The sequence below is a fragment of the Gossypium raimondii genome, chromosome 12 (genome assembly GCF_025698545.1).
Source record: "Gossypium raimondii isolate GPD5lz chromosome 12, ASM2569854v1, whole genome shotgun sequence".
Classification (NCBI taxonomy): domain Eukaryota; kingdom Viridiplantae; phylum Streptophyta; class Magnoliopsida; order Malvales; family Malvaceae; genus Gossypium; species Gossypium raimondii.
In genome coordinates this window covers 20350750-20422838 of record NC_068576.1, presented here as the reverse complement: position 1 = coordinate 20422838, position 72089 = coordinate 20350750, and the positions used below count along the sequence as shown (strand labels likewise).

The window sequence follows — 72089 nt, the reverse complement described above, 5'->3', positions numbered from 1 at the left end:
GATAATCTACTTAGCATCCAATGACCATTCCAAACTTAACTGTTGGTGAAATGTTCTTTTGATCTTGGCATGTACTTAGGATGTTCTATATATATGTAATGCTCATTTTGTGTCTTGATGGTATTTGAGTTTCTAAGTTTGTAAGTATTGTGTATATATTTGTAGTTGATAGTAATGATCATTTTGAAGATGTCTTGCTAAAGTAATTTGCTGATATGCAATGATGATTAAATAGCTGAGGTGTTGTTATTTTAAATGAGTTTTTTTTAATGCATAGTTGTGAGAATGATAGCTAATATATGGTTTGATTTCAATAGATGATAATGCATTGGTGTATGCTTTATAAATGAAATTGAATGCTTAGTTGTTCATGTTGAGGTACCTTAATGGCTTAATGGTTGATTATTTAGGTTGATTGATCTTAAGGATATATATTTGGCTTATATTTTCTGTCTCAATTGAGTTGTAAATGGATAAGATGTTTAAATGATGATTTTCATGCCTTTATTTATGTTTAGGTATGTTATTTTAGTTTAGGCAAGTTTTGAGCATAAGTGCATCTTTTAAAAAGTAGTTTTACCATTTTGAACTCAAGTGTCGATATTTTTACATCCGGTATTGATACTTAACTAAATAAACAATTTTCAAACAAATAGAATGTCAATATGGTATCGATTTTTATTTGAGTATCGATACTTTTCATAAAATATCAATATCATAAAATAAATATCGATGCCCTTGTTTTGCTAAGAAAACAAAATTGAATTTTGGTATCGATTTTTGAAAAGGTATCAATACCAACTATGGATTTCAATATTAACCTTTAAACTTTGAAAATTTTCATTTCAATTCTTTTTCATGCTTAATTTTCTTAGTTAGGTTCATGCAGATTTTCAATATGTTTGATTGTATGTGATTTGATGATTAAGAATTGAGATTTTGCTTTGTAAAGTGTATATATATAATGATTGCTAAAATTTGTCGTAGCATCTTATTACTCGAGTCCGGCGATCGGGTCGGGTAAGGGGTGTTACATTTATTGGTGTTAGAGCTATATGTTTAGCCAATTCTAGGACTAAATCAAGCTCAAAATCCAATCTAAAGGTATATGCCAAGTTGAGTTGAGTCTGAGTCGGGATTAGGATGCTAATTAAAGATTTTTTCTATTTTATAGATAAAGATGTCAGAGGAATCGAATAATAAGGTTGATCAAGAGATTCATATTAGTAATACTTTCACTAAAAAATATAAATAGGGTTGAGTTAGCAGCATTAAGTGTTCATTTAGATGGTGTTCCACAACCTAATGTCGATACGGGTTTTAATGAGGGACAAGACGATGTGAGCTTACTTCATACTATAGCTGAAGCACTCGAAAGAGTAGCGGGAGCTACTCTTATGATAATACCTACACTTGTAGTTAGACGGGCATCAATTAAAGAATTGAGGAGGTATAGTGCAACTGAATTCGCTATGATGAAAGGGGTTGACCCGTCAATAGTTGAGATGTGGCTAGAATTTACAACTCGAGTACTTCAACAACTGCAGTGTACTTCTCATGAGAGTGTTATCTGTGTCATTTCTTTGTTATAGGGGGAAGCTTATACTTGGTGGCAAACTGTTACTCGTCACATCCCTGTTAAAGCTATCGATTGGAAATTCTTTCAATTAGAGTTCCAAAAGAAATATGTCAGGGAACTATATTTAGAGGATCGAAAACAAGAATACCTTTTGTTAAAACAAGGAGATCTATTTGTAGTGGATTATGAACGAGGATATATGCAACTTAAAAAATATACTGTGGAGTTTATTCCGACTAAAGAAGTAAGTTGTAAACATTTTCTATGAGGGATTTCTACGAGGGATGCTAGATGAAATCAAAACCCAATTAGTAATATTGAAAGTTAAGGAATTTGTTGATTTATTTGAGTATACAAAAATGGTAGAATAATCTTTAGGGTTAAGCAAGAAACTAGAGCTTCCTTGTGTTTTGGGAAAACTATTTGGGACACCCAGTTCACATTCAGTGCTCAAGCGAATTAAAGAATATTGTGAGCATGGGAGGATAGAGTGCGAGATCAATAAGAAATAGTTTTAGTTGGTAGTATAAAAGGACTGAATAGAGCTTCTAAAGTGCTGAGCTGAGAGTATTGTGGGAAGAAACATTAAGAAAAATGTTGGACGTTATCTAATACTTGTTTCTGATACAAATCGTAGGAGCATTTCACTTGTGAGTGCTCGAAAAATGATAATACTGCACCAGCTAACCCTCAGAGATCTGTACCTTCAATTAGAGGTCATGGGGCTAGTCATAGGGGTTCTGTCTCCAGGGGTAGTTCAAGGAAAGGGAATGAAGCAATTGCGCATCAATTAGAGGTTAGAGCGCTAGCTTGGGTGTATGTTGTGAGGACTCATGAGGAAGGCAATGCTACCGATTTTGTAGCTGGTATCTTTCTACTATTTTCTACTCCTGTTTATGCCCTAATAGACCCTGGCTCCTTTCATTTGTATATTAATGCTGATTTTGTTAAATCTGGGAGTCTAGAACCTGAGACGTCAAAAGTAGCCATGTCTGTATCGAGTCCGTTGGGTCAAAATGTGTTAGTTGACCAAGTGTGTAAAAGATGTCCATTAGAAATTAAAAGCTTGATGTTTCCAGTGGATTTGTTGATCATGATATTTCTATCATAATTCAGACTATAAAATAGTATTAAAATAAATTTTCTTACAAACTCGAATTTGTGGTCCCAAAACCACTATTCCGATTTCACTGAAAACAGGCTTTTAATTCTTCAGTGATATTTACCTATCCACCAGAACGGTGAACTCTCGCTCCCTCTGAAGAGCTATTAAAACCTTCAGACTGTCCTCAAACCATCCTCAAAATGAACACACTTTTCGTACTCAGATGCCACCATCCCTCGAGCGTAACGACTCAGTCTCAAAAATTCGACCTCATACTCAGACATAGTCCTGTCTCCTTGCATGAGATTCATGAACTCATGCCTGCGAGCATCCACGTAACTCGCTCTCATATACTTACCCTAAAAGGCGGTCTTGAAATAATCCTAATTAAGACGATCCATTAAGTACCCTTCTTAACTGATAACCACCACCGGTATGCCTCGTCGCGAAGCAAAGATATTGCACCCTTCAGTTTTTGCTCAAGAGTGCAGTCAATATCATTCATTATCCTTTCTTTAGCCTCCAACCAATGTTCAGTCACAGCAAGGGTGACTCCAGTGACGCCCCTAAATAGTTTAGCTCCATTGGATCGGAGTCGTTCTGTTATCGACATATGCCCCCCAAATCCAGAATGGAGTCCAGCAACCCTCTCAAAAACTCTCAACATGGCTTGGGACAGTGAGTCGTCCCCAGTGGAGTAGTTTTGAGACCCGATCTCGACAGTAAGTGTAGCCAGTGTCTCGCTCGTATCCAAATTTGGCATACTGCCCAATGAGGAAGACTCAGCTCGAGTCCCCTTACGACGCCTGCCGTGCCCACTAATACCATGACCAATCGTTCCGTGAGCGCTCATTATTTCAAAGTTTTATTTATATTACAAAATTTTTATGCATCATTTTCAGTGTTTATTAGCAAGTATATTATGCTTTAAGTATTTATCAGAAGCTTCAGAAATCTTTCAGATGTTTTAGTCTCTAACTAACTTAAGATAGTTTCAGACAATTCTAACGACAGTATTTCTAAGTTCAGAAGTACTTACAAGATCAGCATCGGAGGCTCAGTGTACTATATGCTTCACAAAAAAAGAAACAAACTTTGTTTGAAAATCAGTTCTTTTACAAATGCAATTTTGAACCTAAAATTCACAGCTCGAGTTTTGCAACCTGGCTCTAATACCACTAAATGTAACATCCCAAACTCAGCCCAATCGTTATGGCCTAATCTGGAAATGTTAAAAAGAAGGGTTTTAAAACTAAACTTATCATGTTAAAACCTCGTACAGTTTATAGCTAAAAGAGAGAGTTCTCATTTTAGGAGAAACTTATTTTTATAATCTTTAATGAAACCATCAGTTGCTTGTTCTTTTAAGTAAAACAAAAATTTGTAGCGGAAGTTTGAAAGTCGTTATATCTTAAAACAAACCGAGTTTTTATTTTCAAAAACATTTGTTTATGTAAAACCATGGTTTTGTAAAACATCGTAAGATAAAAATCATAAACGCATCCAAATCCAAAAATTTAAAACCAACAGTCGGGAGAGTCCTAAAATTACAAAACTTTCAAAGAAAATCCAGAAGCTTGAACAAATTCTGAATTATTTAAAATTGGTCACCGCTGAGCCTTCGTCGCACCTACCCGCCTATATCTGAGGGTTTCCTGGATATAACAGACAAACAGATGTGTGTTTTCAAAAACTCAGTGTATAATTCAACGGAAACTTACATGCATATTAACTCAGATTATCACATAACAGATCAGACATGGACATATGTCCTGAACAGAATCAGATTATCAGAAACATACAGATATACAAAGTCCTACCCCCATCCTCTACACACCATTTCCGACAATCCTAACATACTATGTGGGGTATAAAACACCCACTCATCCCTACACACCATATAGTGTCTATACGACACTTATTAGAATAGTTTACAGCCAAGCTGCCAGTATATCAGAGAAATGTTACCTCACAGAACACTTCCTCTACATATACAAATCCTACCCCATATATAGATACAGATAACAGATAAACAGATATTAAAGAATTAACATGTCATGCATGCTCACATACAGATATTATACATATTTATACAAAACAGTTAAATCATACATATCAATTTTCTTAATACTCAAATCAGTCTATCAGATTAGTAGATCTCATGCATTAGGGTTTATTTTGCCCTATCGACCCTACGGAAGGCCCACAGTCGATCGGAATAACGTGTGCAACCTTGGGGAAAATTTTAAAATTTTAGGCCACATGCCTGTGTGGGCCCACACACCCAAATCGGCCTAGTCACACGACCACACATACACCCGTCACACAGTCGTGTGCCATACACGGCCTACCACACAATCGAGCACACGCTCGTGTGGCGTCAACAAACCACTTTTTTAGCTTTTGCCGAAGCTCATTTTCTCGCATTTTCATTACACATCTGGTTCATTTTTCATGCAAAAGCAATCCAAAGGCCTCCGACACATAAAAACATTAATCCAAATGCCATTTAGCAACTAATTTACGAATTCGACAACAAAAAAATTCAAACAATGCCCACAAACTTACAGCTGACAAAAACCACCACTGACACAGTTTAGACCGTTGGAGCGAAGACCACCGCTTCACCGTCTTCTCCTACGCAAAAGATTCATAATATTCAAATCCCTTAACTACACACCCCTACGCCTTTCCAAAAGAACACTCAGCAATTGATTTATAGAAACCGAAAGCGAAAACAAGAATAATAAACCACACACCACTTAGTGAATCGAATGAAGAAACTGCGAATTCGAAACATAGTGATATAAACGATGAATTATGACAGAATCAAGGGAAAGAGGAAAAGGAAATTTTGATAGTAGAAAACAAGAATACGTCGGAATGGGGAGGAAATTTTTGGGAAAAAGAAAGAAAAATCAAAATCAAAATCAAAATTCGACATCGCAATCCATATCCAACTACCTTAGAATTTGAACTCCACCGAACCTCTACCAGAAAACCAAGGTAAAAATTACCATTTCTACTCACATAGAGACTCGAACACTGAACATTAGGCAAGCTAACACCTTACCACTTGAACCAGCAGGCTCATTCTAATATGAGTTTATTGAAGATAAAATATTGGCCTAATCGCCAATGAATAGGCTAGGATCAAAAATAGCAAAATTTCCAAAAGTAGGACTTGAACTCAAGACCTCAAGCCCACACCCACATCACTTAACCACTGAAACAAATACTCATTTATGACAAAATTCACAGAAACAAAATTAAATTAATTAGGTTGTTACACTTAAAAAGCTTTTTACAATTTAATGCAATATTAGCTCTTCAGGAGCATATAATCATTTTATTATATAACCTTATTGAATGCTTAATTTATTTTAAATAATATATAGTTTTGCAATTCTTTTTAACAAGAATGATAAAAAATTAGGATCTTCTAAAATTTTATTTAGTCATATAAAAATAAAATGAATACGTATAAGTAAAACATATATTAAACATAACAAATAATAAATTCATGTTACTAATAAATCATTGTGGTTAGATAATATTTTTTATAGATCATAACACAACACAAAATATTATAGTGTCAAATTAAAATAACTTTCCAACTATAAAGGTTTAAATATAAACATTTACTAACTCGCACCTCTTATACATAATTTCATTTCGATTTTACAATGATATGAAATTATCACACAGGTGAATACCCCAAAGTTCATGACAAGTATTTTACTCACATTCCGCAATAATGATATATCTTAATCAAAATCAAAATTAAACCAATCAATTCTATTAAAATGAAAAAAATATTTATCTCCATATAAAAATCCCAATAAGTAAATGTGCGAAGGGTTTTATAAATCTATAAAGATACAAATAGTGAATTATATAAATTGAACTTTTAATAGAAATCAAATCAAATTTCAAAAGAAGTTGATTAGATTGACTTACGTTACCATGGATAAGAAGTAATGATTATAAACATCCTTTTGTACTAAAGAGAAAGAGATCATCCCCAAGCAAATATCAAAATAAACTTTGAGAGTGTATCTTATTTCTCAATTTCATATAGATAACAATATCAAATCTTTCACCATCCTTAAGAACTAAAAGTAAAATAAGTTAACCAAAATAATGATAACATATAATGAAAGAAGAATGAAAAATAATAATCGACACGAAATATTAAATAAAACAAACATCCTGTAAAAACTTTGCAACTTGCCATCAAAGATATTGGAAATCATGGAGGATAAATTTGATAGTTGATAAAAGGAACTATCACTTTGAGTAAAATCGCATCGATAACGTGCTATAAAATAAAGAGAGATTGAGAGAATATAGAACAAAGAAAATATAAAAGTAATAGAGAATGTACTTTATTGATTAAAGGGATGATTATAATGCTTCATCGTAGTCTCTATTTATAGGCATAAGAAGTATAAAAGAAGTAGAGATCTAACTCTAATAACTATTAGAATTTAAAGTATATCAAAACTTTATCTTGATCATGATGAACATCCCACTTAATAAGATATTCATAATGTAATACTCACTTATCTCTCATATTTGAAGAAATTTTCATAATTTATTTATTAAGTAAATTTTAAATAAAAATATATAAGTTTCTAAAGGTAAATAAAAATAACTATACTCTTATTATTTATTTCATTTCTCCATTTTAATTACAAAATAAGAGAATTTTAGTATTGATGTACTATAAAATTAAATATACTCGATTTATTTATAACATATAATTAACTTAAATTAAAATAAAAATTTTAAATTCATTTTAATTTAGTTATATATTAATCATGAGATAAATTTGTTAAATTATATTTATGTAAATTTAATTCATTACCTTTATTTAGATTATTTTAATGAAAAAGAAGTGATTAAAATACTGTAGGGTGTGCTTCGCATTTATCATACTCTTTGCAGGCACTTAGAAAGACAATTGATGAGCAACCGAAGAAGGGCCAAAACAGTCCTGACATCACAACGAGGAACGTCAAGACGACATGGCGAACTGATAAACAACGTCACGACGTGGCGATGTGTTCCCACATATATCAAGTTTTTTCTCCTAATTAAACTCTGTCATCTTTTCCCAGTTGAACTCTGATTAATCTAGGAATATTTTAATAATGTTAGGACTTAAATATTTGTATATTTAAAGGCTCTTTGTAACCCTGTTTTAGGGAGTTTTAGAATATCTCTTATGTGAGATTTGATGAAGAGTTTTGTGGGGAGTTCTTTAGAGAGCTTTGTATTTAGGTTTTAGGTTTTAGGTTTTGCTCATTTAGGTTATTTTCTCCATCTTGTACTCTTTGTTGGTTTGTCGATTAGAGAAGTTTTGTAACGTCCCAAAATTCTTATTTTTGTTATAGTGAAAATGTTACACAATTGTGTATCAGCATTTGTGGTTAAGTGCTCTGGGTGAGTCGCCTTGGCTTTGGGAAATTCTAGTATTTTTCTGACTTAACCCCTATTTCAGGCTTGTAGGCTTTTAATTAAAAGTTTGAATCCCTGCGTGAGTGTAAGGACAAATATATTTTTTTATTTGCTCGTCAGTTGGAGAGTTTGAGTTGTATTGAAAATCTGAGTAGTGGGAGTTTGGTAGAGAGAATTTAGGGGAGTGGATTTTGGGTTTATCAGATTTTCTGAGCATTATCGTTTTCTTTTTGTAAAATTTTGATTTTCCCAAAACTCCCCACATTTCTAACGCCATCTCTTCTCCCTTTCTTCTTTACCTTTTATTTTTCTATTGTAAAACAGAATTTTTTTTCTTTCCATTATTCTTTCTGTTTTCGTCTCTTTTGTTGGCTACCACACATTCGTTCTTTTGGGTCAATTTTCGACGAACATTCTGGTAAGTAGATTTTTTGCTCTCTTTAACTTATGATTTTCTTTTCCAACTTTGATTCAGGGGTTTGTGACGTTTGGCAGTAGCATCTCGCGTGGATTAGGGGTCTCATCGTGCTATTGTGTAACCAACTGTTTTGACGTGCTGGGGTAAGCTTTTCATCGCTTAAAGGATGCATTTCTTGTTTCAGATTTAGTTTTAGTTCGATCAATTAAGTGATAAACTGAGTGAAATTGGTCAATTATAGGTTCTGAAGTGCTTGGGGATCATTGTAGCGTCAATCGATACTAGGTATGTATCCGAAACACAAAAATAAGGGATTCGGTGAACAGCTGATATTGCTAGCTATTTGGACAGCAGTAGTAGCTATTTTAAAAAAAATCACCATAAATCGTGGGAATCGAGTTAGAGGGTGAAAATATATGGGATTAAATATATTTGAGTCTAGTTTCTCATAGAATAAACAAATAAGCAAAATAATTTCATATTATGAGATAATGGAATTTTTGTGAGACAGGGTCAGAATAATTTTGGAATCCCCTGTCCTGATTTCCAAAAATTATTAAAAATTTTATAAAAATAATTATGGATTATATTTTCTATGTTTAAAATCCTGAATGAGTCTATTTTCATGATATACAAACGGGAACATCGTCCAAAATCTGTACGAGAAGATAATTAATTTTTAGTGTAGAAAGGTCAAAACTACCAAATAGCAGAGTAGGGGAAACTCTAAAGAATAAACTGTACTTACTAGCTTAACCAAAAATTTTAAGAATTTTCTAGTAAGAAGATATGTCAGTTTCATTTTAGGGAAAATTTGTGGACCTTGATTCGGAATTCTGTAGCTTAAGATACAAATAATTTAGTAACAATGACTCAAGTAGACAACTTTGAAGGATTATCAGTAAATAGTGGAAACACATATGAATAATTATCTAGCATGGGTTACATTAAAATGGATCACGAGGCCAATGCCAATCTGGGCCATGTAAGCCACACGGCCGAACTTCTTGGGCTCGTAGGCCCATTTTCATTGTTTGACTGATAAGGTTGCACGGGTCACCCAGGTCGACTGTGAACCTACTGTAGGGACTGTAAGTTTACCTAGACCCCTAACTGACTGAAATGACTGTATGACTGATATGATTAAGCTTGATGATGTCCCAATGATTTGATATTGTATGCTCTGTTTACATGCATGATATTATGTTACAGCATGTCATATCTGTATATTGCATTACATTGGGTTGGGGAATTATAATGTTTGGAGGAAGTGTACTGAAAGGCCTCGAGCCTATGTTACTGGCAACTCTGCTGCGAACTACTGTTTAGTGACGCATTCAGTACTTTTTAGAGTGTAGGGATGGGTGGGTTGATTATATCCTCACATGGAGTGTAGGGTTGGACGAAGTTGGAGTGTAGAGGCTGGCTGGGTAGGATTTGAAACTGTATATTTGTTACTGAACTGATAATGGATACTGTAATGGGCCAAGGCCCAAATGCATGACTGCTGCTGTATTGCAATGGGCTATGTCCCTATTTGAAACTGAAACTATACTAAAATGGGCTTTGCCCATATTGCGATTGCCTTCTGACTGTTTGCTTTATATGGGATTACACATTGAGTTTTCATAAACCCGCCATTTTGATTTGTCTGTACAGGTAATCCCCAAACATAGGCAGATCGGTGCGACAGAGGACTCAACGGTGGCCACACGACCTATTTAGTTTGACTTAGTAATTAATTCTAATTTTAATTTTATTTTGGGGTATTTTACTGCAATAATGGCCTCTTTGGGTTTTTTACTTCTAATTTGGGGTTTTTATTGTTTTGATTTACAACTGCTAGTAGTAGAGATAATAAAGTTTTCAAAACGGATCAAACAATTTAACAAAATTCGCACAAACATGCAAACTGTTTTGAAAAGCATCTGTAATAAGTGACGTTTTGAAAATTAATAATGTTTTGAATGAGAATAACTTTTGAATATGAATCACATTGAAATTGATCGACACATTTTGGAATTAAGCATAAGAGAGTGTAAATAGGTGATAAAGATAAGAGGTTGTTGACGACAACTCAGTTTTCGAAAAACACTACCATGTGACACCGCTAGAATCGACAATAACGTCCAAGCCGAGTTAGGGGTGTTACGTTTAGTGGTATCAGAGACAGGTTGCAAAACTCGACTTTGGATTTGGGTTTTTAAGATTTGATTTTCTAAGAATTGATTTTTAAATGACGTGTAATGTTTTTACTAAATGTGTGGCACATCGAGTCTTTGGCGTCGATCCTGTAAGTATTCTGAACTGATATCTGTTTAAAAATTGAAAGTGCTATAGATAGTATATACTGAGACTACTATAGATAGACTGTACTAAAACACTCAGGTTAGTATATACTAATACTGTAGTAAAACCGATAAACAATTGTAGACACTACGTCGTACGAAAACAAACTCTGAACTATTGAAACTGTTTCCATAAAACATCTGCTAATAACTATTGAACTGCAAACTGATTCATAAAATGTTTAATAAATATAAGTACAACTAGACGATAAGTGCACGAGGTACTAGCGGACGGGGTACTAGAGGCCGAGGTAGAGGCCGTAGAGGGGCTCGAGCTGAGTCCTCTTCACTGGGCAGTATACCAAATCTAGACACTAGCGAGACGCCGATGTCGCCTATCACTGAGACTAGGTCATAAGATCGAGCGGCTGGGGATGACGCACTGTCTCAAGCCATGTTAAGGATTTTAGAAAAGGTCGGATGGGCCAAATATTGGAGCTAGTGGCCGAGGGTCGGTTATAGAACGACTCCGGTCTAACAGAGCTGAGCTTTTCAGGGGTATTGTTAGAGTTGCCCCTAATGTGGTAGAATACTAGATAGAGGCCACAGAGAGAATTATGGACAACCTGGACTGCACCCCTGAGCAAAAATTAAAGGGTGTTGTATCGCTGCTTCGTGATGAGGCGTATCAGTGGTGGCTCACTATTAAGGAGGGCACTCAGCCCAATCGACTAACCTGAGAGTTCTTTAAGACCGCTTTCCAGGGGAAATATGTGGGGGCTAGTTCTTAAATCTGATTTAGGAAGATAGATCAGTGGCCAAGTATGACGCCGAGTTTTTACGATTGAGCCACTATGCACATGGTATGGTAGCGACTGCGTATGAGCGATGTGTTTTCTTTGAGGATAGCCTCAAGGATAATCTGAGGGTTCTGATAGATCTACAAAGGGAGCGAGATTTTGCTATTTTGGTTGATAAGCCGGAGATCACCGAGGAAGTGAAACGCACTAAGCGCCAGAACCGTGACAGAGAGAGGTAGGAATAAAAGTGATTTAGAGCCCTCGAGTTCCGTTTGGAGGCTTAAGAAAAAAGCCAGAGTTGATAGGCCAATGAGAGTTGGAGCTCCCATTACTGCTACTGGACAGTCGTTGTGTACTGACTGTGGTAGGCGCCATCAGGGAGAGTGTTGGAAAAGAACTAGGGCATGTTTGAGGTGCAGTTCTCTAGAGCACCGTATTAGAGAGTGCCCACGGAGGTCTGATTAGATGCAAGCTCTGGGTAGTAATACTGCGCAGCCCTTAAGGATAGTTCATCAGCCACCGAGTGGTTGGGGTCAAACCAGAGGTGGTAATGGTTTAAGCCGTGGTTAGAGGGCACCGGGCAAAGGTGCTGGTCATACTAAGGTGAGGCAACCGGCTCTAATTTATGCTACTTGTCATCGAGAGGATGGAGATGCTCCAGACATCATTACGGGTACGTTCTTTATGTATAATATACCATATACTACACTGATATATATAGGATCCACTCACTCCTATATAGCTTCTATCGTATTTAAAAACTTGGGTATATTGGTTGAGAGAACTACGAGTGAGGTCACTGTACTGAGCCCGTTGGGGCAGTCAATAAGGGTTAACAAACTGTTGGTTGACTTGATAGAACTGCCTTTTAGGGAATTTGATCTGATACTAGGAATGGACTGGTTGGTTAAACACCGAGTAAGCTTAGATTGTGCCTCAAAAAGGGTTGTACTGAGAACTGCAAAAGACAGCGAGGTAGTCGTAATTAGAGAGTGACAGAACTACTTATCGAATGTGATTTCTGTATTAAGGGCCCAAAAGTTGGTTCGTAAAGGATGTGAGGTGTATCTAGCTTACATCAGTGTTTCAGATTCTAGGGACACTTCAGTTAAGGATATCAGAACAGTTACGGAGCTTTCAGACATTTTTCCTAAAGAGCTACCTAGGTTACCTCCGAATCGTGAAGTAGAGTTTGGGATTGAGCTCCTTCCTGGTACAGATCCAGTGTCCATCGCCCCTTATAGAATGGCACCGAAAGAGTTATGAAGTTTAAGGCCAAGATTCAAGGGCTATTAGATTGTGGGTTCATCCACCTTAGTGTGTCTCTGTAGGGAGCACCGGTTCTGTTTGTAAAAAAGAAAGATCGATCTATGCGTATGTGTATTGATTATCGGCAACTGAACAAGTTGACCATAAATAATAAATACCCCCTACCAAGGATAGATGATCTATTTGATCAGCTCCGAGGGGCTTCAGTTTTCTCTAAAATTGATTTACAGTCAGGGTATCACCAGTTGAGAGTTAAGGAGGCTGATGTGCATAAGACGACATTTAGGACTCGTTATGGTCACTATGAGTTCCTAGTAACGCCATTTAGACTGAAAAATGCACCAGCAACTTTTATGGATCTGATGAACCGAGTGTTGCAACCCTATCTAGATCAATTCGTAATGGTATTTATTGATGGTATACTGGTGTATTCGAAGACTGAGAATGAGCACAATGAACACCTCAGAGTGGTTTACAGATTCTGCGAGAGAAACAACTGTATGCCAAGTTCAGTAAATGTGAGTTTTGGTTACGTGAAGTAACATTTCTAGGGCATGTGGTTTCTGTTGAAGGGATTAGAGTCGATCCTCGAAAGATTGAGGCTGCCTTGGATTGGAAGCAGCTTAAGAATATATCTGAGATCCGTAGTTTTCTGGGACTGGCAGGGTATTATCGACGATTTGTAGAAAGGTTTTCTCTAATTGTCGTACCCTTGACTAAGCTGCTACGTAAGGGTGTGCCGTTTAATTGGACTACTTCACAGAAAGAGAGCTTTGAGAAGTTCAAGACTGTACTGACTGAGGCCCCTATTCTAATACAGCCAAAGTCTAGAAAGGAGTTTACGGTGTACAGTGATGCATCACATGTCAGTTTGGGTTGTGTATTGATGCAAGAGGGTAAGGTGGTAGCGTACGCGTCTTGTCAGCTTAAAACTCATAAGGCTAATTATCTGACGCATGACTTAGAGTTGGCCGCAGTGGTATTCACACTGAAAATCTAGAGGCATTACTTGTATGGTGAGAAGTGTATCATTTACACTGATCACAAGATCCTCAAGTACCTCATCACTCAGAAGGAGCTGAATCTTAGGCAACGTAGGTGGATTGAGCTGCTTAAGTACTACGACTGTACTATTGAATACCACCCTGGTAAGGCTAATGTGGTGGCCGACGCACTGAGCCATAGTGCTATGACTGACATGAGGGCGATGTTTGCTCGTCTCAGTCTATTTGATGATGGTAGCCTGTTGGCCGAACTACAAGTTAAACCAACGTGGATAGAGAAGATTAAGGGTAAGCAGAAAGAGGATGAGTCATTGGGACTTTGTTTTCAACAGGAATATCGAGGATTTTGGACTGAATAGCGAAGGGGTGCTCTATTTCCATGGGAGAATATGTGTACCGAAAGATACTGAATTGAGGAAGCCTATATTGCGAGAAGCGCATAGTAGCCCTTATGCTATGCATCCTGGTGGAAATAAGATGTACCACGACCTTCGTGAGTTATACTGGTGGCCAGGTCTTAAACGAGAGGTTACAAAATTTGTGGCTAAGTGTCTGACATGCCAGCAGGTTAAGGTTGAGCATCAGTTACCTTTGGGTTTGTTGCAGCCAGTCAAGATTCCGCTTTGGAAGTGGGAGAGAGTGACTATGGACTTCGTTAATGGGTTACCCCTCACATCTACTAAGAAGTATTCTGTATGGGTCATCGTGGATCGATTGACCAAGTCTGCCCACTTCATACCGATTCGTACTGACTACTCTCTGCAGAAGTTGGCTAAACTGCATGTGTCTGAGATAGTGAGACTGCATGGGGTGCTAATTTTGATAATATCTAATAGGGACCCTCGCTTCACGTCTCGATTTTAGAAGAAGCTACATGAAGCTCTGGGTATAAGATTAGACTTTAGTACTGCGTTCCATCCTCAGACTGACGGTCAGTCAGAGAGGGTGATTCAAATACTGAAGGATATGTTGAGAATTTGTGTGATTGATTTTCGAGGTAGTTGAGAGGATTACTTGCCATTAGTAGAGTTTGCTTGTAACAACAGCTACCATCCTAGCATTCAGATGGCATTTTATGATGCTTTATATGGCAGTAGGTGTCACATACCTTAACGTTGGACTGAGTTGGGCGAGTGGCATATTCTATGCCCTGAACTAGTTTCTGATACCGAGGATAAAGTTAGACTGATTTGGGACCGACTGAAAGCGACATCTGATAGGTAGAAGTCCTACGCCAATCTGAAGCGTCGAGAGATTGAGTATTTTATGGGGGACTTCGTTTTTCTTAAGGTTTCACGTGTAGGACTAGTTGCCTACCAGTTGGAGTTACCTTCGGAATTGGATTGGATTCATGACGTGTTCTACGTCTCTATGTTGAGGTGCTACCACTCTGATCCTATGCATATTGTTCCTGTTGAGGAGATCGAGGTCAGCCAGATCTGACCTTTGAGGAGGAGCTAGTTTAGATTTTGGAGCGTGATGTAAAGCTTTTAAGAACAAAATCCATCCTGTTGGTTAGGGTTCTGTGGCGTAATCATAGCACTGAGGAAGTTACGTGGGACCCTGAGGATGTGATACGCCATCAGTATCCTCACCTTTTCAGACCAGGTAAATTTCGAGGACGAAATTTTCTTGTAAGAGGGTAGAGTTGTAACGCCCCCAAAATTCTTATTTTTGTTATAGTGAAAATGTGACACAATTGTGTATCAGCATTTGTGGTTAAGTGCTCTGGGTGAGTCTAGGAGGTCTTGAGTTCAAGCCCTGACTTTGGCAAATTCTAGTATTTTTCTGACTTAGCCCCTATTTCGGGCTAGTAGGCTTTTAATTAAAAGTTTGTAAGTACTTATCAAAATGGGCCTGCAGGTCTGGTGGTTAAGGGGAGTGTTGGTTGGCAGAGGGTCAGGAGTTCAAATCCCTGTGTGAGTGTAAGGACAAATATTTTTTTTATTTGCTCATCAGTTGGAGAGTTTGTGTTTTATTAGAAATCTGAGTAGTGGGAGTTTGGTAGAGAGAATTTAGGGGTGTGGATTTTATGGTTATCAGATTTTCTGAGCATTATCATTTCCTTTTTTGTAAAATTTTGATTTTCCCAAAACTCTCCACCTTTCTGACGCCATCTATTCTCCCTTTCTTCTTCACCTTTTGTTTATCTGTTGTCAAACCCGAATTTTTTTCTTTCCATTATTCTTTCTGTTTCCTTCTCTTTTGTTGGCTACCACACCTTCATTCCGTTGGGTCAATTTCCGTCGCACGTTCTGGTAAGTAGAGTTTTTGCTCTCTTTAACTTACGATTTTTTCCAACTTTAATTCGGGGGTTTGTGGCATTTGGCAGCAGCATCTCGTGTGGATTAGGGGTCTCATCGTGCTATTGCGTAACCAACTATTTTGAGGTGCTGGGGTAAGATTTTCATCGCTTAAGGGATGTGTTTCTTGTTTCGGATTTAGTTTTAGTTCAATCGATTAAGTGATAAATTGAGTGAAATTGGTCAATTATAGGTTCTGGAGTGCTCGGGGATTGTTGTAGCATCAATTGATACCAAGTGTGTACCCGAAACACAAAAATAAGGGATTCAGCAAAAAGCCGATATTGCTTGCTGTTTGGACAGCTGCAGTAGGCTATATTAAAGATATTTGAGTCTAGTTTCTCATAGAAGAAACAAATAAGAACAAGAATTTCATATTATGAGATAATGAAATTTTTGTGAGATAGGGTCAGAATGATTTTAGAATCCCCTGTCCTGATTTCTGAAAATTATTAAAAATTGTATAAAAATAATTATGGGTTATACTTTATATGTTTAAAATCCTGAATGAGTCTATTTTCATGATATACAAACAGAAACATCGTCCAAAATATGTACGAGAAGATAATTAATTTTTAGTGCAGAAAGGTCAAAATTTCCAGATAGCAGCGTAGGGGAAATTTAATGAATAAACTGTACTTACTGGATAAACCAAAAATTCTAAAAATTTTATGGTAAAAAGATATGTAAGTTCAGGGAAAATTTACGGACCTTGATTCGAAATTCTGTAGCTTAAGATACAAATAATTTAGTAACAGTGACTCAAGTAGACAGCTTTGAAGGATTATCAGTAAATAGTGGAAACACATATGAATAATTATCTACCATGGGTTACACTAAAATGGATCACGAGGCCAATGCCAATTTGGGCCATGTGGGCTACATGGGCGTGTGGGCCCACACAGGCGAACTTCTTGGGCTCGTAGGCCCATTTTCACTGTTTGACTGATAAGGTTGCACTAGTCGCCCAAGTCGACTGTGAACCTACTGTAGGGACGGTAAGTTTACCTAGACCCTTAACTGACTGAAATGATTGTATGACTGGTATGATTAAGCCTGATGATGTCCCAATGATTTGATACTGTATGCTCTGTTTACATGCATCATATTATGTTACAGTATGTCATATATGTATATTGCATTACATTGGGTTAGGGAATTATAATATTCAGAGGAAGTGTACTGAAAGGCCTCGAGCCTATGTTACTGGCAACTTTGCTACAAATTACTATTCAGTGCCGCATTCTGTACTTTTTGGAGTATAAGGATGTGTGGGTTGATTATATCCCCATATGGAGTGTAGGGTTGGACGGAGTTGGAGTGTAGAAGCTAGCTGGGTAGGATTTGAAACTGTATATTTGTTACTGCACTGATTATTGATACTGTAATGGGCCAAGGCCCAAATGCATAACTGCTTCTGTATTGTAATGGGCTATGACCCTATTTGAAATTGAAACTATACTGAAATGGGCTTAGGCCCAGATTGCGATTGCCTTCTGACTGTTTGCCTTATATGGGATTACACACTGAGCCTTCTGATTTGACTGTACAGGTAATCCCTAGAAATAGGCAGATCAGTGCGACGGAAGACTTAACGGTGGCCGCACGACCTATTTAGTTCGACTTAGTAATTAATTATAATTCTGATTTTATTTTGGGATATTTTACTGTAATAATGGCCTCTTTGGGTTTTTATTTTTAATTTTGGGTTTTTATTGTTTTGATTTACAACTGCTAGTAGTAGGGATAATTGAGTTTTCAAAACTTATCAAACATTTTAACAAAATTCACACAAACATGCAAACTATTTTGAAAAGCTTCCACAATAAGTGACGTTTTGAAAATTAATAACGTTTTGAAAGAGAATAACTTTTGAATACAAATCACGTTGAAATTGATCGACACGTCTTGGAATTAAGCATAAGAGAGTGTAAAGAGGTGGTAAAGATAAGAGGTTTTCGAAGACAATTCATTTTTCGAAAAACACTAGCATGTGACACCGCCAGATTCGGCCATAACGTCCAGGCTGGGTTAGGGGTGTTAGAAGTTTTCTTTATCCGTGGTTTTTTATCCTCTTTGGAGGAGTTTTCCACGTAAAATTTGTGTGTTCTATCTTTTGCACTTTTCTCGTTTGTTGTTTATACAGGTTGATCCCCAAAAAATTAGTATTAAAGTTTGGTTTGGATTCCGTAACCAACACGATCAGAGATTCCTAAAATTATTGTTTTCCGACGCCGCTAAAAATTGGGTTGTTACAACTCTCCCCTATAGGAAATTTCGTCTTCGAAATTTTTACCTAAAAATAGTTTTTGATACTGTGATCTCATTAACTTTTCCGTTTCACAAGTAGCTTTTTCTGTACCATGTTGATTTCACAAGATTTCCACTAACGACACTCACTAATTTCAGATTTCTTTTATTTCCAATGTTATAATTTTGAATGGGTCTTCTGAATATAAAAAGTCAGGTTGTATTTCCATCTTGTCGAAAGTAATCACGTAAGAGAAATCTGATCTATATCGTCATAGCATTGAAACATGGAAAACATTATGAATCTTTTTTAGCTTCGAAGGTAATGCTAGTATATAAGTCACATGACTAATTCTCTTGATAATCTCATGCGTCCAAACAAATCTCAGACTAAGCTTCCCTTTTCTGCTAAACTGTAACACTTTCTTTCACGGGGAGACTTTTAGAAATACTTTGTCACCAGTCTAAACTCGACATCTTTTCTTCTCAAATCTACAAACAATTTCTTATGATCTGAAACAGCTTTTAAACCATCTCGGATCCCAATAAAAAACAATAGACAATGGCTCTTCGTACAATTAGACAATCTCAACGACATATAGTTAAGTTAATTTTCTCAAGCGAGTAATCAGTCTTGAATGGAATAAATGAGTTGACTTCTCCCACCTATCCACAATTACCCAAATTGATACTTTCTTTTTTGGAGTTAATGAAAGTCCCAATACAAGTCTATCGTAATGCGTTCTCATTTCCAATTAGGAATCATAATAGGCTGTAGTAAACCTGAAGGAACCTAATGCTTGATTTTTACTTGCTGACATACAGATATCTCAATACAATGCACATGACCACAATCTCTCATACGGCCTGGCGAGATAACCATGTGAATATTTACAAAGTTTTACAATTAGGTCCAACACAACCAATAGTTAGTTACATGGCCTATCGACACAGTTGTGTGACTCTATAAACACCATTTGAACACACGATTAGGCTACACGGCTGCGTGTTTAATCCCACACGGCCTCAACCTGTCACGCAACTGTTTGACTCTTGTTTTTTCTTTTTACCTATATTTTTTGTAAAAGTTTCAAATTAGTCCTGATTTGTTTCCGAGTTGGTCTAAAAGCTTTGTAAGCTCAATTAAGGCTTGCTTTTGATCGTAAATCATATAACACTAATATTATTGAATGCTTCGTTGTTTGATTGAATATTTAAGTTGATTTCATATATGATATTGATTGTTAATTATCGTAGCATCTTATAGCTCAGGTCTGGTGACCCGACTGGGTGTAGGATGTTACAAAACAAGTCACATTTACTCTAAATCCATATAAATCATGTTTTACAATTATTCATCAATTTCCAAATAAGTCCTTTCTCAAATTGGTATTATTTTATAGCATTTCAAGTTTCAAATAGTATAAACAAATACAAATACACAATTCAACAAAAATTAAATACATACATATACATATATATACCCTATGAACTTACCTAATATATTCAGCTAACGAGTTTTTTCCTGATTTTCCTTCGAACGATTCAATCATTGATCTATATAATAATTCATTTCATATTATCAATTTCATATTATCATCTTTTATCACTTTTAAATCATCTCAATTCATGAATAATATGATATGGAAGAGCGGAAGAGGATCGTAAAGTTTTTCCAAGTCACGGATTTGACTTAGAGCTCTAGACGTTTGGAAAGAAACTTGGATTTTGGCACAACCTGGAACGCAATCGAATCCAATTCAGGTAAAATAATTAAAATAAATAACTAAGATAAATAAAATAGAACAATAAATCAAATATTTAAACAATAAAGAAGAAAGTAAAGAAGATAGATGGAAAAGATAGAATGTGGCGTGTAAAAGTCCTAAGAAGCATTTAAAACAAGAAGAATCTACAACCCCTTTCAAGTGGCTCTAATTTCCACTCCAAGAAATAAAACTTGGTAAGAAAAATTTTGAAGATGAGCCCCTCAATCTTAAAAAATTGTTAAAACTCTTCTAAAAGAAAACTCATGAAAAATTCTTGAAAAGAAAAACCCAAAGAGAATTTATTAACTCAAAAACAAGTTGTAGAATAATAATCAATTGATTCTTTGTGTAAAATGTAAAGGCGTTTGTATAAGCTAGCTAAATAAATCTAAATAAAACTCTTAAGTATTCTAGAACTCTAATTAACCTAAACAAGAAGTAGTTTTAAACTAAAATTTCTTATTGACATAAAACTCCTAAATAACTTAAAATACTTAATAATTATAAAAAATTGGAATAAAAAATAATAAATAATAAGAGCTAATAATATAATATTAGGCTCATATATAATAAAAATTAAGCCTAAAACCTGAACCCAATATGAAACGCCTAAGCTTGTGGGATTGATTGGGGTCATTGAAGTGAAATGCCTAAGCTTGTTAACATCTTCGATTGTGCTTTGATTATTATTAATGTAATAGCTATTTTCAAGGAACTTTGTATTCGCTTAGATTCTATGTTAGTATGGCGAACTTAATATATGTCTTAAAGTTTGTATAGGTTTTGTATGAGAGCTATGAGTGCATTCTAATCTTTTCATTTGAGGAACCATTTTGTGAAGGACTGCAAACTGATATTGTAAACATTGTTGAGTGTTTATTGCCCAAGTTCTCAGGGGAGAATTTGGAGGTGAGGATTCTAGTATTTAAGTACAAATGAGAGATCTCTATACTTGGGGAGTGATAGAGTGTGATTTACTTGTACTGTGGATTAAAGATAGTGGAATTACTCACTGAGCTAAACTCTATGAACATAGGAAAATTGAATTGCGTAAACAAACCTTGGTAATTTTTGTTTGCACAATTTTCACAATACCAGACTGTAGTGGTCATTACATTCTAACACTTCCATTACAATTTTTATTTTAAACAAATAGACAACTCGAGGTAACAACAATTTCTTTTCCCTCATCATGGCAAAGCCTCGATTAAAATGAAACTCGAGTAGTTTAAGTCTCACTCAATAATCAACCATTCAATTTAAACCTTTTTAAAATAAAATTTTTAATTCTAACTCTCTCAAAATTTTGTAATTTTATTTTGATCCTAACACCAAATTTTTTTACTTCGCCTCTATCTCTAATTTTACCTTCTGACACTCAAAATTTATTCTATTTTTAATTTTTATCCTTTAAGAAAATGAAAAATCAATTTCATGGTAAGTTATTACCAAATTTTATCTCATTTTATTTCTCAAATATGTTATAATTCTTGCTATAAACTCTAAATACTTTCAATTCATTGCCCCATTTTCTAACTCCTAACTCCAATTAAATATCTATCCATTAGTGGTCGACTTGTCTGCCTTTATTCTCTAAGCCACTTGCAACATTTGATTAGGGTCATTCCTTATATGAACAACTAAATAACATTTGGACTAAATAATTAATGTTATAAATAATGTTAAATTTATTTAATTAGTATAGATATTTATTTTCATATTAGGTGTACCGATTGTAGATCCTACTTAACTATACGCATACCTAAATGAAAGAAATAATTAAAACATAATATAATAAAATAATAATATGAATATGAATATGATATACATATCGGAAACAAACAGACGACGTCACGATGAGGAGATATGCGACGTCGCGACGATATCTCACCTAATGTAGCCACGTTTTAGACTCCAAGTAGGACTTCTTTTCCCAGTCGAACTTTGATTATTCCAGAGATATTCTAGTTCCTTCTAAAATTCATCTTCTCGAATTTTTTTTGTGTGTGATAAAGTCTTGAATGAATAAGTTGAGTTTTGACTTTAATTGCTTGGATTTGGATCTCATAATTGGGCCTTGAGGGAAATTAAGCTCATCTCTATTATGGCCTTTGAATTGGACCGAGTTGCTCGTATCATAATATCTTTTATTCATTTAGCACAATTTCTCTAAAATTTTGCATTTTATTCAATTTAGCCCCTAAAATCGAAACTATTATATCTTTCAAAGTCAAGCTTTGATTTTCAATACAGTTACAATATTATCACAGTAAAGCCCTCTAAATATATATATATTTTAAATTTCATGACAAATTTTACATTATTACAATTTTGTCCTTATACACAAAACTAACAAAATATACTTAACAAATTAGTCTTTAAACATAAAAAAAAACTTTAATTTTCATCAATGACAACTTTAGAAATTTTAACAGTTTTGAAAACAAAGATATGAGTTAGTTGGACCTAGCTGCAACGATCTTAAAAACATAAAAATTACAATAAACGAGCTCAATTTTGAATTACATGCACAAGACACAAGCTTGATCGGTTCTCCCTTAAGCAAAAATGGTGTTCTTCGGTTGGAAGAGAAGAAAATGAAAGAAGATGATGATGTTTTTTTTTGTTTTTCTTTACTTTAACATTTTATTATTTAACTTAATTCATTAAATTAATATATAATTTATTAAAAACCTTGCACCAACCATCCCAATAAGGTTATTAGGGCTTAATTATAACATAAGTCCTTACACATTTTGATAAGTGAGTGAGGTGGAAGAAGCAGAAGAAGGATTGAAATCAAGTTATTTGACTCGAGAAGGAAAGATTTGGATGTGACTTGAAAAGAAGAAACCAAATAAATTTAAAAAATAACAAAGGAAATAAAAAAAATAAGAAAAAATTAAAAAAATAAAGGATAAATATTCAAAATAATAACTAAATAGAGAAAAGATAGATTAAATTAAAGTAGAAAATGGAATGATAAACCGATGGATATGATGGATAGAAGGATAAACGTCCAATTGAACCATTTGATATATAAATCCCAACAAAGTCAATTAATGGCTCTAATCAACCCTCCAAGAAATAGTCATTGGCAAATTGAAGGGAGAAGAATGGATTCCCACGACTCCTTGAAGAAAACCGAGAAGAAAACTACTTCTAAAAATCATAAGAAAGAAATCTTGCACAAAGAACTAACTCCCAGAGTTGAAAACTTTATTAATGAAAACAAATTGTCTCATTAATGAATAATGAAGAAGCCTTTATATAGGTTAAGTATATCCAAATAAAACTCTAAAGTATATTGAAACTCTAATTAATCTAAACAAAAAGTAGTTTTAAACTAAGAAACATAAAACTCAAAAACAACTTAAAATACTTAAACAATATCCAAAATTTGGAATAAATAAATAATAAAATAATAAAACATTAAAAATACAATATTGGGATCATTTATAATAAAAATTAAGGCTAAAAATCGAACCCAATATGATTTAAACACGAATTAAAAGCCCGAAACTAATAATTTCCGTAATAATCCCGTGTAGAAATTCTGCTCGCATAGTCTTCACTAAAATGGTCATCACTTGAGACCCTAAATTCAAAATTGAGTGATTCAAAGTGCGTTTCAAAGCTAATAGATAGATCTTCGAATGCGATGAAGACATCTCAACCTAGAAATGTAACATCCAAAAAATCGAGGTTAGTAGAATCGAATTTGCAAATTGAGAGAGAGTGGTCATGACTTAATTTGTAAGATTATCTATGCATTTTTAGGAAATAAATGAGGTATTGGTTTTTTTGGTTAAGTTTTAGTGAAACATTTCTTGAAACCCAAGTTCAAATCCCTTCTCTCTCACCATTTTTATTATTTTGCAAATTTTGTCTTAAACCTTAGTATGTGGCATGCCTTGTTTTTAAAATAAATATTGAAAATTTATTTCAAGCATAAGGAAAAATCCTAATGGTTAAAAGAAATATGAGAAAGCATGGAAATTAAATGAGATCCTAAGTTTAAATCATTTCCCTTGCGAAATAATTAAATTTTGTAAAATCCCTTGTTTTTTTAATGTGTGTGTCATCCATACCCTTAAACTCTAAGTATAAATACAAATTTTTATTTTATTTTTCAGCCTTTAATTCAATTTTTCCCTACCCTAGCCATTCACCCTCTTCCTCTTTTTTTCTCTTCAATTTTCTTTATTTCTCTCATTGTTGTCATCGTGTACACCTCCCATTTTACCATCTCTTTCTTCTTCTTTTTTGCATCAAGATTGTGCACCATCTCCTTTACTCTATTGCTACCATTTATCCTCATCTAAATTAGACCCAAATATGAAATCTTGAATCCCAAGATCAATCCCGAACATTGCCAAGAAAGTGTCATTGTTGTTTCTCTCAAGTAGCTTGGGTAAGAACTCTTGTCTCTTCATTTATTGATTAATCTTATCAATTAAAAACCAAAAATTCTAGATCTAGAATTTGGGGGATTTTAAATTATTTCAAAATTATTTTTTCCAAATTTTACTGAGATCTCAAACCATTTTAAAATTCAGCCCCAATTTTGGCCACCATGGGTGGTGGTGGGGCGCCTATGTGCAAGAAAGGAGGTTGTTTTGTTTCTTGGGTCTTGACCATATTTTTTCAGCATTAAATTTTTTTCTTGAACCCTCCTAATCATATTTTAATCACATGTTAATTAAGGAGATACATTCTTGATTAATTAGTTAATCAGATCCCACAAATCGTGAAGTGTAAGTGCAATTAAGGATAACTTGTTTTTTATTTCGACATAGTTGTTGGGTAAAGGTTATGAATTTATTAAATGAATGAATTTAATCATTAATTAGATACTGATTTTCCAGTATGTTATTGAATTAGGTGCTGACTCAAACGCCCCAAATCATCCATAAAGGCGATGAACGATTGTGCATATGGTTCGCATCGATACAGTGTAAGGAATCTAACTAGTTTGGATTCAAAAAAATAGTTATAATTTCAACGATTGGTTTGAACTCATAAGTGGGTGTTTGGGGGCTGGTTTAGTGGTAAATTAATTGAATTTATATTGAATTTTGGTTTAGGTTCGTTTAAGGAATTATTAAGGAAAATTGGAAGATTTGCTAGTATGCTGCGAGGAAGCGAAAAATAAGGTGTGGGTCCTAAACTCATAAAATTGTTTGAAAATGTTAAATATCACGTTATATTTGATAAATTAGCTTACTGATTGGATTGACTTAATAGTCAAATTATTGAATTTGTGAGTGGCTGAACCAGGTATGTTTCGAGCTTTAAAAGATTGACATGTTGCAAAAATTGCTAGTTTGATAATATGAATGTTTGATTGAGTTTGTAATTGCATATTTGAGCTATGAGATATGAGAATGTTTGACTGAATGATATAATGTGTTGAGGTATTAAGCTTATGTATGATTTAAATGCATGAGATATTTATTATATTGTTTACTGAAAAGGGTGCTATTAAGCATAATGAAAATCTGTAAACTATGTGAAGTTGAACGATATTGATTGATACCAACACAATGGTAATTTGAAAGTTTGGAACACTATTTCCATTTACTGAAAGTATGTGATTATTGAGGACATACTGAGCATTTCAAATGAATGTGAAAAGTATTGAGATATGATTATGTATGAGATTGTAAGACATATTGCATATGCATTGGGTTAGAATTTTGTGGTTGAAAAAGGAGTTTCGTAGAGTACCGGCGACTAGGGGTGAGCATTTGATCGAATCGAATCGAATCGAATCGAAAATTTTCGAGTTAATCGAGTTTTCGAATCTCATTTTATCATCCTAACTTTATTTGAAGTTTTCTCGAATCGAGTCGAGTGAGATGGAATTCGAATCGAATCGAATCGAATATATTTGTTCGAGTTAAATTTTAAAAAATAATTTTAGGTCCTTATAACCATTGTCACCCATCGTAATAAAATTTGTCAACCTTAATCAAAATTTTATTAACTTTCTTCACTTCATAATTTATTTATTAATTTTTATATATTGATTAGCTTCTTTGCTTGCTTAGTTGTTTCAATTATCTTGATTCTTGTCACTGTATTTTAGAATTAAAAATATATTAAATGTAAAATATGATTTTTAATAAAAGTTATTTTAAAAATAAAATGTGAAATTGATACCAATGTAAAATTTTAACTTGAATATTTTATGGCATAATTAATAATTCAATTTTAATATAAATATTCAATATGACTAAATAATTTAATAATATAAATAATATAAAATGTGAAATTTAATTTAATAATATAAATAGTAGATATAAATAAAATTATTACTATTTATGTTTAGTGCTTTTTTGGATAATTTTGATTTTTATTTAAGAGTAAAGGGTGAGAAGTAAAAGTTTAGGGAAAAATAAAAGTTTTGGAGAATAAAAGTTTGAGGAAAGTAAATAGTTTGGAGGAAAATATTAAAAAAAATTAGAGGGGTAGGGTTTGGGATAGATGGGAGGTGGGATGGGAAGGGAATAAAAGTTTTAGGGGAAAAGTGGGAGGAAGTAAAAATTTTGGGGGAAAATAAAATGTTTTGAGGGTTTTTGGGAGTAAAATTTTGAGAAAAAATAAATGGGAGAGTAAAATTTTGGTGGGAAATGGATTTTGGGTAGATTGGGGGGTTGGGAGGGGAGGGGAATAAAAGTTTTGGGGGGAAAGTAGGAAGGAGTAAAAGTTTTGAGGGAAAAGTAAAAGGGTATGGGAGTTTGGGCTAAAAATGTAAAATATTATAGTTTGATATTCGAATTATTCGAATTATTCGAGTTATTCGAATTCGAAAACTCAACTCGATTCGAAATCGAAATTTGAAAAAAAAATTCGAGTTGATTCGAATAACTCGATTAACTCGAATAACTCGATTCGTTTAACTCGAAATTTGAATTTTTTTTTCGATTTTTTCGAGTCGAATCGAGTTTTGCTCACCCCTACCGGCGACATATTAAGTTCGCATTATTCGTAGTCAGTGCATTGCACCTGGAGTACCGAGGGTAATGGCGATTTATCGCATTTTTACTGGCAAAAATTTTTGCATATTGTTATCAGTGGTTTTAACCACAACGGGCTTAAGCCCATAATGTTTTGGAGTTCGGATGACGGGTTTTGGGGAACTAGTGGTGTGTAGCGGATGTTATGGGTAGGAATCTTTTTGCATTGCATCATGTGCATGACATTTTCAAATGTTATTGATTTATGCTACGTATTGTATTTTGTTGTATTAAATGGTATCGAAATTAATGAATATTACTCGAGTGAATGATGACCTATGCTCATACACCGTTTGACGTCAATTTGAAAATGGCTATGTAATGATATGAAATTCTTATGATGGTTCTATTTTCTTCTGTTAAAGCTAACCTGTTTCACTGTATTCGATATTTATGTTTGTTTAAATAATTATTTGACTTACACTGAGCTTTTCATAAGCTCACCCCCAATAGTGTTTAACTTTTCAAGTAAACCTCGAAACTAGGACCGGACTCTGTATTCAGAGAATCATCTTGGACCTCAGACTATTTTTAATAAGTATTATTAAGTCTTTATTGGTTTTGGCTTGTAATTTCTAATTATCTCTGGTCTGTGGCTTGGTAACTTTTCTTTTGAGGATTTTTGCATGCATGGATTACTCAAGCATAATAACCGGATAATGCATGATATCGAGCTTAAGTAAAATTTGATATTGTTCCCTAGTTTCCACTACATTGCAAAGGAACTGTTTTTGAAAAACAAATCAATAAGGAAACTAAGTTTCCAAAATAACTTGAAAAATAGTTTTTCTACTGCATTAGTTTAACATCGAGTTTTTTTTAAAGAAGAGCGACAAGCAAATGGTTTTTCTAAAACAACACTATCAACAATAAAATGAATCTAATGTATACACAACCTAATGAATGAATGCTTTTAAGCTAACTCAAAGTACAACTATGGTTTTCTCTAAAATTAGTTTATTTAAGGTTTTCAAAAGTAACGTAAGTTAGCTTAGCTATTTCGGTGGCTATTGTACCCTTCTCAATCTAGCCATAATGTCTAGGTTGCATTTGGGAGGCTTCAAGAAATGCTTGGATCCCATCCAAAAAGTCATTGCAATTCTACTAATTTCTTAAACTTGAAAATTGGTAGCTTCTGTGAATGGAATTTAATAAATTCCATCCAATCCGTTCATGTATCATTCCCCCTTTCCTCGAAAAGATTCGTCCTCAAATATTGTCTTTGATCGAATCTTGATATGATTTACTTAGCCTTTGACATTATTGTTGATCCTTGAGGTAGTGTGAGTCCATCACATCCATGAGTCTAAAATTGGGCCTTGAGACTTGTATCACATTTAATGATTAAACCTTTTTAACTAATAAAATTCAATAACGATTAATTTTTACATTTTTTTTACTATTTAGTCTTTTTTCCTTAATTAACTATCAAATCACCAAAATTACCAAACCAAACTTCAATCCACTTATGCAATAACTCCGTAAATATTTAATAAAAATTTTAAGATCTTAGTTTATGAAAACGAGGTGACGATACCTCATTTTCCAAAATCACTTACTTTCGATACGCACCACTTATACATTGACTAACTAACCAATTAATAAAATCTATCCAATCATAATTCACCATAATATTATATGTAACTCATAAATATTAATTACTAATATTTACAAACTCACTCGTCGGAATTGTGTTATCAAAATCACTATTTTTCGACGTTGCTAAAAAATGGGTTGTTACATCATCAAGTCAAGCGGCATTAAGGTATCTCGTGGAGCTCTCGTTCTAATTAGAGGTCAAAAAATGAATAGTCTTTATGTTCTGCAGGTTCAACGGTGACTGGTAAAACAGTAATTTCCTCGTCTATTAAGGAGTCAGAGTCAAGTCGTTTAAAGCACAAGCGACTTGGTCATACAAGTGAAAAAGTTATGACTATTTTGAATAAGAGAGCTTCTCTTCTAGGTGCAGGAGTTGGAAAGACAGAGCACTGTGTTTATGGGAAGCAGACAGGATTCGGCTTTGATTTGGTAGTTTAAAAAATCAAAAGTCTTCCAATTTCAAAGTTCAAACATTGCTTGGAATAGATTAATATCCTACAAAGAGCAAGTTAGACTCGTGACAGACATTGTCAAAAAAAGGTGTGTTAAAGTGGGTGAGGTTGTTAAGAATATTGCACCAAGAATGGCGTCGAACACCATATCATTGGAAGGCAAGAGAGAGAGAGAGAGGGGGGCAACAAAATAAAGGAGAAAAGGGTGAAGAGATTGGAGGGAAAATAGGACAAAGAGGGGAGGGAGGAGGATGAAGATGTCGACAACCTTACGCTAGTGGCCAGCTGGACGACAACAAGGGTAGGTTGGGGTTAGGCTAGAGATTCAAGGTTTTCCACGAAAAAGAGATGAAAGTCTGTTGTGAACACAACTTATTATTATTTTGACTGTTAAAATCACATAAATTACAATAACTAATGGCCCATAAGAAAATGTTTTAAATGCTATTTAGATCCTCAAACTCCAAGCTTCTAAAAAATATATATTTTTAATAATTTTATTTTTAAATTTTTAACAATTTAATAAATTTTTATCTACTTTTATAATTTTTACAATTTTATAAATTTCAATTTTATATTTTTATATTTTAATAATTTTTGATGGTTAGAAAAATTGTTTTATAATTTTTGAACCCATTTTTATAGCTTTTGAATATTTTAATTTCTTTTTAGAATTTGTTTAACTTTTTAGGGATAAATGTAACGACCCTATAATCGTGGGTGTTTGAAAGTGTATTTCGGGACTCCGTTCCATAAATCGGACTCGTAAATATTTTTAATAAATATTTACGAAGTTAATTAGATTTAGATTAAGTGAATTTTGTGAAATTAAAAGGTATTAAGTATAAGGACTAAATCACGTAAAGGTTAAAAGTTGAATTATAAATTGAAATAAAGTAAAAAGGCTAATGCAGCAATTGTACCATTAACTAAATTGGTTGAGAGGTGGCCGGCCATGGTTTAATGATATATATGCATGTATATAATATTTATTATATATATGTTAACTTTAATTATAATGTTAATAATAATGATATTATAATAGAAACATAATAAAAGAAAATAGAAACATAGTGGAAAGAAAAAGTGAATGCATGTAAAATAAAAGAGGAAGAAAGAAAGGAGAGAGAAGAAGAGGCCGACAACAACATAAGGGGTTTTGAACTTTTCAAGTTCAATTAATTAGTTAATTTAGTCCATTTTCTTGTAATTTTTATATTTTTGGAATCTTGGTGTTAAGTACTACATGACCCATGTCAAAATTTTAACATTGATTAAGATTTTAGATATTGTTATTGTTGAACAGCTTTTAGTATTAGTGATTTAATTGATAGATTTTAAGCTAGAAATAGAAAATGATTAAATTGTAGAATAAATTGTGTGAAAATTTTGAAATTTAGGGTTTAATTGAAAATAAGGAGATAAATTTAGCTTAAATTGAAATTAGTATAAAAATATAGGATTATGTGAAGAATAAAAATTAGTCTTGGCTTAGGGACTAAATTAGAATTTAAGAAAATATTGAGTAAAACTTGAAATATTCAATGTGCAATTGAATTGTGTCTTATTGATGTATTTTAATTGTTTTAATTTCGTAGCTAACGTCATACCGAAATCTTCGACTAAAAAGGGGAAGGACAAAATCGAAGTCGAATAGCTTGGAATCCACGGTTTGTATTTCTATAAATCCGAACCTAGTTGTTAATTGTTGTATTTTGATTTAATGTACATGGTAAGTGGTTGAGGTGAGTATTTTGGCACTTTGATAATGAATTGAAATTATAGTTGATTGAAATAGATTGAATTGGTATATACATTATGAATGTATTGATTATTTGAATTGAAATGAATATATGTATAAATGTGATAATGTGCAAATATAAGAATTGGATATTGGTTGTATTTGAACATTGAAATGAAACCCTATTAACTGTATCGGGTTGAGTTAGATATAGATGGTGTGCCATAGGATAGGAAGAGTTTAGGGATTTTTTCGACTTCAAGTCAATGAGGCACTAGGTGCCAATTTGCTTTTGTTTAACCGATGAGACACTAGGTGTCAATTTATATAGCGTTGGGCACAGTTATTACTTCAGATTTATTCGATGAGGCACTAGGTGCCAAACTGGTGTGTTGGTTGGATCCGTGTATCCGTCCGAGTCCAAGTCATGTTAATAGGGGTAATTAAATAATAAAGTTCTATGATCGATATTGAAATGGAAAAATATGTGAATTGGAAATGGAAAAGTAGATTGATATATGAAAGGTGACAATGTTCTAATCATAAATTAGATATATGAGTAATGTACTCATGGATTGAATATGGTTGGTTTATGCCATTGTTAAAATGAATTGTTGAATGATCTATGCTTTTATAGCAAGTGATATTAATTGAGTTATATGTTAAACCAACTAATGGAAGAATATTTGTGAAGTTGAGCAAATCATGAAATAATGTGGTTTTATGCATGAAATTGAGATGGTGATAAATTACAATTGCTTGTTAGATAGTAATGTGATTATACAATTCAAATTGAGCATTCATGTATCTTTATATCTTTAAATGTTTGGATTATAGAAATATCACTGAGTTTTACTTAGCGTACGGTTTTGTTTTTCGTGCACAGGTTAGGTGCTTCTCTTTTGATCGCCGACTCAGCATCCAACAACAATTCCGATCTCAAATGTGGTGATGTTTACCTTTTCTGATGGCATGTACCTAGGATGTCTTAGTTGATAGTTATTTTATGAATAGATTGTAAATGGAGTTATAAGCATAATGTTGGTTTGAGTATATAAATATATGTTTATGTTTAAAGCCATAAATTGGCATGTTATTTTGGAACCATTGCTTGTGATGTGTATGTGAATTTAATGTGTATGTGAATTTAAGTTTGACGTTTTAGGTGGATATAAGCTAGGCCAAATTGATTGATTTTGGCATGTTTAAAACTTTGATTTGAATGATGCATGGATGATATGTTTTGATGATATAACATGTGGTACCAATGAGGGTACATTGGTTAGGCATATTAGGTGATGAATTTGGTGTATTTGGGGCATGTTTAATCGTGTTATAAATAGGTTAAACGATTGGTAAATGAGTTGCTTAGTGCCTAAGTAAGTAGGAAATGGTAAACTTGAGTTTTAAGGTACTTTTGGGTGCACACAGCCTGGCCACACGGGCGTGTGTCACACTCGGGCAACACACATGAGCGTGTGATCCAAGTCAGAGAGTTACACGACTTGGCCACATGAGCATGTGTCTCAGCCATGTGCGGCACACAACCTGGCCACACGGGTGTGTGACCCCTGCAGTTGAAATTTTTCTAACTTTTTTCTAATTTTTTTAAATGTTTTCGATTTAGTCCCGAATCATTTTTAAAGTGATTTTAAGGCCTTGAGGGCTTGAATAAGGGATGATACACATGTTTAATGATGGGTTATGTTATGATTATTGAAATGTTTTGAAATAAATGATTTAGGTTACGTTTACTCGGTAATGCTCTGAAACCCTATTCCATCATTGGATATGGGTTAGGGGTGTTACAATAAATACCAAAGTTATACATGAACTTTTATCTAATGTACAATATCTTATATATACTATGATTTTGTGTGATTTTATAAATGAAATTTTAATTTGATTCAATTTTCACAAATCACTAACAACATTATCGAATTAGCACCATTTTATATTGATATATTGCATACACAAACAACGATATTAATCAAATATGAAAATAAATGTATGTATCTATTTCTTTGTATATGTACAATTAAATTAAAATCAAAGTTTCATATATAATTCTAAACTACAATTCAACTTTTAGGAATATAACGCACCAAATCAAAGTTCATTAATCAAATTACTTATTGGACCACAGTTCATGTATAAATTTGATATTTATTCAAATTTTCTACTACAACCTATCCATTCATTCATACAAGCATATGTATGTATGTTTACACCAATATGGATTTCACCATAAATACCATTCAAACCTTAACTTTCTATCAACCTAAGACATGCCTTAACTCTTAGCAATATTATCCATAAATAAATTTCAAACAAACAATTACTTTGGTACATATACACAACTTACCAAATCCATGAACATTTTAACATCAGAATTGCATATTCCACAACAATCAACTAACAACAATGCCAAGCATTTCATCTAAATTTAATCATTACCCCAACCATTTCATCATCTAAGATCAAACATACCATTTCCAAACATGTTTTCATCATTTGCCAAATGCATACCATAGGAAATCATTAAATCAATCTGTTACATAACCACCATTATGATATATTACAACTTCAACTTTTAATATAAATTATCAAACCAAAATAGCCTACATAAAGGCCACAAAACTGAAATAAAATGATTCAAAATCTACCAAGACTAAAGTTTGATAGTGTGAGCCTTGAAGTTGATTCGACTACCCAGTTTTGCAAAACATTAACTATAGAAACCAGAAAATGAAACAGAGTAAGCTTATATAACTTAGTAAGTTCATAATTAAATTCTAAACCAACTTACCTCATTCAAGCAAATGAAATTAAAAACAACTTAGATTGTAATAACCTTACATTCAATTTGCAAGAACAGGTGAGATTTGCATAGGATTAAATAATCAAATAATTCATGTTCATCACTAATTTAATCAAGATAATTCATATATATATTCCATTGAAATCATTCATGTATATTCGATTGAAAACATTCATGTATATTCATTTAAGTCTGTAAATCTTTTTTTATAATAACTCACATATCTTAATAAGTCATTTGAAGATCATTCACAAGTTTTACTAGCTCGATGAACTATAGTAACATAACTCAGACACTCGGGTAACTACACCACACTAAAGATCATCATAATGCTATATAGAGGCATCATAGTGCAAACAAAGACACGATAGTGCAATCAAAGGCATCGTAGTGCAAACAGAGGCACCAAAGTTCAAACAGAGGCACTAAAGTGCAATCCCATACAAGTGTGCATTCTAACTCTATTGGCATGCCAATCGCATCCTAATTGTTTACTACGTTTAAAGGGCCATTTAATAGAATTCATAACATTTATAAATCAGAGACACTTCCATAATATCCATACGCATGTTGTAAATTAGATATGTTCATTCCAAAATCATATAACTTGTGTTTTACAAATATTCAACAATTTCCAAATAAGTACTCTCTCACCTTGTACTTAATTATAAACAATTTATAATTTCAAATCAATATCAAATATTCAACCATAGTTCAATTAAAATCAATTCAAAACAACATAAGTTATAAATATATACACATTCATCTATACTATGAACTTACCTAATATATTCTACTAACGAGTTGATTCGTGGGGGCTATTCTACAATTTTCTTTTTTCCCTAATTTTCTTTCGTTCGGTTCAATCATTTATCTATATAATAGTTAAATACAATTTATCAATTTCAATTACATTATCATGCTCATTTTTATGCATATGACCTATTAATTTCATTTTATAAATTTTCCTAACTTTTACACTTTGTTCAATTTAGTCTCTAAAACTGAAACTATTATAATTTCCACATTTAAACACCAATACTCAAAACCGATTATAATTTCATCCTTAGGCAGCCTTCAAATACTAAAATTTATAGAATTTTTATGCTAAACTTAACATATTTTCATATTAGTCCCTAAGCTCAAAACTAACCAAATTTCCTTTACAAAATAGTCTTATTTAACCACCAAGCTCATAAATTCATCATTTAAGCTCATGAATAACTAAAAATAATTAATGGTAAGTTTCAAAATTTTTAACAATTTTATGAAATAGTCCCTAGATTAGCTAGATTAAACTATAACGATCTCAAAAACACAAAAAAAACGAGTTTGAATTACTCACCATGCAAGGTAAGGAAGAGTGACTGAATTCCTCAAGCTATTAACAATGGTGGTTTGGTTAAGTAAAGAAGAAAAGATGATAAAACCAAATGGCCACCCGCTTAAGTTTTATGTTTAATATATTTTAACTTAATTTTTAGCTTAACTTTTAACAAAATTATTATAAAATCAAGTAGAAATCGTACACTAATATAAAAATGGGTAAATTAACATTTAACTTAACAAGCATTAATCATGAATTTTAGCTAATAAAAATCAATGGCGATTAAGTTTTATGTCTTTTACGATTTAGTCCTTTTTTCTTTAATTAACTATTCAATCGCTAAAATTACTGGACCGAGACTTAATATAATTCTATAATAATTTTGGACTCGATCATTGAAAATCAGGGTTTTGAAACCACCATTTTTGGTACCACTAAAAATTTTAGATGCTACACCAACAATGAACCTAATTGTTACAAATCACTCAGCCCAAACAACCTTATTTACAATCAATAATTTATCTCCAAGAAAAATTAACAAGAGTTTCACAAAAATAACAAGTGTAAGCATAAAGTAATTGTTTGCAAAAGAAATTAAAAAACTACCCCTTGAAGACACTAATAAGCATAATATTCATTGGCCTTCTTCAAACATTGGCTAACCGCTAAAGAGATAAGTCTTTATCACTAATTTAAGTGTTAATTTTATCTCTTAAATAATCATCAATAATTATCCCATAAAAACCTTAATCTCTAAGTAAAACAATCAACTTATTCTCCAAGAAAAAAGAGAAGGACTTTTCATATAGTCTAGTTGAAGGCCTTTACATATAGCCCAGTTGAAGGTGGACTTGTGCTTATGGGAAACAATTCAACTTGTAAGGTAACCAATATTGGTACTGTTCAAATCAGGATGCACGACAGAATCATTAGGACACTGTCAAATGTCAAGCATGTACCTGATTTAAAGAAGAATCTCATCTCCTTGAGAAATTTAGACTCAAAGGATTGTGGGGTTTCTATCGAGTTAAGCGGCATTAAGGTATCTCGTAGAGCTTTTGTTTTAATGAGAGGTCCTTATCCTTTTTCTCTACCATAAATCAAGGTTACATCCTCAAATGAGAGTTTATCTCTACCATAAATTAAGGTCTCCATAAAAGTTTTAACGAATGGGGAAAAGAACACAATAATAACATAGCTTGATCTTCATCATCTATGTTAACCTAGACATTCTTCAGATCATTCAAGAGAGTAACAAATTGACTGATGTGACCCTAAGGTTTTTCATATCATCTATGTATATAAGCGTTGTTTAAACACCGATCGATTAGCCAGAGACTTTGTCATGTATAGGGTTTCTAATTTTCTCCGTAAGGCTATTGCCATCTTCTCTGTAAGCACCTCGTGCAACACATTGTTCACGAGGTACAATTGAATTGTTGACAGAGCCTTCTCATCAAGCTCTTCTCATTCTAACTGGTATAGGTTTTCAGGCTTTTGCCCAGTAATAACCTTCTTTAGACTGTTCTGAACCAGAATTGTCGCTATCTGAACTTCGCATAAACTGAAATTTGTGATTTCATCAAACCTTTCAATATCAAACTTTTTTGTTTCCATATCTGAACGTGTCAATTGCAAAATCTGAACCAAGCTTTAATACCAGTTTGTTGGGGATCAACTCGAATAAATAACTAACAAGAAAACTAGAGAAGATCGAACACACAAATTTATGTGAACCAACCTATAACATTCTGGAAAGAGTTTTCTTTGTAAGCACCTTCTGCAATACATTGTTCGTGAGGCACAACTGAATTGTTAACAGTGCCTTCTTATCAAGCTCTTCTCATTCTGTCTGATTCACATCCGCGGGTTTTTGCCTTGTAATGACCTTCTTCAGACCGTTCTGAACCAGAATTGTCATCATCTGAACTTGTCATAGACTGAAATTTGTGATCCCATTGAACTACTTGATATCGTATCTCATTGCCATATCTGAACAGGTTGTATACGAAATTCGAATCAAGCTCTAATACCAATTTGTTGGGAATCGACCCGTATAAACAAAAAAATAAAAAAGTAGAGAAGATCGAAAACACAAATTTTACATGAAAAACTCCTCTAAAAAAGATAAAAAACCATGGACAAAGAAAAATTCACTAATCGACAAACCAACAAAGAGTACAAGATGGAGAAAATAACCTAAATGAGCAAAACCCAAAACCCAAATACAAAGTTCTCTCAAAAACTCTTCATCAAACTCACATAAGAGATATTCTAAAAAACTCTTTAAAACAGGGTTACAAAGACCCTTTAAATATGCTAATATTAAAGTCCTAATATGACTAAAATATTCTTAGATTAATCAGAGTTCAACTTGGAAAAGATAGCAAAGTTTAATTAAGAGAAAAAAATATTGAAATAAGAGGCACACCCCACAAAAACTATTGAAATGCATTATTTAATGCATGTGATATCTATTTCATCCAAATAAATTTAAGTAATTATTAAAGGTTGCATTGATTAATCAAGAAATTTTATTTAAAATATGAAAATTTGTAGTGCCAAAATGAGTTAGTGACCAAATTTTAATTATAAATTATGTCTAATATTGGTCATACTTCAGTTATGCAAGCTAAACTTTAGGGAGTGCATGAAGGTTTATTATTGATGTGGAATGTTGGATTTCACAAAATGATATTGGAGATGGACAATTTTACAGCAATTCATATGCTCGAGAGTAATAGAGGGATGGGATACCTGGCCTCATTGGTGAACTCGATACAAAGACTTTTGCACGAGGGATTAGGATGTCGATATCAAACATGAGTATCACGAAGGCAAATCAAAGTGTAGATCATGTTAAAGTTTGGCTTTGACTATGGCTTTTGGCCTTCATATCTTCGAAGACTTGCCACCAACTCTGAACCAGTTAATATTTATAGAGATGTTGGAAGTCACATTTTCACAATTGTGTCATGTTAGTACTTAAGCTTTGCCTTTTTTTTTCACAAAAAAAAATAAATCAATGACCAAATTATAAAATTTTTAAAGTTATATAAATTTATAAAAATTTTACAAAAATTTGGAGCCAAAAATGTAATTTACTTTTTCTAAAAAATAATAATAGTATATGGATATTGTCACGTGGCATATTAAATATTGTGGCTAAGGGTGAGCATTCAATCGAATCGAATCGAATCGAATCGAAAATTTTCGAGTTAATCGAGTTTTCGAATCTCATTTTATCATCCTAACTTTATTTGAAGTTTTCTCGAATCGAGTCGAGTGAGATGGAATTCGAATCGAATCGAATCGAATATATTTGTTCGAGTTAAATTTTAAAAAATAATTTTAGGTCCTTATAACCATTGTCACCCATCGTAATAAAATTTGTCAACCTTAATCAAAATTTTTATTAACTTTCTTCACTTCATAATTTATTTATTAATTTTTTATATATTGATTAGCTTCTTTGCTTGCTTAGTTGTTTCAATTATCTTCAGATTCTTGTCACTGTGTATTTTAGAATTAAAAATATATTAAATGTAAAAATATGATTTTTAATAAAAGTTATTTTAAAAATAAAATGTGAAATTGATACCAATGTAAAATTTTAACTTGAATATTTTATGGCATAATTAATAATTCAATTTTAATATAAATATTCAATATGACTAAATAATTTAATAATATAAATAATATAAAATGTGAAATTTAATTTAATAATATAAATAGTAGATATAAATAAAATTATTACTATTTATGTTTAGTGCTTTTTTTGGATAATTTTGATTTTTTATTTAAGAGTAAAGGGTGAGAAGTAAAAAGTTTAGGGGAAAAATAAAAAGTTTTGGAGAATAAAAGTTTGAGGGAAAGTAAATAGTTTGGAGGGAAAATATTAAAAAAAAAATTAGAGGGGTAGGGTTTGGGATAGATGGGAGGTGGGATGGGAAGGGAATAAAAGTTTTAGGGGAAAAGTGGGAGGAAGTAAAAATTTTGGGGGAAAATAAAATGTTTTGAGGGTTTTTGGGAGTAAAATTTTGAGAAAAATAAATGGGAGAGTAAAATTTTGGTGGAAATGGATTTTGGGTAGATTGGGGGTTGGGAGGAGGAATAAAAGTTTTGGGGGAAAGTAGGAAGGAGTAAAAGTTTTGAGGGAAAAGTAAAAGGGTATGGGAGTTTGGGCTAAAAATGTAAAATATTATAGTTTGATATTCGAATTATTCGAATTATTCGAGTTATTCGAATTCGAAAACTCAACTCGATTCGAAATCGAAATTTGAAAAAAAATTCGAGTTGATTCGAATAACTCGATTAACTCGAATAACTCGATTCGTTTAACTAGAAATTCGAATTTTTTTTCAATTTTTTCGAGTCGAATCGAGTTTTGCTCACCCCTAATTGTGGCAATATTATACATTTGATAAAATATTGTTATATTGGCATGACTCATGACATCCGATCATTGTGACCAATGATTAAGAATAAAAAAATTAAAACTTAACTTTGGTGTTAAAATTAATTATACTAACAATTTAATGGCCAATTAAAAATTAATGAAGAGTTGAGTTAAAATTAATGAAGTGTTGAGTGATTATATATTTACTTTACTCTTTTATTATCAACTATATACTACTAATTTATGAATAGTTTACTACTACTATTATTCATTTACAGTTATTAATCTTTATGATTCTAATAAATTTATTATCAATATTTGCTATCACATTTTCTTTTAATTTCTAATCATAAAAATAATGATTAATTTTATAGATTATAATCAAATACACTAAGTGGAGATTTATTAGCTCCATTATAGGTTCTGATCATATCTACTCTTTTTTACATAATGTCTAAAACTACTCATACTTTCTCCCCAACTCATAAATATGAGGATAATGTATATTAGTGCACTCGAATCCATGTCCTTCTACATTTTGACAATAATATCCATGCCAATCGAGTTAAGACTCAATCGATAATATTTAACAATTATTTAACTCCACTAGTGAATTTTCTTTGAATCTCTCAAATAGTTGTCCTAATTTTATTATGGAAAGATTGGTAATATTAGCAACATGCAATTTATTAATTTAATATTTGTGAAATAACATGCAGAGTTGATATAAGTTTAGACCTAACTAATGTTATCGTAATGATGCCATTTTAATGGATAAACACTTGTGTTATAGCTTACGCAAATTTACGTATTGGTGATAAATTTACAACTATTATGTTATACATTTCTTTACTACAGCCATGTTAACATAATCTTTTAATTATTTTGTGTATATTTTAACCATTTACTAAATGATTTATTGATTTATAGCTTTTAGTTTATAATTGTAGTACACTTTAACTAAACAATAATGACATAAATTCAAAACTTAAGATATAATTAAATTAATAAATCAACCAATTAAGTTTAATTTTTATAATTAAATATTTATACATAACTATTTTTACTTCTATTAAAATTAAAACAATTTTATCGTATTAAAATTTATGTAAAATTAACGGTAACTTTCTTTTAAATAAAAAAAGAAAACTAATATAAATAAAAGCAAAACATTAACAAAAGAAGACATTGCAAAGTTAAATTTCTCGGATTAACGGTAACTTTGCATCAACGTCACCCATGTTTTCATCAGATTGGATTCCAGCTTTTCACACAATTCAAAAATTATTAAATTTTAGCCTAAGAACGTAAGCTGGAATAGCTCAGTTGGTTAGAGCGTATGGCTGTTAACCATAAGGTCGGAGGTTCGAGCCCTCCTTCTAGCGAAATTTTTTTAATTTTTTGTTAAAACCAATGAGCTCCTCCGTATAACTCTACTCTACAAGCCCAACGCCAATCAGTCCAACAGAGATTTCTAAATTGTAGCCCAATGGCCATCACAATAAAATCAAAATCAAATCAAATCACGAGGAAAAGTCCTACAATTATAAAATTTTAAATTTATATTAAAAAAACAAAGTGTAATAACTGTACAAAATAAATATAATATTTCTCTATCTCCAAATACATGCGACTTATTTAAAATCATATTATTATAATATTTTGCCAAGTAATAATTTTAAAACATAATTCATAAGTTATATGATTTTTTTACTTATAAAATAATTATTATTATCAATTATTTATTTTCATGTAATACACCATTTTCTATTATTTTATTTTTAAAATTAATATTACATTCTAGCTCTTACTTTCTTATAATTATACACTTTATCTTTTATGAACACATTCAGTTATCAAATCTGAAAAACTTCACTACTTGAAATATTTGATATATATTTCATCCATTTAAATTTAAATATTTATTATAGACTACATCTATCCATCAAGTAATTTTAATCAGAAAAAAATTGTAGTTTCAAAACAAAATAATGACCAAATTACACAAGTTTCAAAGTTTTATGACCTAATAGATTTTTCTGAAAAAATATTTTTCGTTTGGTACTATTACTAATGTAATAATCAGGAGAATGAGTGTTGAAATATGTTGAAATATATTTTCATTCAATTTGTTTTTCTTTTATGAATAGTTAAATTAAATGTGGTAGAGATAATTAAGCTAACAAAGTGCATGAAATTGAAGTTAAAAGTGATACCAAATTTATCACCTCAAATTACAAAATAAAAGGAGTCATAAATTTAAAGTTTTTCCAACAAATTAAAGTGTTAGAAAAACGCTGACAGTTGTAACCAATGAAACATGTCAGCATTGATTTGTTAAATGGTTTAATTAATCTAAGTAAAAAGGGAAAAATATAATATCCATCTCAAAATATGAATCATCCTACAACGAAAAACATATCAAGCTCAGTTAAAAGAATGAGACTTATACGCCACATTCCGAACAGAGTCTTGTTCAACACTATCTTTGTTTCAGTCAACATACTAATGGCTTCCACTCGCTTCTCTCTCTCCCGCTCAGTTCAACCCATCCTAAAACGCCCCCCTTTTTCTTCTTCTCCCCGTTTTGCCCCCAAGGCTTTGCTTAAATCCTACCCTTGTCCTCTCTGGTCCTCTTCTTTCTCCTTCTGCCTTCAGACCTTGCATCACTCTACTTCTCCTTATCTCTCTTCCTCTTCCTCTTCCTCTTCATTTTCTTCTTGTTCTTCTTTTTCTCCTCCTTCAATGGCTTCCTCATTTACCGTCGATGATAGCATCGGCTCCAATCCTCTCCTGCAAGATTTCGACTTTCCACCTTTTGATATTGTTGAAGCCAAACATGTTAGGCCTGGGATTCGTGCCTTGTTGAAGAAAGTCGTATGTCGTTTTTATCTTTTGGGCTGTTTTCATTTCTGGGTTTTGAGGGTTTTTTTTTTCAACCTTGTTCTAGGGTTCGATATTGAGTTTTCTCTTTGCTAGATCATTCGCTGGTTTTAGTCCTTGTTTGAGAATTCAAAACTTTGGTTGCCTTGATTTTTTATTTGTTCGAGTTTTTAAAATTTGAAACTTTTTTATGCTCTAGCATCTGGAGTTTCTGGATTATTTGTGTTTGATTTGATATATTTGTGTTGGTTGAGTAGGAGAGTGATTTGGATGAATTGGAGAATACAGTGGAGCCGTCATGGCCAAAGTTGGTGGAGCCATTGGAAAAGATTGTTGATCGGTTGACTGTTGTGTGGGGAATGGTTAATCATCTTAAGGCTGTTAAAGATTCAGCTGAGCTCCGTGCTGCCATTGAAGAAGTCCAGGTACATTGTTGTTTCTTTATGTTATATGATTGCAAGCAGTCAGATATGTAACATGCAGTATGTATATGTAAAAACTAATAATGTAATGTTTATGCTTGAATTGCCATCTTCAAAATATTTGGCATCAACCTTTTAGACATCTAATAACTATCTCATTCTTATCTTAGATTAAACCATGAATTTTTGTTATTATATTGACATAAATCATATTAGCATTAGCATACAGCATGATATACTAGGGAGGGAGTTATTTTTTATTGGTTGAATCAGAAATTGTGGTTTTCCTATTGGTTTTGAAGCAATTTGGTTTGGCAGTTGTTCAGTTTGATCCTAGTATTTTGTAGAGATTAATGAAATATGCATCGGTGCCTTACTCCATAGTCTCATCAAACTTCTTGTCCTTACTATGTTTAGTTTTTCCTTACAGCCTGAAAAAGTGAAGTTTCAACTAAGATTGGGACAAAGTAAACCCATCTATAATGCCTTCAAGGCGATTAAAGAATCTCCTGATTGGCAATCGTTGAGTGAAGCTCGCAAACGTATTGTAGATGGTAAGTATATGTTCCCTTTCCGTTTTGGTGCCTTAATTCAATGCCAGAACCATTACTCAATACTGAGTGCACAGTCTATTAGTTGGCTTGCTATAGCAGATATTAAGATGAGCATTCTGTTAAAAGAACAAAACAAAACAAACAAACCAACTTAGTGTTGCTGCAGGTAGATATTGCTGATATAAAAGTGTTCTCATTACAACATGCTTCTTCCATTCCTTTTAGTTTCTGTGAGTGTTTGACTTGATATCTCTTTTGTTTTATTGTATGCATTCAGCCCAGATAAAGGAAGCTGTTCTTAATGGTGTTTCACTTGAAGATGATAAAAGAGAACAGTTTAACAAAATTCAACAGGTACAATATAGTAGTTATGAAGTTGAAGTAAAATGAATGTGTCATATTACACTTCTTTTGAAGTCAACTTCTGTGAAAAGTAAAATGAAGGGAAAGTACTTGTACAAGTTTCCTTTGAAGTTCTTGGTGTCTGGTTTCTTCTTGTAACCATATAAACATTTATGCTCAATTGTATCATGTTCATTCCTTTTGGCTATTCTTTTCTATTTACTTTGAGCTAATTTGCAGGAATTGGAGAGGTTGTCTCACAAATTTAGTGAGAATGTTTTGGATGCCACAAAGAAGTTTGAAAAGCTGGTAACTGATAAGAAAGAAATTGATGGTTTGCCTGCAACTGCTCTTGGGCTAGCTGCTCAAACAGCAGTGTCCAAGGTATTCTTTTCCAAATTTCAGAACGTGTTTGCATTTATTAATGGTCTCTCATTGTCAAGTCTAGTGCAGTTTCAGTTTTCGGTCATGTAATATATGTTCTCTCTCTATACCTGCCTAGGGGCATGAAAATGCAACTGCTGAGAATGGACCATGGATGATTACATTGGATGCTCCAATTTTTATTTCTGCTATGCAACATGCTCGTAATCGTGCCTTGCGTGAGGAAGTCTACCGTGCTTATATAACTCGGGCATCAAGTGGTGATTTGGATAATACACCAATCATCAACCAGATATTGAAACTTCGGTTGGAAAAGGCTAAGCTTCTCAATTACAATAATTATGCTGAGGTATGGATCTAGAGTATCTGCTAGACTTCATCCTTTTCATAGGCTTACTAAAGCATATTTGATTAGATAAGCATGGCAACAAAGATGGCTACTGTTGATAAAGCTGAGGAACTATTAGAAAAGATTCGTAGTGCTTCATGGGATGCTGCTGTCCAAGGTATTATGCTAAATTTAGTTTATTTTTGGTTGAAAAGATTGCCAATTTTTCGATCTTTGATTTATCATATGAACCTTTTTCCTCAGTGCTTGTCTATTTGATTAAAAGGACTCTACTTTATGTATGAAACTTGAAGATAAATCTGAATTTTTCTGAAGATGAATCTAAAATTCTTCTTATTCTTAGTAGAATCGTATGACAACCTAATAAAGTCTAAAGAGCAGACGGAATCTTAACCCACTAAAATAGGAAACAAAATTCCTATTAATTAGGAATCCCATCAAAACAGGAAAGTGAATAAATTACAATTGCTAATTCCTAATAATCAGAAACTAAATCTATTCTTCTAAGTAAATAAAAAAATATTGATCCCTTTGTCTACACTCCCCTTCAAGCTGGGTTGTATATGTTATACAAACCAAGCTTGGAAATCAATTCATTGAAACTATCCCTTGGGAGTGCTTTAGTAAGAACATCAGCAATCTGTTATTTTGTAGGAATATAGTTGAGCTGGACAATATTGTTATTGACCTTCTCTGAAATGAAGTGTTGATCAATTTCAATGTGTTTTGTCTTGTCATGGTGTACAAGATTTTTAGCTATACTAATAGCTGCTTGACTGTCACTGAACATCATGACTGAGTCCTGTACCTCAACTTTGAGTTCCCTCAACAATCTTTGTAGCCACCACATTCCTTCACATATTCCAAGTGTAAGAGCACGATATTTTGATTCTGCACTACTCCGTGAGACTACAGCTTGCTTTTTGCTCCTCCAAGTAATAAGATTACCCCAAACATAGGACCAATAACCAGTGATTGATCTCCGATCAGTTTGCTCTCTTGCCCAACTAGTATTGGTGTAAATTTCCACTTCTCGGTTTGCACACTTCCTGAATAGTAGACCAAGTCCCGGAGTCATTTTTAAATACCTCAAGATTCTATTTACTACCTCTAAATGATATTCAGTTGGATTGTTCATATGTTGGCTAACCACACTGACTGACTATGCGATATCAGGCCTGGTATGAGATAGATAGATGAGCTTTCCAACTAGCCTTTGGTACCTTCCCTTGTCTACTGGACTGTTTCCTTCACTTCTGTTCAATCTTTTTGTTGGATCCATAGGTGTGTCAACTGGTTTGCATCCAAGTAGCCTTGTTTCACTTAACAAATCCAAGATGTATTTCCATTGAGATATAACAATCCTTTTCTTAGAGTGAGCCACCTCCATTCCTAGGAAATACTTGAGAGTCCCAAGATCCTTAATCTCAAATTATGTTGCTAGTAGTTTTTTCAAATTCATAATCTCCTTAGAATCATCTCCTGTCAAGATAATATTATCCACATAAACTATGAGAATAGTCTTCTTCCCTTCTATTCTACTTTTAACAAACAGTGTGTGATCGACTTGACACTGTTGATATCCATTGGCTATCACTGTTTTAGTGAATCTTTCAAACCATCCATGAGGAGATTGCTTTAAGCCATACAAAGACTTCTTCAGTTTGCAAACTAGATTATTGTTTGACTTGTTTTCTAGACCAGGAGGAATAGTCATGTAGACTTCTTCTTCAAGATCCCCATTTAGGAATGCATTTTTAATATTAACTGCAAGAGAAAGTAGAACTTGAACAGTGTTAAGTTTTGCTACAAGTGCAAACGTCTCATGATAGTCAATTCTGTACAACTGAGTGAACCCTCTTGCCATAAGTCTGGCCTTGAATCTCTCGGCACTTCCATCAGCCCTAACTTGACAATAAATATCCACTTGCATCCAACTGGATTCTTACCTAGAGGTAGCTTGACAAGAGTCCATGTGTTGTTACTTTCCAAATCCCGAATCTCCTCTTCTACTGCCTTTTTCCACGCCTGACTCTTGAGTCTCTTGTATAAAATCTGACACCTTCACACTATCCAGATTTGTGACAAAGGCCTTATAAAGATACGATAGTTTCCTATATGCAACATAATTCTCAATCGGATGTTCAGTGCACCCACGCACACCTTTTCTACACTTTCCTAGTAATGGGTGGATAATACTTGTAGCCCTTTTTATTAGGAGAATAACCAAGGAAAATGCACTTGAGAGACTTAGGATCGAGTTTGGTGTGGTAATTGTGGTGGATATGAACAAAGGATGTGCAACTAAAAACCTTTAATGGAAGGTCCGTAGAAAAAGAGAGGGTATGAAGATATGAAAAGATAAGAACTTGATGAGATGATTGAAATTTAAGGACACGACTAGGCATTCTATTGATGGGATGAGTGGCAGTAAGAATTGCTTCCCCCGAGAAATGTATAGGTACATTATTGGTGAACATAGTAGCACGGGCTACTGTTACGGGTCAAAGTGCAAAGCCCGTGACCATGGCACAAGATGCGCCCCATGGAGGTCTATCGATTAGATGGGAAACATTTAGCCCACGAGAATTGGCCCGATTCAAAAAACTGTTGGAGAAACCTGTCAAATTTAAGCCTGGTTGGCCCGATAATGAAGACATAGCAACTTAGGCTAATTTTTGAAACTAATCTTAGAAGATAGATGGAATCATATCTTGTAAAGATTAGATTTGATATGACATCTTGTAAATCCCTAAATCAAGGGATATGATTAATCTCGTCCGTTGATGTAAATGTATCTTGATCATCAGTTTTGGGGGAGCTCAACTATAAATAGAGAGCCTTCCCCTTATTTGTACTCATCCATTGTAAGCTGAATTCTTAAGAGTAATAGAATTCTTTGAGCATTTACTCAAACACTTTGAGTGCATTTTTTCTTTGGCTTTCTGTTGTTCATTTGTAGCTTCTTTTAGCACAATCGCTTCTGCTATACAAATTGGTGCCTTGGAGGAGTTTTAAAAGAATCATCACTTTTGGGCATAAAGGCCGACTTAGGCGAGTTTGGACGAACGGATCGCCTAAGGTCGCACGAATCGCAAGACGAAAGGTCTAGTCCCGTGACAAGTGGTATCAGAGCTATAGGTTTGAACCAATTGATATCCGAGTTATTGGTTCGAAGGCACCGTTGGGATGTTGAAATAAGTTGGTCAGAGTGAGCCAATGGAGACCCATGGGAGGGCCAGAAAAGCAAGTCGCTCGAGGGATATGCTGGCAGCTTTGGAAAATCGAGTGGTTAATCTCGAGGAATTCGTAGGGAACATGAAAGAGACGCTTGAATTGGTCGAGGGACGCACGGATGGGTTTGACTCAATGGAAGAGCAACTCAGAGATTTTGTGTTGGATTCTATCGATGCCAATGCGGAAAAGATGAATGAATTAGTCGAGTCTACTGCGAAAAAGCTGGCAGAGAGGGATGAGAATCTCGAGGATATAGTGTTAGCCATGAAGAAAGAAATGGAGGAGCTCAAGGGGGAGCTCACGATTTACAAAGCCGCTTCGAGTAATGGGATGTTGTCTTCAAGGCCGAAGCAACAAGTAATGGATGTTCCCAAACCGAAGAAATTTAAGGGTGCACGATCCGCAAGGGATGTGGACAACTTGTGGGAAATGGAGCAATACTTTTGAGCGATGGGCATCGAGGATGATGCCATTAAGGTAAACACTGTTTCAATCTATTTTACTGATGTGGTTCTCTTGTGGTGGCGTTGTAGGTCCATGGATGAGAAACGTGGTGGGAACGCAATTGGGACTTGGGAGGAGTTCCAAAGAGAGTTGAAGAAGTAGTTTTACCCAAAGTATGCCGAGAAGGAGGCTCTAGATAAGTTGCGTCGTCTCACGCAACAAGGCACTGTTCGGGAGTATGTTCAGGCATTTAGCGAGTTGATGCTTCAAATCTCCGACTTGAGCGAGAAAGAAGTGTTCTATTGGTTCGAGGATGGGTTAAAGTCGTGGGCAAAGCATGAGTTGTGTAGGCAAAGAATTACCGAACTTACTATAGCCATGGTCGAAGCAGAGTCCTTTGTTGAGCTTGGTCCAACGAAAGACAAGTTCGAGTCGTCTAAGCCCAATGGAAAGGGCAATGGTGAGAGAAACTATGAAGAAGATGAAGAGGGACATAGCGATGATGGCAACAGTACCGATAGCACAAGTGGCAATGGGAAACCACGATATGCGAAGCGGGGATCCAATAACCCAAGGGACAAGGGGAAAAGAATAAAATGCTTCCTTTGTCAAAGACCACACATGGCGCGAAAATGTCCAAATAAATTGATGGTTTCGACGATCAAGAAGAAAGATGAACCGAAGGAAGAGGTGAAGCCTATTAAGGGGAAGACATCGAGGGTCAATTCGATGATCCTCATTCCTAAGAAGAGGAATGGTGAAAAGGGGTTGATGTTTGTGGACATCAATATTGCGGGTTAGAAGCGGAGTGCTCTTATTGATACGGGAGTATCAGACTTATTCATACTGGAAAAGGCTGCGAATAATCTTGGTCTGTTGATTAGAAAATCGAATAAGAATATCAAGATAACAACTTTCGAGAAGGCCCCAACTGTGGGAGTAGTTCGTGATGTGGAACTACAAATCGGCGAATGGAAGAGTAAGGAAGAATTCAAGGAATCCAATTAGATGATTATGACTATGTGCTTGGCTTAAATTTCCTTGATAGAATTTAGGAAACTCTGCAACCATTGGCCGATCAAATCCATATTGTCACCGGTTCGTCAACAAAAATTGTCGTGCCGGTGCATCGGGATATGAAGGTTGGGACCAAGGTGTTATCGTCAATCCAACTAGTCGAAGATGTTTCGTATGGGAGGAACATTAACTCGTCAGAACGAAATGTTACGAAAGCCCCTTCGGAAGTGTTAGTGGCGTAAGAGATCGCTATGAAGCCTGCAGATTTGACTGTGGAGCCGACACCTTTGAGAAAGGTGGGTTGTGCATCGGGCTTAGAGGGAAAAGGAGCGATGCAAAAACAGTCAGGACGAGTAAATACTGCGAGTAAGGTACATTGCAAACACCCTAATAGTGTTTTAAATTCTGACTTGTTGGCTTGCTAAGATCGTAAGGGCCCTTTCAAAGTTCATAATCAAAGAGGCAAAGAGACTATTGGTGGTACGAAGTCAAGATGTGAGAATCTAGGGGATTCCAGTGAGAATAAGTTAGAATTGGGGCAAGTTAGAACGGAGACTTCTTGCCAACGGGATGTACCAACGAGTGCAACAGTTCAAGTTAAGAGACGACGGAAGCCGAGGCAAAGGTTCCGAAGCAAGGGACAACCCGATCACAAGACAAGTCGGGAAAAAGCCAAGGCAACGAGAAAGTTCCAAGGTGAAATTAAGTTAGTGTCATTCAGAAGTCGCAACGAGGGCGTTGCAAGAATGGGTGGGGGAGAATGTCACGGGCCAAAGTGCAAAGCCTGTGACCATGGCACAAGATGCGCCCCATGGAGGTCTATCGATTAGATGGGGAACATTTATCCCACGAGAACTGGACCTATTCAAAGAACTATTAGAGAAGCCTATCAGATTGAAACTTGGTTGGCCCGATAATAAAGACATGACAACTTAGGCTAGTTTTGGTAACTAATCTTAGAAGATAGATGAAATCATATCTTGTAAAGATTAGATTAGATTAGATTAGATTGGATATGACATATCTTGTAAATCCCCAAAATCAAGAGATATGGTTAATCTCGTCCGTCGATGTAAACGTATCTTGACCGTCAGTTTTGGGGGAGCTCAACTATAAATAGAGAGTCTCCCCCTCATTTGTACTCATCCATTGTAAGCTGATATCTTAAGAGTAATAGAATTCTTTGAGCATTTACTCAAACACTTTGTGTGCATTTTTTCTTTGGCTTTTTGTTGTTCATTTGTAGCTTCTTTTGGCACAATCGCTTCCGCTATATAAATTGGTGCCTTGGAGGGGTTCTAAAAGAATCCTCACTTTTGGGCGTAAAGGCTGACTTAGGCGAGTTTGGACGAACGGGTCGCCTAAGGCCGCATGGATCGCGAGACGAAAGATCTAGTCCCGTGACACTACCTCAAGCAAGTGTCTATTTTTTCTTTTAGATACTCCATTTTGTTGTGGTGTGTTGACACAAGAGTTTACATGAATGATACCATGTTTGGACAAATATAACCCAAGAATGAAATTAGAGTAGTCTCGAGCATTATCGGGTTTTAGGACTTTGATATTGCTTTGAAATTGATTAGAGAGCATGGTATGAAAAGATTGAAAAATAGAGACAGTTTCAAATTTTTCTTTCATAAGGAATGTTCAGGTTGTTCTAGTGTGATCACTGATGAATGTGACAAACCACCTAGCTCCATTGATGCTTTTTACATGATAGGGACCTTCAATGTCACTATGAATCACTGAAAATAGATGTGAGGGTTTATATTGCAAACTTGAATAGACATGTCTAGTGTGTTTTGCTAATTGACAAACTTCACAAAAGTAAGAATTTGGTTTTTTATGGATAAACACATGAGGAAAGAATTTCTCAATATAAGTAAAGCTAGGATGACTAAGATGATTATGCCATAACATAACTTGGGTTTCAATGGAAATAGAATTAGAATTGGAAACAGACATTGATTTGGAAGCAAATGTGACACACTTTTGACTAGAATCTGAACCACAACTTGATGAGTGAACTTGTCTACTTGAAAGATTCTTTTCCTTAATCAGATATAGACCACCATGCATATCAGTATTGCCAATCACCTTCCCCGAATCCACTGCCTGAAAACAACAATTGGAATGGAAGTTGGCTTGTGGAAAGTAAATTGCAATTCAATTTAGGGACATAAAGAACAGAAGAAAGATGAAAATCCTTTGTCAAATAAATTGATCTTGTTTCGCCCAAAGGAGACAAAGAGCCATTTGCAATTTTGACTACATGACTAGTGTCATGGGCCGCAGTTCAAAGCCCGTGACCATTGTACCAAATGCATCCAATGGAGGTCTATTGCTCAGATTGAGATCATTTAGCCCACGAGAACTGACCCGATTCAAAGAGCTATTAGAGAAGCCTATCAGATTGAAGCCTAGTTGGCCCGATAATGAAGACAGTTTAGGTTGATATGGTAACTAATATTAGAAGATAGAGAGAATCATATCTTGTAAAGATTAGATTAGATTTGATATGACATATCTTGTAAATCCCTAAAATAAAGAGATATGACTAATCTCGTCCGTTGATGTAAATGTATCTTGACCGTCGGGTTTTGGGGAGCTCAACTATAAACAGAGAGCCTCCCCCTCAGTTGTACTCACTTCATTCATTGTTTCATTATTCTTTGTGAATAAGAGAATTGAGAGCATTTACTTAAACACTTTGCTAGCGCTATTTCTGTTGTTCTTTGGTTCAGCTTCTTTTGGCATAAATCGCTTCCGCTCTTCAATTTGGTGCCTTGGAGGAGTTCTTAAGAAATCCTCACTTAAGGCTGACTTAGGCGAGTTTGGACGAACGGATCGCCTAAAGCCGCACGGATCGCAAGAGAAAACTCTAGCCCCATGACAAGTGGTATCCGAGCTATTGGTTTGAACCAAGTGATATCTGAGTTATTGGTTCAAAGGAACCGTTGGGATGTCGAAAGAAGAGTTCGAACAAAGGTGGGTGAGGAAGTCTTTGAGGGAGACATTATCGGCAGTAGAGGAACGTGTGGGTAAACGGATCCATGGAAGATGCAAAGGAGGCACTCGATGGGGTTGAGGATCGCATAGCAAACTGGAAGGAGCGGTCTAGAGACTATGTAAAGATGTCTCTTGATTCCACCATGGATAAGGTAAACGAGTTGTTTAATTCCACAACGAGGGCTTTGAGCACAAGAATAGAGGAGCTTGACGGAGAGCTGGCCTTGTGTCGAGCAGCCGTGGGGAAAAGAGTGGCAAATGCAGCACTTAGTAAGGAGAATGCCCCGAAGTCGAAAGAGTTTGTGGGGACAAGGTCTGCATGCGATGTGGACAATTTCTTGTGGAAGATGGAAAACTACTTCCGTGCCAAAGGCATCGTGGACGATGCGGTTAAGGTAAACACTGCTTCAATGTTTCTTACTGACATTGCGCTTTTATGGTGGTGAGGCAGGATCACAGATAAAAGGCAAGGTGAGATTGAGACTGGGAAGAGTTCAAATGCGAATTGAAGGGACAGTTTTACCCAGAATTTGCCGAGGAAGAAGCTCGGGCAAAGTTGCAAGGGATAACGCAACGGGGCACAGTGGGGGAGTATGTTCGAGAGCTTCAAGTTTCAGATGTGACCGAGAAATAAGCATTGCTTGCTTTTCAGAATGAATTGAAGCCGTGGGTCAGACAGGAGGTGGAACAAAGAGGTGTCCAAAAGCTGTCGGAAGCCATGACAGTAGTTGAGTCTGTGGTTAAGATTGGTCTAGGGAAAGACAAACTTGGGTCTTCCAAGTCCGAGGAAAGAGGCGTATGTGAAATGGATCACAAGGAAGATATAGTGTTGATGGCAATGGCAACGGCGACAATGGTGGTAATGGGAAACCACGAGTTAGGAAGAAGAAACCCAAGAGGAAAACGGACAAGCTGAAATGTTTTCTCTGCGACGGTCCACACGTTGAAGAAATGTTCGAAGAAATCCGCGCTTAAGGAGAAGCCGGTGGGTAAGGCCTTGGTACTTGGTTCGAGCGCAAGGGGTTTCGAAGCTAAGGAGGCCGAAAGCGAGAAGCCAGTGGAGTGCTTCTTGTGTCATGGTCCGCATAGGTTGCGGAAGTATCCAAGGAAGTCTATCATCGAGGGGAACAATGAAGCAGACAATAAGCCCAAGAAGCTTGGTTCGAGCAAGGGAAAAGCCGAAGCCAAGAGGGAAAAGAGGAGCAAAAAGAAGCGAGTAAAGTGCTTCTTGTGCTGTGGTCCGCTTGAGTTGCGGAACTGTCCAAAGCAAGCTGGAGTCAAAAGAAAGACAATGTCTGAGCTTGATGAGTCATCGGAGGGGCTTCCACCCAAGGAAGAGGTGAGTTTGTCATCAGACTTAGAGGAAGAAGTTGTGATGAAAACAGTGAAGCTGGGACCAATGAGACTGAAGTTGAGTGAAGCGTCAGAGTTGGCCGAGTCATCGACAAGGCTTCCACCTATGGGAGAGGTGGGTGGTGCATCGGACTTTAAGGAAAAAGAAGTGATGCATGAGGGACAGTTGACCAGAGTAAATGCAAAGGCACATTTCGAACACTTTGATAGTGTGTTGCATTCTAACTTGTTGACTTGGCAAGAATGTAGGGGCCCTTTCGAAGTTCTTGAGCAAAGAGGCCGAGAGATTGTGGGGAAAGAAAAGCCAAGTGTGGTGAATCACGAGGATTCTGTTCGAGAGAAGTTAGAATGTGAACAAGAGAGTGACATAACTTCTTGTTATCGAGATGTACAAACGAGTAAGACGGTTCGAGTTAAGAAGCGACGTAAGCCGAGGTAAAAGTCCCGTAGGGAGGGAAAGGTTAAGGCGTCGAGACGAGATCGAGGTGAATCAAGTCAGTGCCATTCAAAAGTCGCAACGAGGACGTTACGAGAATGGGTGGGGGAGAATGTCACGGGCCGCAGTTCAAAGCCCGTGACCATCATACCAAATGCATCTAATGGAGGTCTATTGCTCAGATGGGGATCATTTGGCCCACGAGAACTGACCCGATTCAAAAAGCTATTAGAGAAGCTTGTCAGATTGAAGCCTGGTTGACCCGATAATGAAGACATGTCAACTTAGGCTGATATGGTAACTAATCTTAGAAGTTAGAGGAAATCATATTTTGTAAAGATTAGATTAGATTAGATTTGATATGACATATCTTGTAAATCTCTAAAATAAAGGGATATGGCTAATCTCGTCCATCGATGTAAATGTATCTTGACCATCAGGTTTTAAGAAGCTCAACTATAAATAGAGAGCCTCCCCCTCAGTTGTACTCACTCTATTCATTGTTTCATTATTGTTTGTGAATAAGAGAATTGAGTGCATTTACTCAAACATTTTGTCAGCGCTCTTTCTGTTGTTCTTTGGTTTAGTTTCTTTTGGCATAAATCGCTTTTGCTCTTCAATTTGGTGCCTTAGAGGAGTTCTTAAGGAATCCTCACTTGAGTTAAGGCTGACTTAGGCGAGTTTGGACGAACGGATCGCAAGAGAAAACTCTAGCCCCGTGACACTAGTGCATAGCTGAAAATTGTTGAGCATTATGTAAGCACCAGTCATGTGGTCCGGGGCCCCTAAGTCAACTATCCATGTTTTAGAGTGATTGTTTTTTACACTAAGAGCATAGGATCGGATACCTTGATGTGCAAAGAGATTGGTGTGATGTTCTATCATGGTTGGAGGTGCTTGGCCTGTTAGTGATTTCATTAAGCATTTTCTGCAATGCCTCAATCTACTCTTTTGTGAATGGATTAGCCTTAGCACTGTTCTTAGATTTGACTTAGCACAGTTCTTAGATTTGCCAGTAGATGGTTTCCAATATGTAACCATGCAACTTCCAACATGTTGCCTTCACATAACCAAGCCGTTTACAGTGGTCACACCAAGGGATTCCTTTGCCAGCCTTGTTCTGAGATGAACTGTGTGTGTATAAGGCTGAACCCTCAATTGTAGGATTGATGTTGGTGTCTGTCATCATCAGTTTCTTTCTACTCTCCTCTCTCCGAACCTCTACAACTACTTCTCGAATGGTTGGGAATGGTTTAGTTCCCATGACTCTCCCCCTGAAATCATCTAGATCTTTATTGAGACCAAGGAGAAATCTGATGGTTCACTTCTGTTCAACAATCTGTTTATAGAAACATAGGGTCATCAACACACTTCCATAAGTGTTTCATAAAGATCCAGTTGCAGCCAACAACGTGTGAGGACAATAAAGTATTGAGTAACACTTAAATCTCCCTGTTTTAGGTCATATAACCTAGTTTCAATTTCGAAGAGTTTGGAGGTGTTAACATTTCTTCAGTAGTTTTCCAGATTTCTTTTGTTGTACGATGAAGTGAAAAATTTTCTCCAACCTTTGTGGTCATGGAATTAATCAACCATGACATAACCAAGTGGTCATCTGTTTTCCAGGATCGGTATTTTGGATTTGTTTTTTCAAGAGCAACAGTTTTGCCTATGAGATGACCGTCCTTCCCCCTTCCGCGGATGTACATGAAAATAGATTGTGACCATTGGAGAAAATTATGGCCATGAAGTTTGTGATTTGTGACAAGGTGAGAAGTGTCAGAAATGGAGTAAACTGAGGGATGAGACTCTGATTGAGAAGTCATGGCTCCAATACCATGAAAATAAATATAAATTTTTCTAAAGATAAATCTGAATTTTTTTTTTATTCTTAGTAGAATCGTATTACAACCTAATATGGGTTAAAGAGTGGCTGGTATTACAACCCATTAAAATAGAAAACAAAATTCCTATTAATTAGGAATCCCAACAAAACAGGAAAGTGAATAAATTACAATAGCTAATTCCTAATAATTAGAAATTAAATCTAATCTTCTAAATAAAAATAATAATATTGATCCCTTTTTCTACACTTCTTTCTTTCCTTGTCTTTTTATAGTTTAAAGTTCAGTTCTTAACTTGTAGATGTTTTTCTTGTTAGAAATACATTAATATGCTAGCTTATTTTAAATGAAACTGCACCTACAACAATTAATTTTATGGTGGCTTGCATTAGACCTGTCCATGGGCTGGGCCACTTGGCCCGGCCCGAAGGCCCGCCCTAAAAATAGGAGGGTTTGGGAAAAAATATAGGTTTGAAAAATGTGTTTGGTTAAAAAGATAAGGCTGTTTATAAAATGGGTTTAGCCTCGGGTAAGGGTTTTTTGGCACTAGCCAGGCCTAGCCTGGCTTGGCCCGGCTTGAATATGCAAAAAAAAGACTGCTGGTTTTTTTTATAATGTTTTCTTGCTGTTTTTTACTATTTTGTTGCTATTTTTTTTCACTATTTTACTATCCACTATTATGTTGTTACTCTTTTGTTGTTATTGTTTGGATATTGTATAACTCTTATTTTATTGTTAATTTTGTTACTATTTTAGAGGCATTTACTTGTTAAGTTGCACTTATCTTAGTCTTATTTGAGTATACATTTTTTTTTTAATTTTTTTTAATTTTTTGGGAAACATTTATTTTAATGTTTTTAGTATTTTTGATGTATTATATATTTTTAAAAAATTTTATATAAAAAAATTAATACGGATGGGCCAGGCTCGAGTTTTAGCATTTTTATCTGTGTCGGGTTTGGGCAAAGTTTTAAGCCCATTTTTGGGCTGGGCCTAACGGGCCTAAAATTTTGGTTGGACTCTGCCCAGCCGATGGACACCTCTAGCTTGCGTTATCTACTCTCTGATTTGACTTCACCTTAATGCTGCATTCAAGTTCATGGTGTACTCGGGAAGGTTGCTTTTTCTTTGATACAATTTTAGAACCTGATTTCCTCAAGCCAACATGTCTTGCTTTCCCTATTTATCCTAAACAGTTCCTGTTTGATATTTTCATTATTACTGCAAGCCTTTCTAGACAAAAGATATATGGAAAGAGATTTTAGTATACAATTCTTTCTGCTCCTTGCAGATGTTGAAGACCTAAAAAGTTACTCCAAAAGTCAAGGTGCTTCAGAAGCTGATAGTTTGAGCCATTGGGACATAAGCTTCTGGAGTGAGAGGCTTCGTGAGTCAAAATATGACATCAATGAGGTTGACTCTCTCACTCTTCTCTATTTCTTAGTTAAAAATCATGCCTTCAAGACCTCCGTTTTGTGATAATACATGTCTTTCCTGATGAAAATATCATACAGGAAGAACTCCGGCCATATTTCTCATTTTCAAAGGTTATGGATGGCCTTTTCAACCTTGCTAAGATACTTTTTGGGATTGATATTGAGGCAGCTGATGGTCTAGCTCCTGTAAGTATTTCTTGCTTCCTCTACACATTTCTTCACTGCCTATCACATGAAATATTAATTTTACATCCTAACAAGTTTTATTATTATAATTATTATTTTTGAAGGTTTGGAACAAAGATGTGCGGTTCTACTGTGTTAAAGATTCTGCAGGTAGTCCGATTGCCTACTTTTATTTTGATCCATACTCTCGTCCATCAGAGAAAAGGGAAGGTGCATGGATGGATGAGGTTGTTTCTCGAAGTCGAGTACTGTCCCATAATGGTACCACAGCAAGGTTACCTGTTGCTCACATGGTGTGCAATCAAACACCACCAGTTGGGGACAAGCCAAGCCTCATGACATTCCGTGAAGTAAGTTGAAGATATTCGTTTTAAGCATGATGCTAATGCTAGTAAATTCTTGTCTTCTGCTTTCTGAATGATTGGACATGCAAACTGAGGTCCTGAAGCCTAGAGCTTTCCCCATCTGTAGCCCTTCTCAATTCCTTTCCTCTTGTAGTAGTGCTTCTGATCTTATCCCCAAAAACAAAGATTTTAGCCGCCTAAGCAATTTGCTTTTATCATTAATATATCAGTTAAAGCAGTCTCATGTAAATCACATTCAAGTTAAAGTACGGAGGTGATAATCCTTGAGCACATATGATCATAGCCAGTGGTTTTCTACTGTTAGCATATTTAAACAACATGCCTTCCTAGAAGGCTTCATGCGTGAATGCTTCTATTTAGAACTTATTACAATTAAAAGCATGGCTCTAGTACACACTTTGAAATAAATATACCCATTACAGAAATATGCATCTGTGTGCTAGACTGCCTGGTTCTATGGGAGCCTAATCTTCTATAATGTTATTGTTTAAACAAAGGCCAAGACTAGCCAAGTCTGAGAGGATGAACTATTTATATATTTAGCTAATCTCAGATCTTTCTTCCAAATATTTTGGCTTTCTTCCATCTTATACTGCTCCCATGTGTGGTTTTTATGGATTAAGATAGGATATGCTTTTATCCTATCATTTTTTACTGATTATTGTAGCAATAATGGCTCTTTTGGATGTTCAAAGTGGCTGCTAAAATTTTCCTGTGTCTGATCGGTTTTCTTTTCTCAGGTTGAGACTGTTTTCCATGAATTTGGCCATGCACTTCAGCATATGCTGACCAAGCAAGATGAAGGTCTAGTTGCTGGCATTCGGGGTGTTGAGTGGGATGCTGTTGAGTTGCCTTCCCAATTCATGGAAAATTGGTGTTACCACAGGTTAACATCTCCAACCACCAAATTATCATCTCCGGGATTACTTCAGAGTTCAGACTAAATTCCCTTTTTCTTGCTAAAAGAAATAAATTAGAAGTACTTGCATGTGGAAAATATGCAAACAATGCCCTATATAATAACTTTCTATTCTATGTATGGCTTTGTAAAGCAGCCCAATACTTATGGTATGTTATATGGTCTCTTGTTTGTGGTTTCTGGATATTTATAACTCTTTAATCTTTCTACTACACTGTTTCTTGTCTTTCTTGTTGCATCTTATCATAATATTACAATGTGACAACAACTGGTTAGGAGAAGATATGGCAATTTGATCCTTATGGTTGTGAATCTTGAGCTTTGTTCTCATTATTTTGTTGCCTGGGAATGGACTAACATCAAATTTTCCTAATTCTCTTAACTAGTTTGTCTGAATATGTGTCCCATACCCATATGTTTGGGATTTTTATTTGAATATGTGTCCCATACCCATCATGTGTATTTCATCTTCCAAATCAATTATAACTTTTGTTTAGTAGATTTTTGTTTGAATTCTTTTTGTTTTTGCTACAGGGATACATTGATGAGCATTGCAAAACATTATCAAACCGGGGAGAGCATCCCTGAAGAGGTATACCTGAAGCTCCTTGCTGCAAGGACTTTCCGTGCTGGTTCTCTAAGTCTTCGTCAGGTCAGTTGAACTCGTTCTGCCCTCGTGTCATCTTGGTGTATATATTTTATGCAGAAACAATGTGTTTCCTGAGTGCATCTCGTGGTACTGAATCCTGCACCTTAATACATGGTATGATACATTGTAAGGGTTCATTAGCTCCATGTTCCTCTCATCTTCCTTCATTTTCCTCATTTTTCCTTTTGTTCTTACTTATCTTTCCTTCTAACCCTTCTCTTACCTCCATGTTGGGTTCATTTTGTATGTTCTTCCCTTTAGTATTAACTGTGTTAGCTAAAAAGGCTTGTAGTTGGCTGTAGAAAAAGAAAAGGACCTACTTTGTAATGATATTGAAATATCTTGTCTGAACCATCTGTTTTTTATGCATTAAAGCATGCACTTTTATGTCCATGAAAATCACAGAGTGTTACAGAAATGTGTAGCATAAGATGATTTTAATGGACACAATGGGTATATTTTATTGTAACTTATGTTTACTACCTTTTGTGACTCCGTGCAATATTTCTTGTAAACTCTGTAACTCTTCTAAGTTGTTTTCTTCTAATGTAAGGAGACTAATTTTTGGAGAAGTTGATCTCTGGTTGCTCTAATAGTTTGATCCTTTCTAACTTTTTTCTTTTTCCAGATTCGATTTGCTAGCTTGGATTTGGAACTACATACAAAATATATACCAGATGGACCAGAATCTGTTTATGATGTTGATCAGAGAGTTTCCAGAAAAACACAAGTGATCCCCCCATTGCCAGAAGATAGATTTCTATGTGGTTTCAACCATATATTTGCAGGTTTAATTCTACTTCTTCCAGCCCCACCCCCTCTCCCCCCTTATGTACTTTTTAGTACTATTGTTTTGGTGCAGACTTCACCAAGGAAATTTTTGACTTGATAGCTTTTGTGAATGCCAGGTGGATATGCTGCTGGATACTACAGTTACAAGGTAAAATTCTTATCTTTTTTCTAGTCTCTTTCTTAGAAAACTACTGTGGAACATGTTTTAAATGTTTGTTGTTGGAACTAGCTACAACGATCTGATTATCACCAATCTGAGAAAGACTGTATAACTAATGATCCTCCTCTGTTTGCCTCTCCTTTTCCTTCTCTTTTTAACTCTTGTAGCCTGCATTTTCAGTCTATCTTGTATCAAGTATTTGTCTGCTAAGTTCTTGTGATGTTTTAATGGATTGTGGGCATGATTTGGATCCTTGTTATACCTTTTCTTTCCTTTTCCTTTGCTCTTAGCTATGTGATTTGAAATTCAAAATGCTATTTTGCAGTGGGCAGAAGTGTTGTCTGCAGATGCTTTCTCAGCATTTGAGGATGCTGGATTAGAAGACAGCAAGGTATGGTGATTGAGAAGGCTACTCATAGTTGTTTTTTAAAATATTTTGTTCTCTTTTATATATTTTCCTGTTCAAATGTGTACATAAAGTAGATCAAAATCTTACCAATTTTTATGGCTTTGCTTACATTTGGTGAGCCGTGGGTCCTAATAAAATATTCAACAATATGTTCATTTCTCTCTAAAAGCACAAACATGTTCATTGAATATGGATACTTCTCTAATGCTGATTTTGTTGCATACTAAAACTCTGCTTCAAGAGTCACTGCTTGCTAAAACAAATTTATGATCCTGTTTTTGTTAGTACTTAAGCTATGATGCATTGATTGTTTTCCTACAGGCTGTTAAAGAAACCGGCCACAAGTTCCGTGAGACTGTTCTTGCTCTTGGAGGTGGAAAAGCACCATTAGAGGTTAGTGTATGCAAATTGTATATTCACATTCCTAATTTTGAAAAATTTTAATCATATTCTGTTTCTTTTCCTTTCTCAGCAACTTTCTAATGGAAGAGAACACCAAGTTTTGATCTTTACTCTTATCACCATTAAAGTGCTCGATAGGCACTGAAACTTGTAATGTTGACCCTAGAAGTGCTTCCTCATTGAATCTGCTTAACATGTTTGATGTTGCATGTCCAGGTGTTTGTGGAGTTCCGTGGACGTGAACCTTCACCCGAGGCATTGCTCAGGCACAATGGGTTATTACCAGTCACAGCTTGAAATAAGCTCCTTTTTGAGTTGCCATTCAGGGTTTTACCAAATGAGACATGGGAATCAAGTTTTTACAGGTCATTCAAGTTGCTATTATACACCATGTTTATGTTCAGTTCAGCTCTTCAAAACTTTGCTAGTTATTGTCCTCAAAAGAAAAGAAAAAGAAAACACAACCCATCTAGGTTTAAATTCATGTGGGGTAGTGCTTTAGAGATGCCTGAAAACCTTACAAGGACATATATAGTCTGAAATTTTCATTGGTTTGGTGTTCTGTTTTTGTCATCACTTCACATGAAAATGGAGATTCAGATCTTATTCTTCGATCCAAAAAAAAAGAAAGAAAAGGGATCATGTACTAATCAAGTCAAATGTTGGGATGCAACTTCTAGTTGTAATATTTTACGAAAATGTGAAGCAAAATAGATGGTGAAAGCTTAATATTCATCAAAGATTTGATGGGATTAATGTTAAGATATGTATAATATTAAGGATGTTTATCATTGTTTTAGACTTATGGAAAACATACCTTTAAAAGGCTTAATTCACGATTTAACCTTTGAAAGTATACTTATTTTTTCATTTTGGTGCAGTTTAAGCAGCCGTTCAAACATGATAAAAAAACTTAAGATATAAGGATAGCTAAGGTCCCAACAGATATTCAGTATCATTGGAAGTTTATCTATTGCTTTATCTTAATGTTAAAAGGAGGATGATTCTATAGACAATTCAAGTCGGATTGGAGCTTTATAAAGGACTTTCATCCTTCATCATGGGTGTAGTTTTTGAGGGCACTAATGAATTCATTAGAGGAATATTTGATTAAAGGCAAATCTAGAAATCTTGTTATCGTTAGTGAGTGGATAGATTATCTTCGGTGAGTGAGATGGGTTGATTAAGTTCACATTAGCATACGAGATTAAAACTACAATAATTCTATATTGGTTGAACTTAAAATAGTGCTTGTTCTGCAAGGCTACGTAAACATTGTTTTTGTACAACCAGAGTTTCAGTTAGTCTAAAGTCATCATCATTCAAATGTATACGGCTTAAATATTGGCGTTACAGATTTGGCCTAGCTACAGAGCTGGTTGATAAATAGTCGCAACGGCTTGGCTAATTTAACCGGTAAAAACAGGAGCAGGATAGGAACTAAGGAATGTGCATTAACACCGCATTGAAGTTCTGCAATAATAATACTAAAACTTGAAAATTAAAATGGAAGCGATGAAGGTACTTGTTGGTCTTTCATTGAAAAAAACTGGGGAATAATTCTTGCAGTTAGCTGATTTATCAATTTTAAACTGATGAACATCTCATCCTACTATCGTGGCTCGGGAGGAGCCATTGTTTGTGGATTAGTAGTGGAGGGTTCTGAAGCAGTTGGTGTAGGTGGTACAACTATCTTCTTTTCCATCACTATTGAGAAGCGATTGGACCCTCCCAAGCTATATATGCTGTCAATGGACTTCATGTACTCAGATGCATTGTTCTCTATGATCAAAGCATCTTCCAACTCTCGAACAATGTCCTCCATGCACGGTCGGTAAGCAGAAAAGGGCTCAATACATGCCAATGCTGCCTCTACTACTCTCCACATTGCCTCAGCATGGTACCCACCTTTTATGTTAGGGTCAACTATTTCATCAATCTTTGATTCCCTTATATAAGGTTTTGCCTGCATGGAAAGGTAATTTCTTTGTTACTCTCTACTCAACAATCTAGAGATGAAAAAACTGAAGATCAGATGATTTATACCCATTCAACTAAACTCCATTCATTCCGTGGCCTCTGTATGTTTAGAGGCTCCCTTCCACTTATAATTTCAAGTAGAACCACACCAAAGCTGAAGACATCACTTTTTGCAGATAGTTGCTGGGTTGAGTAATACCTGAATAACAACAAAAATTATGATTCAGCCTACTTGGGAAAAACTGAACCACGTGAGAGACGTTCTCGTATCCAAACCCCAGTAACGTAAGGTTGCATACTCAAGTAGTTCAAGAAAATGAAAATTAGCTCGAAAACGATGACTCTTACTCTGGATCCATGTATCCGGCTGTGCCCCTTACTTCAAGGGAAGCATTACTGTCACCTTCTTGAGGAGCATATTTTGAAAAACCAAAGTCTGCTACTTTAGCACTCATGCTATCATCCAAAAGTATGTTGCTTGATTTTACATCCCTATGTATAACACTACGCCCGCCATAGGTATGAAGATACATCAAACCTGAATATTGGATACGCTCATTATACACTTCAAACCGGATCAATGTTCTTATTTTGATGTAGAGAAACAATCATGTAAAAATCATTAATATAGCTAAGCAACTTACCTCGAGCAGCACCAAGAGCAATAGAAAGCCTGGTTGGCCAATCCAAAATTTTACGTTTTGCTGCTTCCCCTGTTAAAATAACTGATGGTTAGAAAAGTGATGAACAACACAAGCAATAAGTGCAATGCTTTCTGGTGAAAAAGTACCATAGAGTCGATCTTGCAAAGAGCCATTGGACATGAAAGGATAAACGAGGATTTGTTGATCGTTTTCACAACAATAACCAAGAAGAGGAACCAGGTTCTCATGCCGAATAGCCGAAAGAAGGTTTAGCTATGGAGAGACCGAAAGTAGTTAGGAATTCAGATACATTTTAATATGTATCAAAGCCATAGCCTGAAGATTGTAAGCTGATTATTTATGCATATAGATGTATACCTCGTTCTCGAACTCTCGAGTTCCTTGAGTTGAGGTAGCTGATCGGACCTTCACAGCAACTTCCTGACCATCAGGAAGAGTACCTCGATACACTGATCCGAACCCTCCTTCACCAATCAATGTTTTGTACTTTTCGGTGGCCATCTCAATGTATTGTAGAGTATATGTCTGTATAGATATTGGCTTAACAAAAACTTCATCTGTGCTAGGAAGGGAGAACACCACATCTGCATTTTGAACAAAATAGATACAGGAACTCTGATATTAGCTTCCTGGAAATGGAGCTAAGGGATGAATGATTAGAGAAGAGTGGGTTACTGACTCTTTGCCAAGGAGAGTCCTTTCCCATTGTATTTTCTCCTAGCCATTAGTTTTTTTCTATAAAGGCAAACCAAAATGGTTCCAAGAGCAATAGTAACTACAGCAGACCCACATGCAGCAGCACCAATGACAATTCCTTTTGTTGGACCCCTTGATTTTCTGGAACATGCTCCTGAACTGAGACATAAATGCAACACATCAGTCCATTTTCTTTGAAATGCTTCCATTGCTCTTCAGAGTAGGAAAATAGAATAATTTCATACTCAGTGGTTAGCTTTGAGCTGTTCAAGGTAGATGGCAGGTCATTGTCAAGTTGAGAATTGCATCCATAGTTTCTGGGGAAGAAATTGAACAATTATTGAGTCACAAGCCTATATATTCATAATTTCAGATAGAGAATAGCTAGTTTTGCACATTTTATTCTTTCTTTTTTTTAAGAAACAACTCACAGTGTACTCAAGTGGGGAAGTGAGACAAGAGATTGTGGTACAGATCCTTCAAGTTCATTATAGCTTATATCCCTGACAATATCCACATATAGCTTTTTAAGGCTAATGAATGAACTAATAAAAAAAAGGGCTGAAATTTGGTTTGAAGAGAAAATTACACTGATGTGAGATCGGAGGATGGTGGGAATGTTGGAATCTCGCCGCTGAAGTCATTGTTGCTCAGGTTCCTAAAAGTACACAATCAAGTGACATGATACAAATTAGATAATAGACCACACCCAAAAAGCAAATATCAAAGATGGTGGGAGATCATACAATGTTTTCAGGTGGGTTAGCTTTGTGATACTCGGAGGAATTGACCCTTGAAATTGATTTGAAGAAAGATCCCTGAAATTATATATTAAGAAAGCAAGCAGCTGTCAAGTTAGTAATCGACCCCTACTCATGTCAAGAAGATAAATAATGAGTTGGTGCAGTATAGAAAAGAACTTACATATCTGTGATGACAGTGGAACCATTGAAGGAGTTGCAGGCCAGACCTGGCCAGTGATCAGGAAGGCATGGATCGCCCGACCAAGTTTCCAGTAAGTCATTTCCTTTGTTAGGCATTAACAACTCCTCTTTTACCTTCTTTATCTCAACCACTGAATATGAAGAAATAAGTCAGAATCTTGCATTACTACAACACCAGTACAATTTGTTGGACTTACCATCATTGTAATCAGTCTCTTGATCCCTTTGGCGCACCCGCAACATCTCAAAGGCATTGCAAATTGGTCCAAGTTCAGATCCATTAGATCCCTTATCCAAGGTCAAATTTAGAGACCCTTTAGCAGTCACATTGAAAACTAACTCTCCATAGTTTGATCCTTTTGCCAATATATCAAAATTATCCGCTTTCTTCTCATTGTTGATGAAAATATCAAACACCCTTTGGCCAATTCTAACACTGTCATCGAGCTCAAGAAAGTAGAGGATCACAGTGTAGTTATAATCCCCATTATCTAGGTCATTTTGAAGGAACTCCAACCGTGTTGAATCCGTAACAGCAGTTCGTAGAACATTGAGAGGCACTGTTGTATTCACATTGTTGTGGATAATAACAGTGGAGTTGGCTGCTCGTGAGTAAAGACTTGATGCTGGTTTCCAAATTCTGTCATATCTGTCTTCTGGGTACCTGAAGTTGCCAAATATGCATTAATACGAAACCAAATTAGCACTTGTTTTGTATAGGTTAAGTATGCAATAAAAAAGATGACATTTCCTGCATTTGTTCATCCTCTTGAATCATTTATAATGTTTTTAAGGATATGGAAAATCATATACCTGGTCTCTCCAAAGCCTCCTAGATCAGTTCTATTAACCACTTTCAAAATATTGGATGATTTATCATTCAAATACCCTGAATCATTAAAAGGCCTTAGTTCAAGACTCGATATGTAGGGATCTCCTTTTCCATGCACTAAGCAGAAGTCAGTATAGCTATTAGCAGCTCGGAAAATCCCCTCAACCACCAAGTCCGCCGATGAGTTCACCACGCTTAGTGGCGTGCTACCGATTGAAACAGTAAATGAAGATTCAAACTCAGCAGCTCCCTCTGTTTCAACAACAGGGAACGAACCCCTTACCAGATAGTCTTGATCTTTAACCGTCGGTAAGCTATAACATCTTTTCCCCCATTCGATCTCGAAAATCCGAGCACTTTGGTTTCCCTGATTCAAGTTCTTGCAACCTTTTCTGTTTGTAAACCATTGATCATCAGGTATCCAAGTCAAATTTTTATCTGTAAAACTGGATTGAACGCAGCATGCTATGCTCAAAAACCCTGCATGAAAAAAAAGTATTGTAGTTTAGAACATCAAATTTTACAGATCATCTGAAATTCACCAATTATCAAGCAAGATCTGGATTGACTTGTCCTAATCAATTCTATTTTCCAATGAACATCGTATATGAAACTCGTTAGTATCCAACATAAATTCTGACAAGACAATAACACTATGCAATGAGATCATTAATGATACTAACCTTGTGCATTAGTTGATTGAACAATATTGAAGAAACAAACGATTGAAAACACAAAACATGTTAAAATCCAGTAAACCAATCCTTCCATCATATCATACACACCCCATGTCGGGTTATCAAAATCATAATCAACCCAACCAAGTTCTCCAACTTATGATCGAAGTCTTGTAATTAACCCAATAATAACAACTTGTTGTTGGAGATCATTGAAGCATTGAAGTTTTGCAATGAATATTGTCAGACAAATGGAACAAGGAGAAGGAAATAATAGAGGTTTGACTTTAGAAGGAGAAAAAACTAGAGGAGCTTAATTTGCTGAGAAATTAAGAAGGAATTAGAATATAATACAAAAGTTTGATTATCAAATTTATGTTAAAATAATGGCATTAACTAATTTTAATTTGTTTTGGTGGTGGATGTTAATCAAAATGTACTAAAATTTTGGGTTAAAATAATGGAGCTGAACAACCTCTCAACTTCGTCTGCCTCCGTCTCTCTTCTTGTCTCTTACCATGAACGCAGCATCATGGAAATTTTGGTCATTGGGCCACTCTAGCTACTATTTAATAATAATAATAACAATAGCAGTAATAAATCACTTTTCAATTTATAAATTTCATAATCAATCAATCTTTTACTTATTGAACGTTCAATAAATTTGAATATTTGTAATTTCTTTATTCTGACCTTAGAAGTAATAAACAATAGTACGTAATATATATTTAGGGCTCATTTGAAGTATTGGGAACATTTTTTTTTGTTTTTGGAGAAGATTTGCATTCCAAGTGGTTGATAAAAACAGTAATAAAATATTTGATTAAATTTAGTGTTAGGAGTAAAGTAAAATTTATTTCATTGGAAAAATACAATAAAAGCATTAAAAGGGAGGAAATGAAGAGTTGAGATATGATTGAATTTAGGTAAGTAATCTTTAACTCAAAACCAAAATGTGAATTACCACAAACGTGTGAAGACAATTTGGGTGAGTTGTAATCCCATCAGCACAACTAAAAGCAGTGTTTTACAGAGTTGAGGATATGGATGTTCCTCATATTAAAAGCAGTGTGTTCTACTTGGTCAACTGAATCCTGAATAAACATAACATTGTAGAACCAGTCCATCCTACACTTCTAGTACATGTTTTTTTTTTCATTTAAAATAAAATGGTAAAAACACCTCTTCAAATTTTTCAATTTTAATATTGAGTAAATTAATCTATTCAAAAGTAATTTAATTTCCGTTAATTTTGAAAGTAAACAGTGAAGGACAATTAATCACAACATTAATGTCTTACATTAATTGTACACCGGTATAATAACAAATTTAGCCTTTGATGTTTACATATTTTGTTAATTTGGCCTTAATTCTAAAAATTTAGCCTCAATATTTACACATTTGCACAAACATTGTGAGCTAAATTTATTAAATCAGGACCAAGTTAGCAAGATATGTAAACCTTGAGGGCTAAATTTATTATATCAATCAAAATTATGTACAGTTGATGAAAAACATTAATGTTATGATCAGTTGTCCTTAGTTGCTCACTTTTGAAATTGATGAGGATTAAATTGCTTCAATTTTTTGAGAGGGACTAATTTGCATTTTTTTATACAATAGTTAGAATTACCCATAACCCCTCCCAACCTTTAAATAGGAGGATAAACACGTTTCAACGTGCTCGAACCCATATCACCCTACATCGATAACAATATGAATTCGAATCAAGTTAAAACTCACTAAAAAAACTATATAAAAAAATCTTATTCATAGTTTTCTATATGTTTCAAAACATATCTCATATTTATGAAAGACACTATTATAATAACCAACTTCATTAAGAGTTTTTTTATACAATATTGGGGTAGGGAATGGGGCTCATACGGTTTTAATCCGTGTCAAACGGATGTCTTACAAGAGTTTTAACCATTACTTCATTTAAGTCAAGACTTATCTATAATATATATAAAAGCACGAGTTTGAAAAAACTTTTGAACCGAGGAAAATACCCTTTATTTCCACCATATTACAAAATTAACATTTAAAAATATTTATAATTTAATTTAAAATTATTAGTTATAACTTTATTTAAAAATAAGTTGTGATTATCTTATTAACTCTAAAATAAAGTTATAACTAGAATAAAAGTCTGAGCATACTCACTCTACCAATCAAAATAACTAATAATTAAGGTTAAAATATTATTTTAAAATTGTGAATTATTTTTATTTTTATAAGTAAATTTTTTGTTTTCATATCTATTAACGTAATAGAATAAAGTTATTTGTTCAAAAAAAATAAAGTTATAACTTGAATAAAAGTCTAAGTGTATGAATAGAAATTAATTTTATTTTTAATTATCACTTAATTGGTGTTAGAGTTATATATCAATTAAAATTTAAGTTTAGATCTATAAATAACATCCATTAGTAGTATCTAAAAGAACCATCAATAAAAGAATGAAAATTGTTACCATTAAATGACAATGGCACGGAGAACATCACGAAATATGTAAGATCATTTTAATTGATGATGACATTATATAATATCGTGTTAATTTTTTTTAAATTATAAGTTGTTTATTTCGTGTGAAGCAAGTACTATTTTATACTTTCTTTTTATTCTATTATTATTATTATTATTATTATTATTATTATTATTATTATTATAGGTGAAATTGTAAAAGGATGAGAGAGATTTAAAATATAAGTAAAAAGATTTACCATATAAGATTTCAATAATTATTTTTAATTATCATTATTAAATGTATTTATTAATTTAATGTAATTATCTTTTGTGCTTATCATGAATCATTATTATAATTGAAGCATTTTATTTTACATTTTTCATTTTAATTTAATATTATAATTTACTTTCTAATATGATTTTAAAATTTTATATTATTTTCAAATTATTTATTTATAAAATATTAATTATTTTAAATATTATGTTTATTTTATTTTATTTATTTTAAGTATTTATTCATCTACAATGCAGGTGATAAAGAAATCTAATATATATATAAAAGTTTGACCATTCAATTATATATAAAAAAATTAAAATTAAGCATATATATATTTATCACATACATATATCCAATACTTTCTACTCATGAAAACAATTTCTTTCTTTTAAGAAAAACAAGGTTAACACTAATTTTTTGTTCAGATTTTCTCATGCATATAGGCCAAGCGAATAATAAAGAGTAAAAAATAGTATTTTATATATGTGGGGTATGCCTTGCATTTATCAAACATTTGATAGGTACCTTAAATGAGAATCGACGAGCAACCGAATAAGGGCCAAAACAGGCATGATGTCGAGACAAGGAGGAGCGCCAGCTCGTCGAGGCGACGTAATGGACAACGTCACGACTAGGCGAATTGGATGTTGCGATGTCACGGCATGTTCTCCTATTTGGCAGCGCGTTTTAGACTTCAAGCAGGACTGTTTCTCCCAGTTAGAATCTAATTATTTCAGAGATATTTTAGTATGATTAGAACTCTAATTTAAGCCTATTTAGATGGGTCATTGTATCCCTGTTTTGATATGTCAATCAACAAGGGCTTTTTTATTGAGGGCGACAAGATGTTGTGGGATATGAGTTTTGGTGTGAGTTTCATGGCAATTATAGAGAGTATTTTATACCCTTTTGTGAGTTAATGCATTGTGAGCTAATTAAAAATTTGACTAAGGCAAGTGCACCTATCAATTAATAGTATAGCTATGGTGAGCACAAATATCGTTCCCACGAAGACTAAAAGTGCTAGTAATTATCATATTTCTATTATTTAATTGATAAATTCGAGTGATTGATTAAAAAATAAAATTAACTAACTTAATTAACTAATGAACACGACAAAGAACAAAACAAGCAAATAAATGATTAACAACCAAGAAGTGAAATAGTACCCAGGAAAGAATTTGCTTAGATTTTATTTATCACTATCAATCTAAATTACACAATTTCTTTACTTAGTAACTTGATCCGTAGAAATCCCTAAATTATGCTAGTATCTCTTTCGAGAGTAAGAGCAACTGACTCTAGTTTGATTAATTGAAATTTCTTTCTAATTAAAACTCTATTATTGCATTAACTCGATTTATGAATTCCCTATTAGATTTGACTCTAATCTAGTAGATTTATGTCGTCCTATTTCTAGGATTGCATGCAACTCCACTCAATTACGTAAGATCTACTCTTAAACAGGGCCTATTCCTATTCCTCTTTTGATTTAAGCACATCAAACATAGATCAATAGTCTAGAATTATTAAACCAAGAACTAAGCACACTATAACACCCCTTACCTAGCCTGGTCACTGGACCCAAGTAAAGAGATGCTACAGTAACCTTCAATGATTAATAACCACGTTATTAAACAATACATACTTAGTGATAATTGATATTCTACTTAATCAAACATATTAAATATTTAAAACTTTAAAAGTAACTAATTGTAAAATCCAACTCGGAATAGGATTGATTTACAAAAAAAAAAAAGTTTAAAGCTAAAAGTGAAAATCCATAGTTGGTATCGATACCAAATTGATACCTTTTTGAAAATCGGTACCAAAATTGAATATTATTTTCTTTGTAAAAAAATGATATCGATACTTATTTTAGGGTATCAATATATTATGAAAAAGTATCGATACTCAAATAAAAATCGTTACCATTTTGGCGTTCTGTTTGTTTTAAAACTATTCATATGGTCAAGTATCGATACCTAGGTTCAAAATGATAAAATCTCATCTTTAAAAGTTCATTTTATACCAAAGTTTCCTATCACACAAAAGACAATATTGATGCCTATTCAAACACATAAAAACTCTAACCAATGTGCTCTCATTGACACCACAATTCAATTGTCAAATCAATATCATGTTCAAAACATAGTATCATAACACAATACACAACCATTAATAACAATTTATACCAAAACACTATTCTTTTTACTCATAAAGTACTTAGCAATATTCACACACTTTATAAGGCTTATCTACATATACCAAACAAGTTCCATACACACAAATGTACCAAACCAAGCACAATATTCACAAGTACTCAAAATCCATTTCAAAACCAACAT

The 72089-nt window shown here is 34.4% G+C and overlaps 2 protein-coding genes and 1 non-coding gene across 3 annotated transcripts; 2 read left to right on the top strand and 1 right to left on the bottom strand.

Annotated features, from left to right (window-relative positions):
• Positions 1-40920: 40920 nt before the first annotated feature.
• Positions 40921-40994, top strand: TRNAN-GUU (transfer RNA asparagine (anticodon GUU)). Its single transcript has one exon. It is a non-coding gene; the product is annotated as a tRNA-Asn (tRNA).
• Positions 40995-42026: 1032 nt separating this feature from the next.
• Positions 42027-61941, top strand: LOC105763508 (probable cytosolic oligopeptidase A). The gene is made up of 17 exons (XM_012581748.2): positions 42027-42486; positions 42750-42917; positions 43345-43468; positions 43746-43822; positions 44051-44194; positions 44313-44543; positions 44610-44700; positions 57175-57296; positions 57398-57505; positions 57610-57855; positions 58611-58756; positions 59324-59441; positions 60067-60226; positions 60347-60378; positions 60716-60781; positions 61121-61192; positions 61418-61941. The coding sequence occupies exons 1-17, from the start codon at positions 42049-42051 to the stop codon at positions 61496-61498; spliced, it is 2424 nt and encodes an 807-aa protein (XP_012437202.1). The 5' UTR covers positions 42027-42048; the 3' UTR covers positions 61499-61941.
• A 767-nt stretch (positions 61942-62708) lies between these two features.
• On the bottom strand, positions 62709-67316 carry LOC105763507 (nodulation receptor kinase). The gene is made up of 15 exons (XM_012581747.2): positions 67002-67316; positions 66300-66798; positions 65684-66150; positions 65467-65617; positions 65289-65360; positions 65132-65200; positions 64974-65045; positions 64788-64859; positions 64526-64701; positions 64204-64430; positions 63972-64098; positions 63826-63894; positions 63530-63719; positions 63248-63380; positions 62709-63167 (listed from the first exon to the last, which is right to left on the bottom strand). The coding sequence occupies exons 1-15, from the start codon at positions 67090-67092 to the stop codon at positions 62814-62816; spliced, it is 2769 nt and encodes a 922-aa protein (XP_012437201.1). The 5' UTR covers positions 67093-67316; the 3' UTR covers positions 62709-62813.
• Positions 67317-72089: the final 4773 nt, after the last annotated feature.

Coding starts and splice junctions, on each gene's coding strand:
- LOC105763508 (XM_012581748.2), top strand. CDS start 42,049: ATGAGACTTATACGCCACATTCCGAACAGAGTCTTGTTCAACACTATC. Junction 44,544..44,609: donor ATTACAATAATTATGCTGAG/GTATGGATCTAG, acceptor ATATTTGATTAG/ATAAGCATGGCAACAAAGAT. Junction 57,297..57,397: donor CAAAATATGACATCAATGAG/GTTGACTCTCTC, acceptor AATATCATACAG/GAAGAACTCCGGCCATATTT.
- LOC105763507 (XM_012581747.2), bottom strand. CDS start 67,092: ATGATGGAAGGATTGGTTTACTGGATTTTAACATGTTTTGTGTTTTCA. Junction 65,201..65,288: donor CTAACCCACCTGAAAACATT/GTATGATCTCCC, acceptor GTGTACTTTTAG/GAACCTGAGCAACAATGACT. Junction 63,895..63,971: donor TTTGCAAGATCGACTCTATG/GTACTTTTTCAC, acceptor TTATTTTAACAG/GGGAAGCAGCAAAACGTAAA.